General features: G+C 29.3%; 4 protein-coding genes and 1 non-coding gene across 7 annotated transcripts; 4 read left to right on the forward strand and 1 right to left on the reverse strand.

Annotated features, from left to right (window-relative positions):
- Positions 1-7,313: 7,313 nt before the first annotated feature.
- LOC113853779 (metal tolerance protein 10-like) lies at positions 7,314-11,029 on the forward strand. 2 transcript variants are annotated; one of them, XM_027484383.1, is made up of 6 exons: positions 7,314-7,601; positions 8,894-9,006; positions 9,292-9,537; positions 9,714-9,794; positions 9,955-10,185; positions 10,464-11,029. In XM_027484383.1, the coding sequence occupies exons 1-6, from the start codon at positions 7,427-7,429 to the stop codon at positions 10,806-10,808; spliced, it is 1,191 nt and encodes a 396-aa protein (XP_027340184.1). In that variant the 5' UTR covers positions 7,314-7,426; the 3' UTR covers positions 10,809-11,029. The 2 variants fall into 2 exon arrangements, with proteins under 2 accessions (XP_027340184.1, XP_027340185.1); XM_027484384.1 differs by having other exon boundaries at positions 7,385-7,601; positions 9,295-9,537; positions 10,464-10,954.
- A 5,616-nt stretch (positions 11,030-16,645) lies between these two features.
- Positions 16,646-16,728, forward strand: LOC113856739. Its single transcript, XR_003502973.1, has one exon. It is a non-coding gene; the product is annotated as a small nucleolar RNA snoR116 (small nucleolar RNA).
- A 7,665-nt stretch (positions 16,729-24,393) lies between these two features.
- On the forward strand, positions 24,394-28,987 carry LOC113856658 (cysteine synthase-like). Of its 2 annotated transcripts, XM_027488601.1 has the most exons (11): positions 24,394-24,494; positions 24,756-24,818; positions 24,913-25,022; positions 25,301-25,358; positions 25,558-25,821; positions 25,891-26,028; positions 26,127-26,178; positions 26,750-26,829; positions 27,995-28,054; positions 28,214-28,294; positions 28,737-28,986. In XM_027488601.1, the coding sequence occupies exons 2-11, from the start codon at positions 24,780-24,782 to the stop codon at positions 28,824-28,826; spliced, it is 972 nt and encodes a 323-aa protein (XP_027344402.1). In that variant the 5' UTR covers positions 24,394-24,494; positions 24,756-24,779; the 3' UTR covers positions 28,827-28,986. The 2 variants fall into 2 exon arrangements, with proteins under 2 accessions (XP_027344402.1, XP_027344403.1); XM_027488602.1 differs by lacking the exon at positions 26,750-26,829 and having other exon boundaries at positions 28,737-28,987.
- Positions 28,988-38,866: 9,879 nt separating this feature from the next.
- LOC113855579 lies at positions 38,867-40,413 on the forward strand. The gene is made up of 4 exons (XM_027487213.1): positions 38,867-39,073; positions 39,145-39,439; positions 39,533-39,838; positions 40,166-40,413. The coding sequence occupies exons 1-4, from the start codon at positions 38,867-38,869 to the stop codon at positions 40,411-40,413; spliced, it is 1,056 nt and encodes a 351-aa protein (XP_027343014.1).
- Positions 40,414-58,848: 18,435 nt separating this feature from the next.
- LOC113855257 lies at positions 58,849-60,743 on the reverse strand. The gene is made up of 2 exons (XM_027486816.1): positions 60,305-60,743; positions 58,849-59,722 (listed from the first exon to the last, which is right to left on the reverse strand). Exons 1-2 carry the CDS (start codon positions 60,595-60,597, stop codon positions 59,233-59,235), a joined length of 783 nt encoding a protein of 260 aa, XP_027342617.1. The 5' UTR covers positions 60,598-60,743; the 3' UTR covers positions 58,849-59,232.
- Between the last annotated feature and the right edge of the window lie 11,346 nt (positions 60,744-72,089).

Raw genomic sequence — 72,089 nt, forward strand, 5'->3', positions numbered from 1 at the left:
ACAATTGGAGAAAAGATTACATAGGAGCTTAGACAAGAGATTAGACATGAGTTGGCACCATTGAGTCTTTTAATATGAAACATAGATCTTCAACCATCTAATTCTTATGTACAAGTGAACACAAAAGATAGTTATGTTCATAAAGATATACCAAAAGGCAAAAATGTATTAGACTTAGGATCTTCTTGACATCTTAGAGGAGTGTAATCTCTATATTAAAGAAAATTTTTGTTTGGTAATCATTGGCAAAGCATACTAATTAGGACCAGCCATACACTACAAGTTAATAAAAAATATAAGGTAAAGGTAATTGTTGAATATAAGTGTAACATCCTCAATTTCATATAAAAGTAACTAAATAAATTTTTATAATAAAAGAAAAAATAAAATAATTTTGTTCTATTTCACATATTTAAAAATTGAATAAAAATAAAACCGGCATTCCTTCTATGAAAATTGTATAAAATTTCACAGTATTTAAAACTTTCAAAGGAATAAGTTCAAGACTTTAAAGTAATAAATAAAACTTAATTTAAATTTAGCAAATTATTTGGTTCATGTTGTATACATATAAGTTTAGAATATCATTAAGAATATCTCCAAATTATTTATTTCAACAAAATTCACCAAAGCATTATAATTCCTAAAATTTGACATTAAAGAAATATTTACATAACTTGGTCAACATGAAATGCAAATAGAAAAAAAGATTATAATTTCTCAAACTGTTCTAATTCCTACAAAACAATCTTCCATCCAAAACCATTGGATTATAATCCTAAAACGAACTAATCATCTTTATCTCTTTACTTTTATTACCTGAAAATATTAGTAAGGGTAATTATTTTCTGCCCCACTAAATCTCTTATTTGACAGAAGAAAAGTGTATATATATACAAATGTAATATTGAAAATATTATCTCATACACACATACATACACACACACACACACACACACATATATATATATATATATATATGATTAATAATAATACTCAGAGCATATAAATAAATATGTATGACATGCATTTTCACACTAATTTGTATGTCATGATACATGTATTACACCACATTAATTAATATGTCACAATACATGTGTCGTAATTACACTAGTTAATGTATTACAACACATATATCATAACAACATCAACTGATATGTTACAATGTATATAATATAATCATGCAACTTTTATACTACTTCATATTCATCACAATTTCTATGCTACTTCATAGCATAGATAGTTGCTGATTAGCCGTAGGAACACGGATACACATGTGCCGACCTAGCCCTTTTTAGTAAAGGTATAGTCAAAATTCTTGTCAAAAAATAATTGTGTAGCCTGTGAATGCTTTCACTTTTAGTAAATCATTGTACACCCATTTACACTTAGCATTCATCACCCTCATTTTTCAAGATTTTTCAAATCTTCTCTGGACTTTATACCTCCAGTTTATCTCTGTAACTATCTATACTTACTCTTAGCATTTCTCAACTATTCTCATTCTTTTTCATATCTTTCTTATAGATCAACGTGTCATAATACGTGAGTCTTGATCATATAACTTAATGTATTGTAATACATATATTATGAGTACACCTTTTGATATACCACAATACCTGTATCATAATCACATTCATCAATCTATTCTGGCTAACGCATTATAATCACATATTTCACAATTTCATCATCATGTCATATCATTTTATTTCATACATAAAACTCTTTCTTCATTTAAAAACAATCAAACACTTTTCATCAATAATATGGTTTCACCCATTTTGACATACTTTAGCTACCAAATAACATCTATATTCAATATATCATTTAACACAGAAATATCATCAAATAACTTCATACCACACAAGCCAATATAATGTGTCAAAGGTCAGACACATTTGGATTCAACCCAATCGTACAATCCAATATACACACTTTCTTAGTAATAACAAGTTTGCCTATCCTAAAGTCTGGCATCGCATAATATTCACTGTAAGTTTATCATTCTAAAAAATGTAAAATAATAATCTTACTATCTCTAAACCACGTTTCTTAGTAAAATCCTAATATTCTCAAAACAGTTCTTTTTAGAGCTTTTGCTACAATTTATATTTAGATAGTTCTGAAAATAATCATAGGGTTTTCAAATCAAAATACCAAAGAGAAGTTAGGGTTTAGGATCACTCCCCTTACCTAAAAATGAGTCTTTCAAATTGAGTTTTCCTAGAGATCTAAGGGAGAGGCACAACGTCCTGATAAAGAATATCATCTTAAGGGTTAAAGCTTCCTTGACTATAACAAAGTACAAACCTTTAGATCGGATAAAATGGAGAAATAAGAATGAAGTTAGAGAATTAAGCTCAAGGAAACTTACTTGGATCTAAATGATTGAGCTCTTAAACTTGTATTCAAAGGAAGATTGAGATTTAGAGAAAAATTTCTGAGAAAAGAGGGTGAAAGGTCGGAGAGAATAGGGGAGAGATCAGGATTTTGGATTGTAATCCAAGTTTCCTAAGTTGAATGCCCTTAAATACCCCTTAACTCGCGATATTCTCGCTATAGCGAGCTCTTCTCCTACTGCAATGAAAAAACTTGACAAAATTTCTCTTTATTGTTTGTCATTCTAACTAAGCAAGAGCTCCTCGCTATAGAAAGAGAGCATCAGAATATCTGATTTTGGACATATATTTCTCACTACAATGAGAAATATCTCGCTACAGCAAGATATCTTACACCAAAAACTCATTTTTTTATATAAGGGCCACAAAATTAAGGATGTTACAAAAAGCAAGGAGGACACCTTCCCAAGGTAAGGGCAGAGATGCCTTCCTTCTCTCTATTCCCACACTCTTAACTTATCCTCCATCCCGAATTCTCACCATGGGGTATTTTTGTTCCTCGCCTATAATCTATACCATAAAATGTTTTTGTTATGTGTTTATATTTTCCATCTTTTAGTAGTTCTCCACATAGATCCCTAAACATGTCACAAGAAATTGATAAATTTTGAAAAAATATAAATGAAATAGAAAAAAAAAGAAACATACAATATATTTAAAATCATAAGTAATAAGTCTGTTACATCAAATTCATGTAAATACATAAAAATGGTTCAATTAACTTAAACTGAAATATGATAACATAAATTAAATACATCAAACTAAATTAGGAGTGTTTTTTTTTTTGTACGAGGGTGTGTGATCCTCAATCCTATTCCCAAATTACGGCATGGAGACTTTTATCCCCCCTCTTCCACGGAAGATTTTATTTTTTCAAGAAAAAAGTCTCAATAAGATAATATCTGTCACCATCTGATTTTAAAGTAAAATTTGTTATCTCAATAAATATATATTAATCTATAAAGAGATTATTTAAATAAAAATTAATAAATTTTATTAAAATTAAGTAGTACATTCTTTTATTGTATAAATTCAGTTTATACAAATTAAAATAATTGTATTTTATTATATGTTTCATTTATTTATATTTTAAAATAATATTATATTAAAAATCATATTTTAAGTTTTGGTTGTTATAAAAATTCAAATATGTTTCAATACAATTGTTAATTTAATTGACTTGTAATACGAAAACTTTATTCTCAAATTTTAGTTCTTTTATTAAGCGTTTTTATTATCCTATTTGATAAAATATTAAATTAAATAAATTTTGTTACATATTAATTTCATCAACACTAGTAAGCATATATTTATATCTAAATATTAAATACTAAAAACGATTTTTATTTATTTATTTGTTTTCTACTTAATATATATATAATTAAACAATAAATTTTCATTTTATTGAAAATAATAAAATTATTTAAAAATAAACATAATAAAAAATTGAATTGAATGGTGAAAATATAAAATGTTAAAAAATATACAATTGAATGAATGAAAAGCTAATAAAAGTCAATAAATATATAAAATAAAAACAATACAATAAAATTGAAAATTTTTAGAACAACTATACAATGATTTTAGTAGAATAAATACAATAACCTAATAAAAAAAACTGTAAATTGTGCTACCTTTTTATAAGGTATTTTTGGATTAATTAATCTGCTGTTGTGGGTTTAGACCAGTGGACTCTAGATAGCGAGATGTTTATTTTTCTCTTGAATGCGGGAACCACAATGGCTCTGTGTGATTGGCAAAGTTTGATTTTGCTAAAGTAAAAATAGTTTTAAAATATGAAAATGAAGAACAAAGTTGTGAATGCTACCTCAACCATAAATTGAATTAATAAAAAATAAAGACTAGCCAATTTACTTGCAATGATACACTTGGACTATTATGCTCCCCCATATATAAAATATATGATGATGAGTGGCGATAGATCAACGCGTAGATTATAGTTTTTCTCAGATTTATATAGCTATTTATAAAATTGAACCACTACCAAACATAATATCCATAAATTTATTAAATTCAACGTAGAAAACCTTCTTTGAATATTTCATTTGTTTAAATTTCAACATATCTTATACTTAATTTAGTCATAGACATTAATTTTATTCCTTTTGAAAAGGATATTCCGAGAGTAACGGGTCTATCATCAGTAAAATAACTAGAGCCCATCAAGTATATGATATAATGATTTTGATTGAGTATCATTGATTAGTTGTTGGTTGTGTTTTCTTTTACCGTTGATAATAACAACGAAAAATTATATTTATAGAATCTTTCGTAAAGAGAAAAATAAATCATATTTATAGAATAAATTTTTATTTTAGTTTTTAAAATTATAAGTGTTAATTGCTTTAATATCTATAGATATATTTTTATATTAATTATTATACAAATTAATAATTCTTATATATATTACAATCCTTAATTGGATGACAATAGATTTTTTACATGATTACTATATTTAAATTAAATTTTAGTACTAATATTTTTAAAAATTAAAATTTTAATGAATATTAATATTTAAGGCTTTTTGAATACGCAGATAAACTGATAAGAGTTATCAAGTTTAATTTCCAGTCTCGAATTAGAGTTCTAACAATGCAAATAGATTAAATGCTGAAAAGGAGAATTTTATCACCCATTAGTGATCCTATTTGATTTGAATATGATTATCTTTATTAAAAAAAATATACATGTGGTCCAGAAAAAAAAAAAAAACACACACACACACACACACAATTGGCACTTGAATAAATATTAAAGATTTTTAATTACTATTAAATAAAAAAGTTTTCTGAATAAAATAATTGAGAAAATATTTTTTTTGCTTTTATTAAAAGTATATTTTATTATATAACAAATTTTAAAATAATATTATGTTTATAAATATTTGATTATACTAAAAATTAAATAAAAAGATAATTTTTTCTTTAAAATATATATTATAAGAAATTTAAATTCATATTAACTTAACAATAAATGCTTAATATAAACAAATTTCTTTAATATAACTAACTCTTTAAAATATTTTCATTTAAAAAAACTCTAATAATCCTCTATTTTAAAAATTTATATTCATAAATTATATATGAAATTTATTAAATATTCTATTATATAAAATAAATAAAATAAAAATATAAAATTAATATTAAATTAAAAAGTGAATTTAGAGAAAACTACTTGATACGTTGAAACAGAAAATAATTTATAAAAATATGTTTGTTTAATTATTTTCTTCAATTCAAATATCAAATATAAATTCCCTTGAGTTAGCATATAAAGTGAGAAATTATTTATTATTAATTTAAAGTTAAATATTTTATAAATATAACTAATTTAAATCACTAGTAATTCAACTTTTATTTACTTTCTTATTTTACATTATCCCCTTCATTCCTGTAGTGGGGTTAAATATAAAAAATTGATATTTACGTATTATAAAAAAATAAATGTCGATAATGATAAAAGAACAAAGATTTGAGACAGTGACATCCAACATTAAAAAGATGGGAAAGATTTGCACTTTCCATTCGCAACGAATTCTTAAGAAATACGACACGCAAATGGGCATGGAAACCATCATATCCTTTCGATTTTTCTTTCGGCAAACTGCATATCCAGTTTTCAAAATCTTACTCAAAGTTTAAGATTTAATTGTTTATCGCAACAAAGTAATCGATTAGGTTTCATTTTAACTTTATCCAATCACCAATAATTTTTTAAAATCTAAAATTAAAGATCTCAATAGCTTTGAAAAGATAGTTTTGTTAACATCATTTTTAAAGATAATTTTTGTTACAAAAACTCAAATTTTCTTATGTTTATTAAGTTTGAAATGATAAATAATATTTTTTTTCATATGTTTGATAAAAATATTTTATTTTTATTAGTTAAAATAAACCTTATACATATGTATTAAAATTGATTACACTACTGAAAATGACTATTATGAATTTATGTATAAGCAAAATTGCTTAAATAAAAAAGAGTTCACTCTACAGAGTTACAAACTTGAATTGTGCAGGACTAGAGTAGATTTTAAGATGGATGTTAACAAAATCCTAAACTTAAATACATCTAGTGATAATCATAAGAGAGCATGGATTAAACATTAATTAAGATGCATTTTACTCACAAAATTTAGCATAATTAATGAATAGTTAACTTCCTTAAACACGTGAATGACGTTCTATTTATAAATTGTGAGTATAAAATATACTTTAATAAAAGAAATAAATATATTTTAATAATCTCTACACTTCCAAAGAGATTAATTTGATGCGCACACAAACATAAGCAAGCATAACTGTATAAGTAATCAATAATAATGCTGCTAATAATACACACATTTTATATTTTTATTAATTTAATTAAAATGTATTGGCAGTGTAACAAATTTTTAAAATATTTATAATTATAAATTGTTATTTTTTATCATAAAAAATTATATTATTTTAAAAAATGAAATTAAAAGTATGAATTTCATTAGTGGCATTCAATGACATGTCTACATGTTATTTAATTGACGCATAATAATTATACAAACTATTAAGTCCATTAAATAGTGTGATATTAAAACTCACCAAAATTCAATTAAAGTAAAATTAATCCCAAATTAAAATTAACCCTTTTTTTTTTTTTTTGCTAAATTACAATTCTCGTGATATGGCCAAACAAGTATCAAGCATAGCAAGGTTAGCATCGTAAAATCCAAAATTCTCGGGTTTTGGCACAATCCACAATTCACAATTCTGTTTCACATAGTGATTTCTGGTCACATAGATTCAATCAAGAATAATAATAAAACGAAAACAGGGTCTACACGTTGCCACGTGTGAACCTCAATTTCACCATCCTAAGGTTGTGTACATAGTGAAGTTTCCCCTTCCGTGTGTCCCTATAACTCGGAAGGTCGTTAACACTTGCTTGCATTGTATCAAATCAAATCAACACAAAGCCAAAGCCAAAACCAAAATCAAACCAAAACCTTTTACTATTTCAGAGAACCAGATATGTCGGAGAGTGGCGGCGGAAACCGCCGTAGGGAACCGCTTCTGTCGTCGCCGGAGGAGGAGGCTGCAAACTCTTCTTGGAGACTCAATGTGAAGGAGTTTCGTTTACCAACCCAAACTAATGATCATCAACATAACTCTTCCTTCACTTTCCGTGGCCTTCTTCGCAAGCCCAGTGAGACATTCTCTCTCTCTCTCTCTCTCTATAATTTTTTTTTATTGGGTGATGTGTTGAATTTTGCAGACCCAGTAACCCATTTGTCATCCTTTTTCGTTTTTTCTGGACTTTTGAACGTTTAAAATTTCTGTTTTGTGTAACGGATATGGTTTGTTTTTGGCGGTGATGTGTTGAATGGTGTAGAAGTAGAACCATTGATAAGCCATTGTTTTTTATGCTTTTGATGGGTCTGTTTAACGAAGTTGCGTTGGTTTGTGTGCTTTTGTTCACTTTTTGCCACTTTTTATTCTGTTGATGTCTTAAGCCTCTATTTTGTGTTGTAGGTTTGTGTTGTTCTTTTTGGTCATGCATGTATTGATTGACTTCTCCTGATTTAATCTTTCCTTGATTGTTGAAACTTTAATTTAATGTCTCTGTTTTCTGCGATGGGCCTATTTTGTTCTTTTGTGGTGATGGTTTGTGTAAGCCGCAGTAGTCAGAGCAGTGGTGTTATTATTATCCTTAAAAAATATTGCTAATATTATCTTCTTTTAAAGATATTTTTTTAATGTACTTTTTATTATTGATTAATTTTAGAAAAAAGTTAAATCACTTCTTATCAGGTAATTTAATCACTTTTTACTTCACCAAAAAAATTAATCACTTTTTAAAAATTATTTTGAGTTTTTAAATAATAAATGTATTGAAAAACGTTTCAGAAGAGAATGCATTATTCGCATCACTTTGGTGTTCGGTGCTAGTATGTTAGTTAAATTTGGTATAATTCGATTTGTTTGATGAAAAGTGAATGAGAACCGATATTGATTATAAAGGTTGTGGCCTTTTTCTACTGTTTCTGAAGATACTCCATTTCTCATTTCATGAATAATTCCTTTCTTGTTAGAATCTCTTGTACATGTTCTGATAACGTTTAAATTTTAAAATTTTTAATTTTTAAAAGTTGGTGATTTGAAAATTTTGTCATTGGTGTTTATTCATAAACTTGAGGAATTCATAAAGAAAAACATAATTTAAGCATTCAGGATTAAAACTCGTCTTCAACATTTATCAGATTGATTGCACACATGGGATAGTGCTCGAGTCTAGCTTATGAACTAGTTGCCATTTCCATTGTATGCTATGTAAGACTGCCATTCAACTTCAACATGTTTATCACTTACATCCATCATGCGTGGCTTCATTATACTAGTTTCTGAAGGGGTTTGGTTTTGTTAGGAAATTTTTTGTATGTTTCTGAAATGTGGCTTTGCCTGCTTACACTATAATCCCATTGTTAACTTGTGTTTTAGGGAAGCAACGCAAGGTGGCGGAATATTACAAGAAACAGGAGAGGCTGCTGGAAGGATTTAGTGAGATGGAGACTGTGACTGAAACGGGTGGTTTCCCTGGAAGTCTCACTGAGGTTTATTGTTCTTTTACCATGGTTTACTTATTTTGTCATAAATGGAGTAGCACTAACAAGTTTTGACCACAATCTCAGTGAAAATTTATGATTTCCCTTTAAAATTGATCATCTCAATCTTGAACACATGCAGATGAATGATTTGTTTAAATTTGTTAAGAGAATTCTACTAGTGAGATACAACGTTGTGTGATTCATATAGTCAATTTCAATTAGTAGGATAGAATTTTGCTGTTGTTGTTTAAAAGACAGTTCTACTAAATAAATGTGCTCAATGTTTCTCAGGAGGAAATGAAGCAACTAGCTAAGAGTGAGAGGATGGCAGTTCGTGTGTCAAATATATGTAACTTGGTGCTGTTTGTAGCAAAGGTTTACGCCTCAGTTGCAAGCAGATCGTTAGCAGTTATTGCCTCAACTATGGATTCTCTCTTGGATCTCTTGTCAGGGTTCATATTGTGGTTTACTGCTCATGCAATGAAAAACCCAAATCAATATCACTATCCAATTGGAAAGAAACGCATGCAACCATTGGTAAGACTTAATTTAAACCGTGCAAGGGGATTGAGTCCTATAAAGTTTTAGTAAATGCATTATATCAATATAGTTTCATAATGTCCTAAGAATGAAACTGACAAAATTAGTTATTTAATAAACTTTCAAAATAACCATTTTTTAGTATTTAAATACCGATCATAATTCCTATGCAGGGTATCATTGTTTTTGCATCTGTGATGGCAACCTTGGGGTTGCAGATTTTGATTGAGTCTGCCAGGGAACTAATTTCCAAGGTAAATTGAGATCAACTTCTGTTTTTGTTTGTTCACTAAATCCTTGAATTTGGATTTAGTCATTTGTTTGAGGTGGATCAGTGTTAACACTTTCAGATTTTCCTTTAACTGTTACAATGACACATTTGTTTAATTTCTCATATGATTCTTTATCTTACAGACTAAGCCTGAAGTGGATTCAACAAAACTGCATTGGATGATTGCGATTATGGTATTTGTGACTGTAGTGAAGTTCATTCTGATGGTCTACTGTCGACGATTTAAAAATGAAATCGTCGGAGCATATGCACAAGATCACTTTTTTGATGTCATTACTAATTCAGTTGGATTAGCTGCTGCTGTGCTAGCTGTCAAGTTCTACTGGTGGATTGATCCAGTAGGAGCTATTGTTGTGAGTTCATATCCACCATTTATTTTCTTCTCATTTCTCATTGTGCTTCCTCTATAATTTTCTTGTTAGTTTAATATATTAAGCAAGGATTAAATACTCATTTTAGTTCTTCAAATTGTGAGCGTCATCACTTTAATTCCTGGTTTTATAAAAACCTCACCTGTATGCCACTTCAAAATCTAGAAGGGTGTTTATTTGTTGCATGATTGTTTGCTTGTTCACTCCTTGATTGGTATACGAAAGTGTTAATGATGATATATCCTGAATGTGTAATGCAGATAGCATTGTACACAATCAACACATGGGCTAAGACAGTGATTGAGAATGTTTGGTCACTCATTGGAAGGACAGCACCACCTGATTTTCTGGCTAAGTTAACTTACCTTATATGGAATCACCATGAGCAGATTAAGCACATAGATACGGTTAGAGCATACACATTTGGTGCACATTACTTTGTGGAAGTTGACATTGTGTTGCCAGAAGACATGCTTCTTCACCAAGCTCATAATATTGGAGAGACTCTCCAAGAGAAGCTGGAGCAACTTCCAGAAGTTGAGAGGGCTTTTGTTCACATAGATTTTGAGTTCACTCACAGGCCAGAGCACAAGACCATGGTATGAAATTGGTGGCGTGGCCTAGCTTTGCTAATTCTCTTTGGTTATTTTATTTGAGCCAAATAACACAATTTTGCTTTCTTATGTTAAATAGTTGCTAATACCTCGTCATACTTTCTATCTTAGTGGATTTGAAATAATTTTAAAATGTTATTTTTAACTTTACATTTTTTATGGCCTATCCCTTGCTCCTACTTTTATGGTTAATATTAATTTGAATTAATGTGCTTCTAAATCTTAATTTTAAAAGTTATATATATAAAAGCTTTTGGTTGGCGCATAAAAATGGTTGAAGATTTCATTCAAAACCAAATTTCATGGAAGTGTACCCTTTAGTCACGTCAACACTTTTTTTTCTGGGTGAGGATCACGTCAACTTCTATGCAATCAGGGGCATATTGGATGTTTCGTATACCGTATCAAGGTTTCATCGATTGATACCAATAGCTTTAGGTAAGGGAAAAATATTCTTTTAGGCTATTTGAATTTTTTACCGGTATTTAATAACATATAATAAAATTTTCTATATAATAATTTTGTTAAAAGATATAAAATATTATAAATTTAATATAATGATAATATTAAATATTATAAATTTTAATAAAAAATCATATATTATATACTCATATATAATAATAATAATAATAATAATAACTTTTAACTATTACAATGAGATGAAATCTTTTTTTTTATAAGAGTGATGTAATTTGGATTACTTATATAAAACATTTAAAACAAAATAAAAAATAAAGCAATGATATATAATATCATTTATTAAAATGATTAAAATAATAAAAATGTGTAGGTAATCCGCGTGGAATATGAGGTATGATGACTATATGTATATATATAAGTCAATGACCTTCATAAAAGACACACGACAAATGCAAAGAGAGAATATGTATCATGACTACTACAGCTTAGATGATGATCGTGTCACCCGAATCAAACTTTTTGTTCTTTCGGTTTGAGTCTCATTCACTCTTTAATTTTATCTAAATTTAAGAATATTTGTTTTTTATGATTAAAATTTATTTATGTGGAATATTTGATTAGTTTATTTATTTTTTAATTATCTAAATCTATAATAGTTTAGTTATGAGTATTTTATTGGTAATAGCAGGAGTAGGGTAAGGAATTATGTTTTGAGAAAGATGTTGAAATTTGAATAAATTACGTGAAAGGTGTATAACATATATTTTTCTTAAAAGATGAATATAGTTTATTTTGAATTTTCCAGTGTAAACAATTTTTCAATAGTTGTGAATCATGTTTTCTCAATTTTTAGTGTCACAATAAATCAATTTTGAATGCCTTATTATTGGTCTTTTGTATTTTAGAAGGTGAAATAAAAATTTAAATACCTTTATTATCAGCTTAAAAAATTTATCTAAAATTTTAATTTTATTTTTATGATCATAAAATTAATAAAAAAGTTTAAAAACCAGACATTAATCATATATTGAAAATTATTGCATGAAAAAAATTAAAATAAATGTTTGTTTTAAAATGAACTCAAATGCAAGAGAAAGTCATATTAAGATTTTTGGAGAAAAAAATTGTATATTTTAAAATAATAGCATAAGGAAGTGTGATTGAAATATTGTTTAATAAAAGTATAAAAATTTAGTAAAAAATTATAAAGTTAAAGTGAAGTTTCGATTTGATGTTTTAGTTTTTTTTTTATTATTAAATTTAGTACTTTAAGTTTTATTTCAACTCTTTATTTGTTATTTATTTAATTTGATCTTCTAATATTTTTTTTATCGTAGAGTAATCCTTTAACTTTGTTCTTTCTTTTAACTTAACCAAAGTTTTAAAATAATGTTTTAGACAAGAGTTTTATCTTATTTTACAAAATTTTAATGCATTTTACTATTAAATTGCAATTACAAATCTCTTTAATTTTTTCGTTATAATAAACTTTCCATTTATATATACATATTTTTCCATTAGAAATATTTAACAATCGGCATTAATCCATTATTATTCATCAAATCTCATACATTTATGATTTTCATTGTCAATCATCTAGATTTTAAACTCATATTTACATCAAATATCAAAACATCCTTCAAATCGTTAAATATTTAAAGACGGAGAAAAACGCAAAAAGATAATTTAGAGAACTAAATTGAACTAAAATAATGTCAAAAGAATGAAGTAAAAATTAAACCACATTTAAAGAATGAAATAAAAACTTTTTTAAATTTAGAGTACAAAAAGTAAAATTTAAGCATCTTTTGTAACACCCTACTGAATTTAGTTTATGATTAAATCATAATTACTAAATACAGTAGTTGCATTACAGTAATAAAAATTTTGTTTATTTCGCTCATTCATTTCGTATTGATTTAATAATAATTATCAGATGTATAAAAAAGCGAGACGTTATAATAACAAAAATAAAAGAAAATTGAATATGGAATAACCTAGATAAACATAATAATTAATTTAACTCATACATTTTACAGAAAGATAACTATACATATTTATATATATAGGACACTATGTTATTTACATATAATCAAGAATACATATAAGGACCACTACATACAAAAAGATTCAGTGGCTCAATGTCATCAAAGTACAGTCCTAACAAGTTCTCACCGGATAATTTAGAACCAAGATTAGTGTCCTACAACTACTATCGTGGCCCACTGCACATCCGAGAACTCAATGTAGATCATTGTTGTTGCGTTCATCATGCAGATCTGAGAATGAAACGAAAACTAAGTAGGATGAGAATTTTAAAAATTCTCAATAGGGCTGTGTATTTCTATGTAACATCGCTTTCATTCTCAGTTGCTTCGATTTTTATTTAAATAAAAGGTTGTTAAACCAATAAGAAAATTTTTCAATTATGATTATTGAAAACATGACCCGAAGTAAAGTAAATTTTATGTCTAACAGTTGTAATATACAAGATCATAATGATTATGATACACATATACAAGAAATTAAATAAATAATTAAAGGACTCAACATGAATCATACATGTGACATAACAATACTTAAAGTTGTAATTGAAAGCAACATTGAAATATATTAATATTAATTAAAATACTTTCAATTACATAATAAGGTACTTAATTCTCATATATGTTCCTATCCTTGGTCCCCTAAGAGTTCTTGGCCATAAAACTCATAGGTAATAGTCTGCTTATTAGGATCGAGCTCGTTCCTATATAGGATTTGTCAGGTTTACTTTCCCCAACACTCTCACAGACTTATTCCCCTTAACTTTTTATCCAGAGCTGTCCCAAGTGATATAAGACTTTCTTATAACTTTCAATCATCTTAAACTTTCATAACTTTCATAATGTATCTCACATATCTCTTTAAAATTATACAATTTATCCATAATTCTTACAAAATATGTGTAGCATAACAGATCATATTTGCTTTTCCATAAATAGTGCCAACTCACAATTTGACATTCACAAATATCATAGCAAATAAATAAATAAATAAGTAAATAATTAAATGAAACCTTAAAATTCATGATCCTTTCCTTAAAAGGATAAATTTTTCATTATTTTATTTTTACTACGTTAATTGCTATATAACTTCAATAGACTTGAATTTTTTATATATTGAAGCCATGTTTGTCTATTTCTAACCTAATTGGTCCCATTCAGTTTTGACAACTACAGCTCAAGATTTTTGCTTTCTACTATGACCTGTCCTGTGATTAGCCAAAATAGCACTCAAAAATGTTAAAATCTACCAAAATTCGAATTCTAAGTGTATGACTGTGAAATTCATGTAATTTTAAAGTTAAGAAATCAAAATTTAATATCCAGAAAGTTTTATTTCATTTGGTCAAATAGAATTCAAGTTATAAGGTTCTAAAGTTGGTTATTATAGGTTGCTCTGTTTTTTACTCAATAGCACTAGGGGTAACTTCAGAAAAATTCTGGGAACTTGTCAAAATGAATTGGACCGTGAAATTTTTATGGTATAAACTAATATATCTTAGCTTTTTAAAAAATTTTGTTTCACTTTAATCCAAGTTATGTGGAACGAGTTATGTCTTACGCAAGCTTAACTGCCCAAAATCAAAATCTGAAACTTAACCCAAACTTCAAAAATTCATAACTAATTCTATACTAATCCAATTGCTTAATAATTTATATGTATAGAAAGCTCTGAATGTCTAGTTTAAGTTAAAAATATTTTAATAATATTTAAACTGTAAATAATTGGTTAACATAGTGTATTTGTACGGGAACCCTAGAAAATTCTATTTTCAGACTTGCTGTTTTCTTTCTCTTCTTTGTTTTTTTACTTGATCTACCTTCAAACTAATCCAAACCACCATAAATCCAACTATACATCATAAAAAAAATACCACATATATCATGTATTAAAAGATTTAAAACATAAAATAGATGGGCACACACATCCATATAAACATATCAATATAGATAGAACCATACCTCCTTTGAGCACCAATTTGATTCCAAAGATATTTCTAAGTTGCAAGTGTAGGTGAGCTTGATAGAAAAGCTTATGGAGGTAAGAAAAGGAGAAAGATGGAGAAGAGAACAAGGGAGAGAAGTGATGAATTTATAAAGAGATAAGGGAAAGTAAAATATCTAAGTAGTCATGATGAATGAAGTTACTTGATAAATTTTGATTGGTTCATAAATTTTGTGGTTTCACATGAGCTATAAGGTGGATTATGAACCATTGGATCAAGGTGTAATAGATGATTTTTCTACCGTTAGATCTAGGACAAATAATATTATTTTATTTTAATAATTTAAATTACTGAAACTATACCGGTCTTTCTATTAAGAAGAAATTCTACTATAAATTTTTAATTCTAGTCTATCTAATTAATATAGATTTGAATTCTAATAAATATTTAATTAATCTCTTATTAACTTTATTCATGTAAATTAATTGAGAAAATTAATTAATAACATAAAACAGACATTTAAAATTTTAAACGTTACATCTTTCATAATATAAACTGTATTTTAGAAGTGTAGAATCCTTATTTTCAAATATTTTTAACAATAAAGTTTACTAACATACTAGCACATAATTAAATCCTTAAATGACACTTATACATAAAGATTGGATTTATCTTTTTTTTTTCAATAAATATTAAGAATAAATAGATTAAAAAATAAATTCCATATTTAACGAGCACATAAATTAAATAATAAAAAATATTCCAACTTAATAAGTTATTTTAAATTTGAAAATATAACTATCTTTCTTTAATAAAATATAATTATATTAAAACTTAACAGAAAGTGCTTTATCGTTTATAATAATTCTACCAGAACCTGAATGGAAGAAAAAGAAAATTATATTGTCTCCAGCGTTTTATTTTTTGTCAACTACTGTATGCAATTACAAGTATGTTTAAAATATAATTTTATTAAGTGTTTATTTAATATTATAAAATTTATAAATTTTAAAAATTCTTATAAATTATAATAAAAATAGTAAAATAAATTAAAAATATTATAAAATTTCTAATTACTATATTAAATATTTTAGTTTTATTTTATTTGTTTTGAACAAATAGAGATTTTACTGGGATAAGATCAAAAGGAAGAAGACCCAGCATTGTTCATGTTAAGTGGGCTAAAAGGCCCAAAACAAGTAAGGGCACAACCGTAATTTCTCTTACAACAGAGAAATTAGGGTTTTTCCCGAGTCTTTTGCCCCACCCTCTTCTCCTCTACCTATTTAACCCCTCAATTTTCTGCTTGCCTCAGTCACCGCTCCAATTTATCTCCAGTGACTACTTCAGAACACTCTCAATATCAAAATTTCTCTCCTTTTCTACTTTGAATTCTTCTTTTAACTTTTCAATTGTGAGGCAGTGATGACGAATTTAATATACCATCAAACTTTGAAAGCTAAATTGAGCTTGTTGATGCCATCGATTCTTTCTGAGCCTTTTCTTTTCAATTTTTAATTTGGGTATTTTCGAATTTGTTGGCAAAAGGCAACAAATTAGAGTCTCTGATTCGCCTATTCCATGGCGCTTTCAGTGCTGTACGTTGCCGATAACGATTTGGATCTGAGATTCTGGCATTGGCCATTGTTTTTCTCCAGGCTTATGCATTCAGATGTTCCTACATTTTTTCTTCAATATTTATGTATATTTTTTATTTGAAGGGTTGATGGTGAAATAATAATTTCTTGTTCTCTCTTTCGAGTGAAAATTGATTTTTTTGTTCTGATATTCGTTTTCCATTGGCAGATTAATCGTTGGATGGTTGAATCAATATTTTTGAGAAAAAGCAATAAATTTTGTTCAACCATAACGAAATTGAAGCTTGCGGCGGTGTTTTTTATTCCACTCATGAATTACCGCTCACCAATTAATTTAAGTGTTTTTAATAAAAATATACGTTTTAATTTTTGTTTATGATTTATATTAAGTTTGAAATATATTTTGATCAGCTTTTATATAAGCAAACTATTCTATACAATTGTTTATTATGTGCAAACATAACAAAACAAAACAAAATTAAATTAAGATTTTAAAACATTTTATTCTCCTAACAAAAGAGTGAACAATTAGAAAGAGATAATTATTTTTCTTTTTTCAGACTAAGCTTCATGAAAATAATCCGCTCCTTGTTTTAAAAAAAAGTGAAAAAGACTAAATAGAATAAAAAATGAACTATAGAAAATATATTATAAAGAAACTTTAAAGTAATATAAATATAAAAATGTGACTTAAGGATTTTATTATTTTTTGCTTAATGCATGTTTATTTTATTTTTGGAAATATTCATTTTATGTCTTAAAATGCAATGTCATGGATTTCACATCCAGTTAAATTGAACTGAATATAGTTAAGTTGTTGAAAAAAAAAAAAGGATGATTGTTTATAAAGTTTAGTCTTTGAAAAAAATAAAAAAGGATAGATTGTCTATAAAGTTAAGTCTTTAAAAAAAGTAAGGATGATTGTTGTGAATGTTAAAACTTATAAAACATGTTTACCAAGTAAATGTTTCTATGTTAAAATCTCTTGTTATAAAACATGTTTACCAACTAATTGACAAAGAATGGTGTAAAAGCTTTGGGTCATATTTTGATGAAACCTTTGTTCTCAATATCTTATGTATAACATTTCATTCTAAAAAGGGTGCTGGTGTTATTAGGAAAGAGAGAAAAATGTTCTGGCTAGAGTAAATAAGCCAATGAGCCACTAATGATTAAAGATCTTGGAAAGAGGCTAAGAACAAATCTTGGAAAAATAAAGAAGTAACTACTCAAATGTTGAACTGAAATATTTTTTGGATCAAGAAAGACAAAAATGAGAAGAAATTACCATAAAACAAATGGGTTATTCAGATTTGACTATGAGTTATCATAGAATTTTATATTAATCCTTAACACATTATGACTATTTGAACGAAATTAATAAAAAATTCTTTCATAATCTTAACGTCAAGTTTGGTCAATTTCTTAGGGGTGATTTCTACCGGAAGGTTGTATTAGATTTAAAATTACCTTTAAAGTCAATTCTTGATGGTCTGATTTCGGTTGAGCAGTGTCATTGGCTTATTTACTCCAACTATAGCCTTTTTTTCCCAATTTATTCCGACTATAGTCTTTTTTCCCATTTCTAAAAACATCAACATCCCTTTTTAGAATGAAATGCTTAGCAACTAGGGTGCTAGTTCACACCATACTATGTGCATAAGATCAACAATTGAGACTCAATCCTTTAAGCAAGGATAAGACTATATGTCACATTTTAATCATCAACCAATGTGAACATCTCAAGAATTGTACAGAAATATCACTGCAAAGCACAAAATCACAATTGGAGTATTTTATTAAGTACTTAGTAGGCATGTTTTACAACAAAGATAGGTTTAACATAAACCCATTCACAAAAATTACTTTTTTTTTTCAACCTAAACATTATATTTCTATTTGTACAAAACATTCAATTCATCGTATAGCGGAACCCATAACACAGCATTTTAGGGCACATGAAATGAGCCTTTCCAAAAACAAAGTAAACATGTATTAAGCCAAAGAATGAGTGAAAGGTGAGAAGGTGATTGCTAGTGGATTATTGAAAATAAATGAAGATGGAGGGGGTTGTGTGAAAGACCCAAAGAAGTGTAGGAGATGGAGATAGGTGCTTTACCAGTTTTTGAAAGAGTGAGTTTTTTCTTTTAAAAAAAAATAAAAGAATTATTTCTTCTTTTTAAAAAAAAATTGGTCTCATAATTTCTTATTCAAGCAAAAGAATTTTCACTTCTAGAGACTCAAGCGAAAGTATTTTTATTTGAGCATAAATAAGATATAACAATAAAAATGTTAAAATTTAAGAATTACAAATTTGGATTAAACTTCATAATCTATATTCTCTTTCTTATTCTAATAATTTAATATAGAGAAATCTCTCCTATAAAAACAAATGCATATATATATATATATATATATATATTCTTATAGTAATTCTTCGCATATAAATTTCTAAGAGTATTCTTTGAATATAAATATACAATCAACCTAGTTGTTCATGTCCGCAACAAACATACTGAATTGAATTATTATTTCGTTTGTGAATGAGTTTTACTCGGGCATCTTGTCACACACCACTTCTCTCCACATGACCAAGTTGTTGACCTCTTCACTAAACTTATGTCAAAGCCTACTCTTGTGTATTTTCAAGCATCAGCCTAGTTCAAGGAAAGGTATTAATAGTATCCAATTCTCCTTGGACAAAAATTGTAAAACCTATTAGACAAATAAGGAAACTCAAGATTAATGGAAAGTCATTGAACTTCAATTACAGCAAATCGAATAAACCATATTAATAGTATCACAAAATAAGAAAACTTGATAACAAATCACCTATGTTAAGGGTCTATCAATCATAAGTTACACAATACATCTCTCTTCCCTTAAAATTGTTGTATAACATCTCCCATAAATTTCTCTTACCACTCTTGTGTTATGTATGTTTATGTTTCTAGTTAATAAAATAATCCCTTTCTCTTTTTTTGCTTTTCCTATAAACCCAAATAACATATACTATACAATGATTTTAATTTTTTTTTTCAACCACACTAGGTCAACAAAATCATCTTTATCCTTAAAGTGATACATTAGACCTTATCAAAGAATTTGTTTATCATGAATTACAAATAGATTAAGTATTCATATCAAACATTCTCAAATTTAATTATTCTTAAAGTAATATATTGAAAGTTAACTTAAGTCTATAAATACCAATCAACATCTTCATATTAGATTATTGCAATTTACTAACACATTATTCTTCTTTTCCCAAATCCACTTGTTTAGCATGTCATTGTCCCAATATTTAACCAATTAACATTTTTTGTTTGATAAAGTAATGTTAAGTGGATGACTACAGAAATATAAAGTATGTACCAACATCAAATTTAAAATTTAAAGCATAATAGAAAGGAAAATTTATCCAATGAATTAAGTATTTATAAAATAATTACACAACTAGCTATTGCTAAATTATAGCCAATAAGCTATCGTACCTTGAATAAGAAGATGTAACCTCCTATCTTGACATCTTACTCTTATATTGTCTAATCTATTGTGATTTTAAGTGTCTTACCAGCTACTTGAAAAAAAAAATAGGCTCTAATTTTACTTTTTTACATTGTGTATATGAATGATAAATCCCAAGAGTTTTACACAAGGTGCCATATTTAAGGTTAGGCACAAGAAACACAACAACAAATACAAGATAAATGTATTTCTAAACTAGTCATCGACTTTGGCTTGGCCAATAATCTAGCTTAGGTAGATATCTATTATTCCATTGAATTCCCTCAACATTACCATTTGATTTGTTATGGTACATTTTGAGATGTCCAATCTTATTTTGTCCAAAATATTAGAATTTTTATTTGTAAATAAAAAAATGATTAGCAACTAATACTTAAGAATATTCATAAAAGTCATGAAATAAAGTGGAATCATGACATGAAATAGAAACATTCCTTTAAACTTGACAAATATACTAATGGGTCTCATGCTAATTAACTTGTGCAAGGTAGTCGAAGGGTGAGCAATATGGATAACCATCTTATAGTAGGCCAAAAACTTTGCCTACATCGTGATAGCTGAGTCAAATCTCCTCTCCCTTAACATATATGTAGAGTTAACATAAATCTAAACACTTGACTAGTTTTAAGTACATCCTCCTATCAAGTTTATACATTTCACATGGAGAAATACTCCAAATCCCATTTGTATGACTGCGTTTCATTGCTCTTATGTCAATATCTTTCAAATGTTTATAAATGATTCAATAAAACATTGACTATGGAATACAACTTCTACATATGCATTCCAAATTTTTAATTAAACCATCAACCATATAACCTCACTATAAATGATAAAGGAAAAAAGTTTGACGAATACACCCATCAATAAAACATTGACTATGGAATACAACTTCTACATATGCATTCCAAATTTTTAATTAAACCATCAACCATATAACCTCACTATAAATGATAAAGGAAAAAAGTTTGATGAATACACCCATTGTAACACCTTATTTTCAATATTCATTAAATAATAATTTCACAATTTCGGGATAATAAAAGTTTCATTTCAAATAAAGTTCTTAACGTTTCATCAAATAATTCAAAATAAGAAAAAAGGGTTACAATTTTCATCAAGCACTACTACAGGACCTTTTTTAAATACATTATTTTCAAATTTATATCCTAGTTTTATAGCAGTTCCATCCACTCCTTTTACTGAATCTGGTGCTAATCGTCTTGGTTACTTGAAAAATGAATGTAAGGGTGAGTACTCTACGCTACCAAAACACAATCAAATATAGAGTCTCACCTCCAGCACATTTCCAATACCTTAAACAAACACAATCACAGGCAACATTTCACATCCATAAGTACAAAACACAAATCCATGCATACGCACACCAGCTACACTTACTATAGCACTGTGATGACAGATTTATAGCATGAATGGTCGCCGGTTACCCCCGCCTCACGGATACCACGTGGGTAGTCACGGGTCGCTCAGCAAAGGTAATGGTCAGAGGTCTAGTCAGGAAGAGAGTGTGTGGCCCGTGGTGCACCCGTTCCACAGTCGATGTCACCACCACTGCCTCTTCCCCAAGGTATTTCTACTGTCCTCATCTTCCACACCCCCAGTATATCGCTGAACCATTCACAGCATATTACAACAGCGCTAACATGCCCATTCACACATATATTTCATTCACGCATGCAATAATTATGCTTACAAACGGCACACAGCCTACATTGTATTCAAATACACGACACTAGGCCCACATTCATTTATGTTACACGGTTGTCCAGTCCACATTTGTACACAATATTCATTCTATCATGCAACATCTAGCATATAATTCACAATTCTCAATCAATTTTCATTCTCTACGTATTTTCTACCTTCTAACTCAACCACAACTCCATATTCAATCAATTACACATAAAAAGAGTATGGTAGAGTCCCTCCTTACCTTGGATTGAAGACTCACACGCTAAATCCACCAAGAAGTGTTTCTCCTCACGAATTTCGTCCTAAACACATGGAGAAACTCCATGAGAACCCAAAGAAACTATGAAAACAGAGAAAGGGGATGAAAAATCGAAACCTTAACCATTAAAACTCACCTCCAAGTGTCCTCCACACGAATTTAACCTTAAATCAAGCTCCCAAACGGCTTGGAGGCAATTAATCGGTGGAATAGGGCTTTGGGGAATGAGAGAATTGAAGGGAGAGGGAGAAATAACTCTCCCCGAACCCTAACCCCCTTTAAATCCTTTTATGGTCACGACACTCTCGCTACAACGAGACTTCATTGTAGCAATACGTCCTCTCGTTACAGCGAAAAAACTAGAGAAAATTGCACTCTGGTTTTTGCAGACTCTCGCTACAACGAGACTGCACCTAGAAATGCACCCCAAACTGTTACTTTCTCGCTATAGCGAGACGTCTCTCACTATAGCGAAAAAGTGACAGTTTCAGTCCTTCCTCACAGGACCCTCTCGTTACAGCGAGAATCCTCTCGCTACAGCGAGATCCTCGCTGTAGCGAGAACAACCCAGTATCTTGCCTTATACTTAGGCGCTTAGCCTATTTCAGTCCAACCAGTCATGCATACACCCATCTACATATATATATATATATATATATATATAATAATAATAATAATAATAATAATAATAATTAATATTACCAAAATTCAGGACATTACACCTATTGCTAGATTTCTTCTTGTTTTGTTCAATACAAACATTCCTAGATTTCTTTTTGCTATTTTCAATGCAAACCTTCTCAAATTTCTTCTTGTGGTGCTTCTTTGATTGTTGATAGATCTCAACACTTTTAGAGATTTTTAAATTACCACAACTTTCATCACTATAGCTATGCTAATTTATATTAAATATGTTAGTATTTAATCAATGACTGAGAGCTTCAATGACTCAACGACAAATAGTGGGAGCTCAACTTTCACTATCGAAGCATTATCACTAGCTTGGGAGAGGGAGTCTAAGAGTACGTGACTTTTAGAGAATGGGTTAAGTGAAAAGAAATAATTTTCAACTACCTTGAGGGAGTGCAAGTTTGACAAGCTTGAGAGTGTATTAGATTTAAGAGGAAGAAGCAAATATGTCTCAAAGATTGGAAGAAAAACACACAATGTAGATGAAAAAAATAAAGTTTTAGGATATACTGTAATGCGTTTGTGCCTATTTCTCCACATATACACCAACTACAATATAATTTAGTGTTTGTATATAAACAACTAATTTATGTGTTAAAATAATATAGTTGATTCAATCAGAAAGAGGTGGTAAAACAATGTTATTTTGTGAATTAAGTTTTATTCAATGAAATTAGAAAAGTTTTTTTAAACTTTTTAATTCAAACTTTAAAATTAGATTCGAACATATGAATCTGATAAAAAAATTAACTTGAATTTGTTAAGAAAATTTTAGATAAACAAAGACAAAAATGTTTTAAATTAATTAAAATTTCAAATTTTAAATTCAAATATAAGAGATTTAAATAGGTTATTATTAACACTCATTTAATTTTTACCTCATATAAAAAGTTATTTTATTACTAAATAATTACAAATAATTAAATAATTTTTTAAATAATTTTTATAAAAAATTAAAAGACTAAATTACTAGAATAAAAAAATAATTAAAATAATTATATTTTTTATAAATGTAAATTTTATTCTAAAATTACATTTGACATTAAATGATGTAGTTGGAAGTTTTTAATTTAATGACACTAATAAACAAAAAATAGAAAAAAATTATTAATTAATACATTTTAAATTTATTTTTATATTTTATATTTAAGGCTAAAAAATACTTATTTTATTCCTTATAAAAAGTATCGAAGAGAGTAATAATTATTCTAAATTAATGACTATAAATTACATTTACAAATTATAGTTCCTATGACCCGAATTTTTTATCCGGTTAAATAAAGTTTAGTTTCAAATAAGCACCTAAAGTAAATTAACACTATTTAATATAAAAATGAATAAAAATAAAAATAATAAAAAACAAGTTGGTAAAGACAAGTGTGCATTAACTTTGGGATATCTGAGCTGAGTACTATTAAGTACAGTCAACGAGGTTCTATATCTAGCAAAGAAGGAACGAAGCTCCTGCACTGGATCTTGTAAGTAGCAGCATATACATTTAATGTTCAATACACCAACTTATTCATATTGATTCTGCTGAACTGACACAAAACTTGTTTTTCTCTTTCATTTCTTTTTTTGGTTTCAGACTCGGATTCATTCTCACAATCCTTTGTGTGCCATCACTATTGTTATTGTATTACTTGAATTGTTAACTTTTGTTTCATTACAATACCCTTATAAAATGGTAACAATGTTTTTCCCTTTAATTTTTACACGAGCTTTATTTGTGCTACAAGGTGTTCAGGTGCTACCAAGGTAACATGGAAATGCAGTGTGCAATAAAAAAAGATGTCACTGAAGTAATTTTCCTTTTTTCGTTTCTTGTCCCCTCTTTTGGTTATGGTTATTTGGCAGTTAGAAATAAATGATACACCTTTTTCTTGCTTTGTGTAGCTAATTGGAAACACTCCAATGATGTATCTAAACAAAGTTGTGGAAGGTTGTGTGGCCCGCATTGCTGCCAAGTTGGAATCAATGGAACCCTGCTCAAGTGTCAAAGACAGGTGTAGTGTAAAAGAGTTTACTGTTTTAATTTGTCATAAACATTGAGACATTGTTTCTTTTCTGATATTTGACGTGTCTGAAATTTTCCTGTAACATCATTGTAAAATAGGAATAGATGTTACTGAAGTGAATTTTCTTTTCATGGGTGCAGTGATTTTTATTCGTGTTTTATGTGAAATGCTAACGAGGTGGATACACTGTTCTTTTGGTTTACCTTACTAACATTAGGACTATATATGTAAGAAAGAAGAAATTCTAACTGTTATTTGGAATACAGGATAGCATGGAGTATGATCAAGGATGCTGAGGACAAGGGTCTCATTACACCAGGGAAGGTTGGTAATAGAACTCTTGTCTTGAGGCACCAGTGATTTTGTATATGAATGATACAATTTGTTAATTTACCCTTTTTCCCCCATTAAAGAAATCATGTTTATTCAAATGGACCCTGTGTTTTCAAGTTCTGATTGTTTGGGTGTTTATTAAATGTGACATTATGTTTTTCATCTTTCTACGGTTTTGAACATGGTTAAGACTGTCCTTGTTGAGACTACTAGTGGAAACACTGGAATTGGGTTGGCATTCATTGCAGCACTTAAAGGTTACAGGCTAATCCTAGCAATGCCAGCTTCAATGAGTCTTGAGAGGAGAATTGTGCTCTCCGCGTTGGGAGCTGAGTTGCATCTCACTGATCCTGTTAAGGGCTTCAAAGGTAGTTTTCAAAAGGCTGAGGAACTACTGAGGGAGACCCCTGATGCTTTCATGCCTCATCAATTTGAAAATCCTGCAAACCCAAAGGTAAGTTATCTTGAGCATTGTGATGTAGTAAGGTGATGTTTTGATGACAATTTTGTTGCATTTTTGTAGATTCACTATGAAACCACTGGCCCTGAGATATGGAGAGATTCTGGAGGGAAAGTTGATGCACTTGTAGCAGGTATAGGAACTGGGGGTACAATAACAGGTGCAGGGAAATTCCTCAAGGAGAGAAACCCGGAAATAAAGGTTCCTTTTTGTGTGCCACATGCCTGTGGAGGGGAGAGACTAGAGAGTATAAATGCTTGTAATTAACTTAGATGCTAATGTTAAGTGTTTTTGTCAAGGTCCATGGAGTGGAACCATCTGAAAGTGCAGTCTTGAGTGGAGGAGAGCCAGGTAAGCAATCATTCTTCAGCAGAACTTTGAACTCTGTCTCTTGAAATTATCAAAATTTTCCTGCTTGTCACTTAGATTTTACTCTCATCCTGACTTTTTATGTCTGCTTTTCAATTGCTCTTTCAAATAGCAAGACAGTATCTTAGTTACTATTGCTAGAACACACAACCAAACAGTGCAATTGACTAATTCTCCCCCTCCCCTCTTTTTGATAAATGCAAAGCTTCCTTTATCAAGTTCACAATGGATGTGAAAAATGAGGTTAACGCACTAATGCCTACTGCCACTGACTTTCTATTTCCTAAAATTCTTTTGGTAACAACCATAGAGAGGGATGTGATATCGGGTTCATTGCATCTATCAAAACTAAAAATTATTATTTTTCAATTATGGTTAATTTTTAAGCCATTTATTGTTTTGTTTTCCCCTATTAACTTGAACTGCTTATATGAATTTCATTTGGCATTTTTTTCCTACTTTTTTTAGCATAAAGTCACTCAGTATTTTACTTTCAGACTGACATCTGAATGGCAATATACTAAACTGGAAATGTTGCATGTATATGTAAAAGGCAAGCACCTGATTCAGGGAATTGGTGCTGGAATTGTTCCTGCTGTGCTGGATGTTAATCTGCTTGATGAAATTATTCAGGTTACTTTCAAAATAGATATATCAAGATTTTTTAGCACTACTATACTGTTGAAAGTTGTGTAATATAGTGTAGGTGTCTAGGTGATATTTGTTTTATGAATGCTGTGATTCTTTTCGTTTTGATGTTTGTAAATTTGCAAATCATCACTGGGAAACCTTTCGTCCTTGCTCAGTAAAATGTGTCTAACCCTTTTTTCTTATTCAGATGTTTGGGGTCCTACAGAAATTCTTAACCCTTGGCATTGAAGTTGATTATTCTAAACAAGGCATCTTTATGTCATAAGGGAAAGATATTTTTTATTTACATAAAGAAACGGAAATTTAGAATGCAGTGCAGCTGGAGCACACATTGAATTTTACAATATCTCGAAGCTATACCTGAAAGAGGAATGCTTTTCAAAAAGGGTAGATATTTTATCCATGGAAGTATACATCAATGCTGATTATGCTGGGTCACTGTCAGTTATACTGTTATAGATAGGACTAAATGAATTCAACCTCTGGTAGCTGTAGTTTCATGGTGTTGGAACTTAGTAACTTGAAGGAGTAAGAAACAATACATTTGGATCACAGGCTGAGTTTCAAGGAATTTGTATTTCATAAAACAGAAGTTAGATAGCAGTTTGATTACTACTACATTGGTACCCTGATAACTTCTATTAGAGGATGTATTAACAGAAGGGATTAGAAGTTTCAGAACCTCACTTGCAAGATAGGAAATGTTCGATATCCATTCACTAGCCTGAGGGTGACTGCTGTGCGAGGTTTGATATTGATTATGGAGGTTCTGAAGTCTGAACTGTTTGTGCTGATTGTGTTATAGTACGTGTTGCATTAATGAAGAAATGGAAATTAGTGATCATAAGGAAATAGTTTAATTCCTCTTTACTGTTCTTGTATTTATTTTATATATATATATATATATATATATATATAAATGGGCTGTGAGTGCAAATCAATCAAACCTTCGCATTCTTTTTTTATCCCTTTCTCAAGTGTAGATGAGATTTAAATACATAATTTGCATATTTGATTCCATCATTTACATGTTCAAATGATGGTTACAGATCCTTATGATACATTTATCATAAACTCGCAAATACTTTTCTGGCACATTATGATTTTGGCTCTTGAATTTCTATCTTCTGTTGATTTTTTTTTTCAGGTATCAAGCGAGGAAGCTATAGAAACAGCCAAGCAGTTAGCCCTGAAAGAAGGTCTACTGGTATGATCACGGTTAATTATTATCCCTTTCTTTTGAAATTTAAGTCTCCATGTTATCTTTTTCTTTTGGTCATTATGTGCATAACTGTGCAACTTCAATGTTACTCAACTTGATCTATTTGTTTATGCTGACTGGGTAATTTGTTTTCCCTTGTTACAGGTAGGTATTTCATCTGGAGCCGCAGCTGCAGCAGCAATAAAATTAGGAAAGAGGCCAGAAAATACTGGGAAACTCATTGTTGTAGGCCTACCTACCTATCTACATATCCATAAGAGTTCTGCATTGATGTATTCATAATTATGATATTCTGTTTAGCATTCAATAAAAATACACCTACAACTTCATGTCATCAATAAAAATTCTTGTTTAGCAAAACACAAAACACAAAACACACTGTATGTTTATAATGCCACAGAAAATAGTTGAAGTCTCATGTGCATTGATGTGGTGATAAATAGTCATGTCACTGGTAGACAGATACATTGAAATAGTGTGTGATTGGTTTAATTTATTTTGAAGAAATAATCACTTATTTTTGCCGGCTTTCTTAGAGAGCTTTTAAAAAAATGAGCAATTATTTCTAATTTTCTGTAAGTTTAAGCATTTCCAAACATGCATGTAGAGTCATACATGTATGAGAAATCATCATTAATCAATCTCCTTATCATCATGGTTGCTGCAGGTGGTGTTCCCTAGTGCCGGAGAGCGTTACCTGTCTTCTCCTTTGTTTGATTCCATTAGACATGAGGCAGAGCAGATGACTTTTGATTAGGGACCTGTCACTAGACCTGCTGCTGGTTAAGAGCCTTTAGATTAACACATAAATTTTTATTTGCATAAGTCAGAAGTAAAGAGTTGTTCTTGTAATTCATCATTATAAGAACAAATTGAATTATAGTGGTAAAAGTTACATTAGACATCAGCACTAATAAGAAAAGTTTGTGCTAAAATTCCATTAGACATCAATACTTTTATCAACATTAATCAAAATTTTTTATTGCAATTTGAAATAGAAGTACTGCCACTGATATAAGGAGAAATTCTAGCACGTTACATCCCAACACATGATAACATCTCTAGTACTACTTTTGATTTTGAACTATCAGATAGAGATTATGTCCATTCATGTTTTGTCATATAGGCCATTTCAAAATCATGGATGCAGGAAGTGATCTCATATTAATAAAAATAGTAATGACAATAAATGGTCTCATTTTTTTAATAGTATTACTGCAATAGTACTATAGTATTTCGCATAAGACAATCTCTCTCTCTCTTGGAAAAAGAAAAAACAAATCCCACAATTTTCTACTGCATTGAATTGAGTCCTCACCTGGTTTTCTGCTTGCTTATCTCCATCCATGTTAATGGTCATGGTAGAATTGCTGTTGCATAAACAAATTATGTTGTACACCAATACAAGAGCCAATTTCATTACTAAAAATTACAAATGTTGATACCTAATTCCAAACTAGTATTTGAAAACCCATTACGTTATTTCAAATTCTGAATGCAGTGTTTTGACAAAAAAATAAATGTACTGAATTCAGGTTGGATGTGCATGATGCATTGCTAATATGTTGCTGGTGTGCCTGAAAATTTCAGCAAATTGATACAAATGGATGGAGGTTGAATCCATCTTGTTATATAATGTTACTTTTGAATTAGGCTTAATTTAGGATTACACTTAGCCACAAGTACTTAGGTTCAAGTCTTGCTACAAACACTTTATATATATATATATATTAATCATGGACTAAAAAGAAAGAAAAATAAATAAAATTTCAAATTGAGTCATTGAGCTTATGTCCTTTAAAATTAACAAGAACAAGACAAGTAATGGGCTTCAACACCATGGATGTATCTTCTTTGATATCATGAGCTTCAAATTGATGTTAGACTTTCAACACAAGATGTATTTTATGTACTAATGCTTCTTGGGCTTTCTTAACTCTTGACTTTGTCATTGGCCCACTTAAGTCTTCAAGTGGATCTTGGGCTTTTCTTGGTGCATGAGTTCTTCTATGGACCTAGGCCTAGACTTGAGCTTCGACTTGGGCTTGGATGTCCTTATCATTCCCTCTTTCTTGGCAAGCATTTATCCTCAAATATGTGAATTCTTCATTACCTGCATCAAACAAAAACAAGTCAGCCACATTAAAGGTAGCACTCACACTATACTCATCTGGTAGATCAACTTTATAAGCATTATCATTGATTTTGGCCAGCACTTGAAAGGATTATAGGTATCAATTTTGACTTTCTTTGTGATGGAAATCTTTCCTTCCTAAAGTGAACCTATACCCAGTCGCGGGCTCAAATGTCACTTTTTTTCTTCCTTTATTTGCATGTCTAGTGTAACTCTCAATCTTCTTTTCAATTTGAGTTTTTACCTTTTCATGCACCTATTTCACATATTTAGCCTTTGCATGTGCATCCTTATGCTTAAATTCATAAATGTTAGGTACAGGTAACAAATCAAGAGGTTTTAAAGGATTAAAACCACGTACTACCTTAAAAGGAGAACAATTAATAGTACTATGAACAGCTCTATTATATGCAAATTCTATGAGTCAAACATTCCGCTCAAGATTTAATATTTTTCTTTATAATAGTTCTAAGTAAAGTAGAAAGAGTCCTATTTACTACTTCAGTTTGTCCATCAGTTTGTAGATGGCAAGTAGTGAAAAATAATAGTTTAGTGCCCAATTTACCCCATAATGTTTTTCAAAAGTGACTTCCCTGTCACTCACTATGTTTCTAGGCAACCCATGAAGTCTCACCACTTCTTTGAAAAATAGGTCAGCAACATGACATGCATCATCCACCTTCTTGCAAGCTATGAAATGTGCCATTTTAGAGAACTTTTCCATAACCACAAAAATAGAGTCTTTCCCTCCCTTGGATCGAGGCAAACCTAGCACAAAATCCCTAGAAATGTCAATCCAATAGGTAAAGTAGTATACAAACCATGCGGCATGACTTTAGACTTAGCTTTCTTACACACAATGCACCTCTCACACAGTTTATGCACATCACGTTTCATATGAGGCCAATGAAAATGTTCATGCAATATGTCTAAGGTTTTTTGAACCCCAAAATGCCCCATTAGTCCCCCTTCATGTGTCTCTTGAACTAATACATTTCTTATTGAAAATTGAGGTACACAAAGTCTCTTATTTTTAAACAAATAACCATAATGTTTAAAATAACTATCATGGGTAGCATGTGAACATATCTTAAAAATATGAGAAAAATTAACATCATGTTCATACAATTTCTTAATGTGTTCAAATCCTAAAAATTTAGTCTCAAGGGTAAAAAGAAGTACATACCTACATGACAAAGCATTAGCCACAATATTATACTTACCCTTCTTAGATCACATAAGGAAATTGCTCTAGAAATTCCATCTATTTGACATGTCTTTTGTTCAACTTACCTTGCCTTTTTAGGTACTTCAAAGATTCATGATCACCATATATCATAAATTCTTTAGGCAAAAGGTAATGTTGCCAAGTAGGGTAATTCAAAATAGCTCCATTCAGTTTTTCACTAAAATAAGCTATTGGATGTCCTCCTTGCATTAACACAGCTCCTATCCCTACTCTAGATACATCACACTTTATTTCAAAAGATTTAGAAAAATCAGGCAATGCAAGAATATGTGCATGAGTTAATTTTTCCTTAAAAACAATGAAAGCCTTTTCTTGCTTCTCACCCCAACTAAACCCTACATGCTTTTTAATTATCTCATTCAAAGGTGTAGTTAAGGTACTAAAGTCTTTCACAAATCTTCTATAAAAACTTGCCAAACCATAAAAACTTCTTATCTCATTAATATTCTGAGGAGTTGGCCACTGTTAAATGACGTTCACCTTCTCTTGGTCAATCTGTACACCTTGAGAACTAATAACAAAACTAAGAAAAACAACATGATATGTACAAAAAACACATTTTTTCATATTTGTATATAGTTTTTCTCTTCTAAGTGTTTCTAAAACACTCCTCAAATGTACAAGATGATCAGAATAAGTTTTACTATAAATCAAAATATCATCAAAATACACAACTACACACTTTCCTAGAAACTTTCTCAACACATGGTTCATTAATCTCATGAAAGTACTATGAGCATTTGTCAAGCCAAATGGCATGACCAACCATTCATAGAACCCATACTTGATTTTGAATGCAGTTTTCCATTTATCCCCCTCCCGGATTCTTATTTGATGGTACCCACTCTTAAAATCAATTTTAGAAAATATACAAACACTATGCAATTCATCCAACAAATCATCTAGTCTAGGGATGAGATGTCTATATTTTACCGTAATGTTATTAATGGTTCTGCAATCGGTGCACATCCTCCACGTTCTATTTATCTTTGGCACAAGCAAGACTGGCGTTGCACATGGGCTTAAGTATCTTGAGGATTACTTCGGTATGGTGGTCTATTGGGTAAAGAAGCTCTTGAAATAAGGTCAATCTGATGCGCTATCCCTTTCAAAGGTGGTAAATCATGAGGCACCTCTTTAGCGAATACATCTGTAAATTCCTGCACTAAAGAAGAAACTTCCCTAGGAAGTGGGTTAGTAGCATCTGTTATGAAAAAGGTGTTTTCTTTACTTAAAAGTAGAAGCATTAACTTTTTCATTAATATAGCCTTTTTCACTTCTTTTTATCTCACAAACAGATTTTGCACTTTCTCCTCTCTTTTTCCACTCTTTTTCTCCTTTGTTTTTGAACTTTTTCTCTCTTTTTCTTTTTCTTTTCATTTCGAGTTCTTTTCTTTCTCATAATGATTTGATCTTTACTTACCTTTCTAGGTGATAAAGAAGTCAAAGTCACCTTTCTTTTCTTGAACTCAAATGAGTATTTATTAGTTTTTCTATCATTATGTGTTTCTCAGTCATATTGCCAAGGCCTATCAAGAAGCACATGACTTACTTCCATGGGTACAACATCACACAACACCTTGTCTGTATACTTCGTAATTGTGAATTCTATCTCAACTTGCTTATCTACTTTCAACTCTCCCTCTTACTCAACCATTGCAACTTAAAAGGTTTAGAGTGGGGTGTGATTTTCAAATTCATCTTGGTGACTAGCCTAGTACTAACCACATTAGTGCAACTTCCCCTATCTATGATCAAGGAACATATGTTTCCTTGAATTTTACATCTAGTGTGAAAAATATTTTCTCTTTGACTCTCCTCATTTTCCTTTGCAACTCCCCCAAACATTCTTCTAATTATGAAAAGGTCTTCCTCAGGTACTTCCTCATCATCTTTTTCACTCACTTCCTCACTAGAGTATTTCAATTAGGATGATTCACTAACTATTTCACCACTTTCTTTTAGGACCATGACTTTTTTTGTAAGGCAATTAGAAGCTATATATTCTCTTCCTAAACACTTGATGTCCCTTGTCCTAACTTTATTCACAACTTCTTTTCCTTTGTTATGGCTATGTTGGAGTATAGGCATGTTTGGTCTAGATGAAGTTCCCTCCTTCTTATACCCCTCTTCCCACCTAGGCTTTTCATAATTAAAGAAAGTCCTCTTCACACTCTTTCTTTTCAACTATTGTTCAACCTTTATAGCATGGTGAACCAAGTCTTTCGTCTCCACATAATTTTGAAGTTCAACTACATCCATAATATCTCCATTTAGGCCATTAAGGGACCTATCCATGGCAACCTCCATATCCTCCTTTACATTGGCTCGAATCATGGAAATCTCTAGGTCCTTATAAAATTCATCCACACTTCTACTCCCTTGGGTTATTCTTTGTAATTTAGCATGGAGTTCCCTATGGTAGTATTGAGGCACATATCTCTTTTTAAGGACTCTTTTTAACTCTTCCCAACTCTCCAACATTGGCTTTCTATACCTCATTTTCTTTTTTAGGAATTGATCCCACCAAACTGAAGCATAGTAAGTGAACTCTAATGTAGCCTACTTTACTTTTCTCTCATTACTAATGTTATGGCATGAAAATATTTGTTCCACCTTAAGCTCCCACTCTATATTAGCTTCTAGGTCACTTCTCCCCTTAAAGGATGGGATAAGTACTCTCACATTTTTCTCACGCTCTTTCCTATTTTCTCTTTCTCTCCTCCCTTCATTTCTCTCATTTCTATCTCTTCTCCTCTCATTCCCTTCATTCCTCTCATTTTCTCTTCTTTCCCTATTATGTTCTTCTCTCTCCCTTCTTTCATGATTTTAATTTTCTATATTCTCTAATCTCTCATATATCTCCTCAATTTGTTCTCTCATCAATCTAGTGAGCCTTTGGGTCAAGGCATCAAATAACAATCTTTGATCCTTAGGAGGTGATGGTGTTCTCTCTCTTTCTCTATTTTTAGCCATAGGTTAAATTCTGAATTTTTTTTCTAAGTATCCTCACAAGTGTATCACAATTAGTATTTTCACTCAATTTTAGGCTCTTTCTCTAATGTGACTCTCTTGCCTTTTACCACTTAATCTCTAGCTTAGAGTTCTTACAAGCTTCTCTAATTAATTACCAAGAAGTAAGAGAAAAGTGACTATCAAGAAAGGCTCTAAATTTAGATTGTGACACCATACAAAGAAGTAGTAAAGAACAATTCTACTACCTAACAAACACAAAAAGACAAGAAAAAAAAGGAATTATTTGGATAAAATTGAGACAAGAAAGAACAACACAAGCAAGGGGAAGAAATTAAGAATAAGGACACAAGGTAACTAAGAACAATAAACCAAAACTAAACAATTAAACAAGGAGGTTAAAGACATTTGTTTTCAAACAAAAGACAAGAAAATTTTTTTTGAGCAAGTAGGAATGAATGTGAATTTAAGTGACTTAGTTCTTTTTAGGTCCTTCAATTCAAAAGGTTAAGAACAAGCTTCAAATCTTCTATAATTTAGCAAACACAATTCAAAGTCAAATAGAAATTTCAACCACACTACAAGTCACCCAAACAACCAACACAATCACTCTTTTTTTTTTTATCAATACAATTTTTGTTTTTTTTAATACAATTTTCATTTTTTTTAATTTTCTATTACCAAAATAGCCACAAACTGCAATTTCCACCCTTCTGCAAGTATCCAAATCTAACACACAATTCCAACAACTTCAGTGTACAAACAGAATTTTTAATTGCACTCACAAAGTTCCCAAATACAATCACAACTTATGGTAAAGAACACCTACTTGGTCATCAAGTAAAGCATTAAAGCAAACACCTCATGAGTGCAATTTGGTACTACAAATTCAACCTCTTCCACAAGTGCAATTTTCTTTCTCCTTGTTTCAATTGCTCCACAAAATCAAACAAACCACACACACACAACCAGCCACTAGTATTTCTAAATTCAATTCAAAACTAGCCCTAGTTAACTAGTTTTGATACCAAACGATGAGGTCAAACCCCTTTGAGAAAAGGACCTAACTAGGACTAGGGACACTCAAATTAAAAGAGAAAATTAGAGTTTCTAATGTATACCTTGAACCCTAGAAATTGGGAGGACAGAATTAACTTGAGTAAAGAAAACAAACAAAAACAAGAAAAGAATTATGCATCTGCAGACGTGATAAAATTGGACTGTATCTCACGCTATAAGATTTGGATTACGGTGTTTCCAAAATAAGGTGAAAGTATCAATTTAAAGTTTTATTTATTTTTTATTTTTAGTCCATATATATATATATATATATATATATATATATATATAAAGTGTTTGTTGTAACGTCCAAAATTTTAAATGTCTGTTTTATGCTATTAATTGATTTTCTTAATTAATTTACATGAATAAGGTTAATAAGATACTAATTGAATATTTATTAGAATTCAAATCTATGTTAATTAGGTAGACTAGAATTAAAAATTTATAGTAAAATTTCCTCTTAGGAGAAAGACTAGTATAGTTTCAGTAATTTAAATTACCATAATAAAATAATATTATTTGTCCTAGATCCAACGGTGGGGAAGCCATCTCCCACACCTTAATCTAATGGTTCATAATCCACTTTATGGCTTATTTGAGACCACAAAATTTATGAACCAATCAAAATTTGCCAAATAACTCCATTCATCATGGCCACTTGGATATTTTGCTTTCCCTCATCTCTTTATAAAATTGATAACTTCTCTCCCTCATTCTCTTCTCCATCTTTCTCCTTTTCTTACCTCCACAAGCTTTTCTATTAAGCTCACCTATACTTGCAACTTAGAAACATTTTTGGAATCAAATTGGTGCTCAAAGGAGGTAAGGTTCTATCTATGTTAATATGCTTATATGGATGTGTGTGCATCTTTTAATACATAATATATGTGGTATTTTTTTTTATGATGTATAATTGGATTAATGGTGGTTTGGGTTAGTTTGAAGGTAGATCAAATAGAAAAAAATAAAGAAAAGAAAGAAAACAGCAAGTCTGAAAACAGAATTTTCTAGAGTTTCCGTACAAATATACTATTTTGACCAATTATTTACGGTTTAAATATTATTAACATATTTTTAACATAAACTAGACATCCAGATCTTTCTATACATATAAATTATTAAGCAATTGGATTAGTATAGAATTAGTTATGAATTTTTGAAGTTTGGGTTAAGTTTTAGATTTTAATTTTGGGCAGGTAAGCTTGCGTAAGGCATAACTCGTTCCACATAACTTGGATTGAGGTGAAATTTTTTTTCGAAAAGCTAAGATATAATAGTTTATACCATAAAAATTTCACAGTCCAATTCGTTTTGAGAAGTTCCCAGAATTTTTCTGAAGTTACCCTTAGTGCCATTGAGTCAGAAACAGAGCAACCTATAATAACCAACTTTAGAACTTTAATAACCAACTTTAGAACTTTATAACTTGAATTCTATTTAACCAAATGAAATGAAACTTTTTGGATATTAAAATTTGATTTCTTAACTTTAAAATGACATGAATTTCACAGTCATACACTTAGAATTCGAATTTTGGTAGATTTTAACATTTTTTAGTGTTGTTCTGGCTAATTACAGGACAGGTCATAGTAGAAAACAAAAATCTTGAGCTGTATTTTTCAAAACTAAATAGGACCAATAGGCCTTCAATATATAAAAAATTCAGGTCTATTGAAGTCATATAGCAATAAACGTAGTAAAAATAAAATAAGGCAAAATTTATTGCTTTAAGGAAAGAATTATGAATTTAAAGGTTTTGTTTATTTATTTGCTATGATATGTGAATGATTATTTGTTAGTTGGCAGTATTCATTGGAAAGCAAATATGATCTGTTATGCTACACATATTTTGTAAGAATTATGGATAAATTGTAAAATTTTAAAGAGATATGTGTGATACAATATAAAAGTTATGAAAGTTTAAGATGATTGAAAGTTATAAGAAAGTCCTATATCACTTGGGCCAGCGCGGATAAATAGTTAAGGGGAATAAGTCGGTGGGAGCATTGGGAAAAGTAAACCTGACAAATCCTGTATAGGAACAAGCTCGATCCTAATAAGCAGACTATTATCCAAGAGTCTTATGGCCAAGAACTTCCAGGGGACCAAGGATATGAACATATATAAGAATTAAGTACCTTATTATGTGATTGAAAGTATTTTAATTAATATTAATGCATTTCAATGTTGCTTTCAATTACAACTTTAAGTACTGTTATGTCACATGTATGATTCATGTTGAATCCTTTAATTATTTATTTAATTTCTTGTATATGTGTATCATAATCATTATGATCTTGTGTATTACAACTGTTAGACATAAAATTTACTTTGCTTTGGGCTATGTTTTCAATAATCATAATTGAAAAATTTTCTTATTGGTTTAACAACCTTTTATTTAAATAAAAATCGAAGCAACTGAGAATGAAAGCGATGTCACATAGAAATACACAACCCTACTAAGAATTTTCAAAATTCTCATCCTACTTAGTTTCCGTTTCATTCTCAGATCTGCATGATGAATGCAACAACAATGATCTATATTGAGTTCCCGGATGTGCAGTGGGCCACGATAGTAGTTGTAGGACACTAACGTTGGTTCTAAATTGTCCGGTGAGAACTTGTTAGGACAGCACTTTGATGACATTAAGCCACTGATCTTTTTGTATATAGTGGTCCTTATATGTATTCCTGATTATATGTAAATAACATGGTGTCCTATATATATAAATATGTATAGTTATCTTTCTGTAAAATGTATGAGTTAAATTAATTACTATGTTTATCTAGGTTATTTCATATTTAATTTTCTTTTATTTTTGTTATTATAACGTCTCGCTCTTTTATATATCCGATAATTACTACTAAATCAACATGAAATGAATGAGTGGAATAAAAAAAAATTATTACTATAATGCAACTACTGTATTTAGTAATTATGACTTAAGCATAAACTAAATTTGGTAGGGTGTTACAAAAATTTGGTATCAGAGCAGTTTATCGTAGCAAGGGCCTGAGGATTGGACTGACTATGCTCCATATATATTCTTTAACTTTTAGATATAATGCACTGGATAATGGTTAAATTCTAGAGGTGCATTTGTAAGAGGTGTCTGTCCATGTGAGCTATTATTTACAAGCACACTAAACTTAGTGTTAAGCCTGATCAACTCAATGACTTTTGTTTTGTGTGTTCAGAACTTAACAACGAGGTAGACCACGAATTGTACCTGATCAAGAGGACTAGATTGATTTTATGAATACGATGCAAGATATTGCGCATGCCATGCGAGAACAAGCGGCTGTAGCAACTCAAATGATGGTCCAATTGGGAAGATAGCTTGAGGCTGGTCACGGAGGGAATCCAAATGGTCCTATAATGGATCTAGAGTATCTTAAATTTGCAGAATTTAGAAAAGCTAACCCGCCTAACTTTAGAGGAGCCTTTGATCCTGATAAGGCAGATGAGTGGATTAAAGCCATGGAAAAAGTATTTTATGTTTTAGATTATACAGATCGTCAGAAGGTGGCAAAGGGGCCTTTGCCACCTACATGTTGGAAACAGACGCGAAATTTTGGTGGAATGGTGTACGACGATTATTAGAAGAATCCCAAACTGAAATCACTTGGGATGTATTTAGAGATTCGTTCTATCAGAAGTATTTTCGTGCTTCTGTCCGTAATGCCAAGGAACTAGAATTTATGCAACTCCATCAGGAAAACAGTAGTATATCGGAGTATATCGCTAAATTTGAGGAGTTGTGTAAGTTTTCCACAATCTATCAAAAGAACCCCAATGAGGTTTGGAAGTGCGTGAAGTTTGAAGGTAGACTGCAAGAGGATATTCTTACCACCATAGGGCCAATGGAGATAAGAGATTTTCCTACCTTAGTTAATAAGTGTCGATTAGTGGAAGACTATAATAAGAAGTTGGTTGCTGTTAGGTCAACCAGTAGTAATTTTAAGAAGGGATTGTCTACGCAAACCCCAAGGTTCAAGCCTAACTTTCAACAACAGAGGAAGTTCTAGCCTACTGGTAATAAAGGCAAACAACCTCAGAAGCCTTTTGGGAACCAGATTTGTAATCAGTGCGGCAAGAATCATGGCAACCGCCCATGCCTAGTAGGTCAAAATGTTTTCTTTGGATGTGGCAAACCTGGCCACAAGATCTACAAATGTCCAACCAGGAATCCGCAACAAAACTCTAGACCTCAATGTCAAGGGCGAGTTTTCACCATGAATGCACATGAAGTTGAAAACTTTGAGGGATTAATTCGAGATACATGTGAAGTGAATGGTGAGATTCTAATTGTACTTTATGATTCAGGTGCTTCACACTCATTTATTTCAGGTAATTGTGTGTCTATTTTGCAAATTCCAATTTCTGAGTTATCATACGATTTGTTGGTCTCTACTCCAACCAACAAACCTGTTAAAACTAGTCAGATCTGTATGAATGTTCTTCTTCAAATTAAGGATAGAACCTTTTTAGCCAATTTGATTTGTCTTCCTCTGTCTTGATTTCATATAATCTTGGGCATGGATTGGCTTTTTGCTAATCGTGTCATGCTCAATTGTTCTGATAAGACTGTAATATTTTCCTCTGTTTCACTTCCTAAATCTCAAAACTTAGTAAACCACTATTTGAACTCCATAACTATAAATCATTGCGGACTAGAAAGCCAAGGTTTCCTTCTTCTGTCAACCAGTGTGACAGAAGTTAATCAGAAAATGGAAGATATTCCAGTTGTCAAGGAATACCTGTATTCCTTGAGGATATTCCCAAATTTCCTCATGGATCAGTTCACCATTGAATTGGTGTTAGGGACAGGGCCAATATCTATAGCTTCATATAGGATGTTACCTTTAGAATTAGCAGAACTTAAGAAGCAGATTGAAGAACTCTTGGAAAAAGGATTTATATGATCGAGTGCATCACCATGGGGAGCTCCAGTTCTGTTAGTCAAAAAGAAGGATGGAGGTATGTGGCTATGTGTAGATTATACAGTTGAACAAGATGACAATTAAGAATAAATATCCATTACCAAGAATTGATGACCTCATGGATCAGTTGCAAGGGGTGATGGTATTTTCCAAGATTGACCTACGTTCTGGATATCATCAAATCTGAGTCTGGGAGCAAGATATTCCCAAGACAACATTTCAAACCTGTTATGGACATTATGAATACATTGTGATGTCCTTTGGGTTGACAAATGCACTAGCAATATTCATGGATTATATGAATAGAATATTTTGACCATATCTTGATAAATTTCTGGTGGTGTTTATTGATGACATGATTGTTTATTCGAAGACAAAACAGGAGCATAAAGAGCATTTGAGAATGATTCTACAGACTCTAAGAGAAAAGAAAGTTTATGCTAAGCTATCTAAGTGTGAGTTTTGGATAGCTGAAGTGAAGTTCTTGGACACGTAGTATCCCAAGGAGGAGTTTCTGTGGACCCCAGCAAAATAGAAGCCGTACTAAGTTAGGAAAGGCCAACCACAGTCACTAAAGTCAAAAGTTTTCTAGGTTTAGCTGGATATTATCGACGGTTTGTAAAAAGATTTCTCTCAAGTGGCTCTGCCTTTGACAAAGTTAACCAGGAAAAATCTCTATTTGAGTGGAAACCAGAGTGTGAGGAGAGCTTTCAAGCATTGAAGAGAAAGTTAACAATGACTCTAGTGTTAACTTTTTCGTTGTTAACTTTGCCAGATCCTCAAGGACCGTTTGAAGTCTACTGTGATGCCTCCAAACAAGGACTAGGATGCGTACTGATGCAAAATAAGAATGTGGTCGCATATGCTTCCAGGCAATTAAAACCACACGAAAGGAATTACCCAACACACGACCTGGAGTTGGCAGCAATCTTGTTTGCTTTAAAGATATGGAGACACCACTTGTATGGTGTCAGATTTGAAGTCTTTTCTGATCATAAGAGTTTGAAATACCTCTTTGATCAGAAAGAATTAAATATGAGACAACGGAGATGGATGAAACTTCTCAAAGATTATGATTTTGAATTGAAATACCATTCGGGAAAAGCAAACATTGTAGCAGATGCCTTAAGTAGAAAATTTCTAAGCACAGCTTGAATGACAATCAAGGAAACAAAACTTATAGAGGGTTTTCGAGATCTTAAGTTAGGAATTTCTGTGACTCCTTCTATTATCCAATTATGCCAAATGCAGATAACCAGTGACTTTAAAGATCAAATTCAACAAGCTCAACAAAAGGATGCCAATTTCCAACACACGCTCAATCTTGTACAATCAGGGAAGTTGACTAACTTTACTCAGGATAAAGAAGGTATATGGCGATACCAAGATAGGGTGTGTGTACTAGAGGGAGATGACCTCCGAAAGAAAATCTTAGAAGAGGCTCACTGAAGTGAGTTCACCATACACCTCAGTATTAATAAGATGTATCAAGACCTTAAAAGAATGTTTTGGTGGCCGGGTATGAAGTTAGATGTGGTGCATCTTGTGAATAAATGTTTAATCTGCCAGAGAATAAAAGCAGAGCACCAAAAACCTTCTGGAACATTACAACCTCTAGAAATCCCTGAGTGGAAATGGGAGAGCATTTCTATGGATTTTATAATGGGTTTACCTAGGACACCTACAAGGTATGATGCTATATGGGTTGTAGTGGATAGACTAACTAAATCTGCTCATGCTCATTTCTTACCTATTCAAGCAAATTACTCTTTGGAAAAACTAGCTCAATTATACATTCAAGAGATTATAAGGCTACATGGGGTTCCTTCAACCATTGTCTCTGATCGAGACCCAAGGTTTACTTCAAGGTTTTGGGGGGCATTACAGAAAGCATTTGGGAGTAATTTTTGTAACACCCTACTGAATTTAATTTATGCTTAAGTCATAATTACTAAATACAGTAGTTGCATTACAGTAATAAAAATTTTGTTTATTCTGCTCATTCATTTCGTGTTAATTTAGTAGTAATTATCGGATGTATAAAAGAGCGAGACGTTATAATAACAAAAATAAAAGAAAATTAAATATGGAATAACCTAGATAAACATAGTAATTAATTTAACTCATACATTTTACAGAAAGATAACTATACATATTTATATATATAGGACACCATGTTATTTACATATAATTAGGAATACATATAAGGACCACTACATACAAAAAGATCAGTGACTCAATGTCATCAAAGTGCAATCCTAACAAGTTCTCACTAGACAATTTAGAACCAAGATTTTTTTTTTCTTGTATGTATTTAAATTAAACAAGATACATAGTTGATAATTAGGCACTACTTGCTCAGCCTAAGTGTACCAGTGCCCTCATAAAACAGAGGGTAACGAAGAATATCTCATATTAAACTAGAGTTTCGACCTTTCAGACTGCTTGATACTGGTAGAGATAAAATTAACAAACATATAACAAAATGAAAAGGTATAAAACATTAGATGGTTAATTTCTTTGTTTATCTCATATTAAACTAAGTTTATTTTTTTTATAACTTTGTAAGAGCCTTAATGACAACGTATTGTTTGGCAAAATATGCATACAACATCTAGTTAATTTCAACACTGAGATTGAAACCTTTCATAACTTTCATGCACTTCTGGAATCTGAAAAGCATGTTTATTTCCCCACCAAAGCTACACCATCCTGCCACTCATTTGAAATACAAATATAACTATCGCCTATGATCATGGATAAACTAATTAAGATTAGTTTTGCAGTAGCAACCCACTGGTTCATAGATTCAACTCTACAAGTCCATTCCTCTAAACTACTCTTGAGTTTTATGCAATAAACTGCAATTTAAGCTTTCCAGGAAAATATGGCATATAATACATGTAAATGCAAGGATATGAACTCAGGAAAAATGCTATAATTCAAGGGAAGATATCAACAGAATATTAAAAAAAAAAAAAAAAAAGCCATTCACACAACTCTTCGTGTGCAGGCTTGACAATGTACAAAAGGAGTGAGAAAGAATCAATTTAATTGCATAAAATCCTATCCTATATATTGTGGGGAGAAGTAAAAAGAATATATATACCAATTATGTTAGAAAAGCAGAACAAAAGAATGACTACAGACAGTTTCTTGTGGGTTATCCAAACTACTCATGCTATTGCACAAGAACTCCATTATTTCATAGCAAACTAAACAAATCCATGAATTCAGACTGTAAGGGGTTTAACGTAAAGGTAAATATTTATAAATAACTAAGTAAAGAATCAACTATTAATAATAGAAAAGAAGGTAGACAATGTCACACTCTGAACGAAACAATTTTTTTTCAAGGATATAATAAGTTAAATGACAAATGTCTACAAAAGTGTAGTAAATATGCAAGAACTTGTTTGATTTGAACATGAACAAATTTGGGGTAAGGGTGCATCTCCTTCCCTAAAACATTTGTATTAATCAGTACATATAGATATATTAAAAGAATAACTTATTATATGTTTATAATCATTTGATTGAAAACTTCATCTTATAATAGACATTTTTCACTTTCATATACAGAGTTTTAAGAAAAAGATAAAAGGTTACTCACCAGAAAGAATCTCTAAGACTGTCTAATAAGTTTACTCCCAATTTCCTTTCCTTTCGCTCCAAAAGGAAATTTCATAATATTGTCAAATTCTGAATTAACTAAGCACCGATGCCAAACAAAACGCACAATTGAAATGAATGCCAAGGCCATGGAGACGTTCTAGGCACTGTAGCAGCATATATAATTCGAAACCTGAATCAAATCATCTGACTTAAGGAGCACTAAATCTATAAAAGCAAGAATCAATAAATTGATTAGCACCACCCCAAAACTTACTGCCACATATGCAATGGGGTTTGTTAATCCTCTCAATAGCCTCCATGCCTTCTCTTGAAAGACAAAGTTTTGTGTGACCAGAATCAGGTTGAACAATGGTAAAGCTGTATACACAAACATTGGAGAAGAATAAGGGTAGCTCGAAAAAAGTTGAAATTACAGGGTAATATGTACCTCATAACAAACAACAGGTGATCGAAACAACTTTCAGCACAGCAGAAACATCACAAACTTGGATCACTACTATCACAAATCAGGGTAATAACTCGGTAATTGGTTCAAACAACTTGTCAATCCAGTGTTTTAGGAAAAATTGGTTATAAATCCAGTTTGAAATCTGATTTATGAGGCAAAACAAATATTAAACCCAATCTTAAATTTTCCTTTTTAAGGCAATACAAGTTTTCAAAAAATTGTTGGTGAAATTAATAAATAGTCACAATTCAAATAACATAAAGAGTTGTACGTCTCAACAACTCAAACTCTGCACTCAACAATTGCAGCAAGAGTAGCACTATCAACCAAAAACAAAATGCAGAAACACTGTGAGTACATATACAGGCATTATCACATAATGACTATTAAAGTGACAACAAAGCAAATTATAAAAGGAACGTAGATATTAACAAAACAATCAGTCTGATGTCATATTTCCTAAATGTTATCCCTAATACTTGGATAGATTTTGAGACACAATCAAAAGCAGACATTCAAACAGGTGCTCGAACAACAGCGTAGAGAGTCCAACGGTGTATGAAGCTTACCGGTTGAGAGATTATGGGAAATGCAATTAGTTGTGAAAACACACTATTGCACATCATCAAATCGCACCTCTTTGAAAATCAGGTTGTGAATAAGATAATTTATAATGGGAATCAAATAATGCTATAAGCGGGAATTCTAACCCAAACAGTTTATGCATTTAAAGTTTAATAACACAAGGCTGCTTCTTTTTCCTGCAATGAAATGAGAAAGCATCAACAAATGATGGAACAATAATCATTGTCATACGATGGTGCAATCAAGCAATGTGAAACTGATAACTTCCTTTCATTTGATTCAACAAGTTCAACAAAATTTATTCTGTTGACGGAGGTTAAACATATTGTTAAATATTTATGAATAACTAAGTATAGAATCAAATATTATTTTAGAAAAAGAAAATAGAGAATGTCACAGTATGAGCTGAACAATGTTATTTAAAGTATATAATAATAAATTAATGACAAATGTCTACCCAGGTGCAGTAAATATGTTGGAACTTATTTGATTTGTACAAGAAAAATTTGGATAACAGTGCATATCCTTCCCTGAAAAATTAGTATGAAACGAGTACATATGGAAATATTAAGAAAAAAATCTGACAAACGCCTGTACTAATAAGAAAAATGAAATGTAGTATGTTTTATATCAGCACCAGCTAAATGAGTCTACAGAGTGGTCCAGAAATTGAATGTGAACACACACTATTGCACATCATCAAATTGCACCTCTTCGAAAATCAGGTTGTGAATAAGATAATTTATAATGAAAACAAGAATGTGAACACACACTGTTGCACATCTAAGATTGTTATTCCATTTCAAGAATGGTTTCAACTAAAAAATGAAAACAAGAATGTCTAGTGATTCCAAGAACCATTGGATAAAAAAAGGGAAGGTTTGCAGGTTGCAGACTTAGAATTAGCTGTCAAGCAACTAAGTTTAATTTCAAAAGCCTTAATGACAAGGTATCTTTTGGAAATATGCATGCAAACAGGTTAATTTCAAGACTGCAAAAGAAACTAGCAGAAGGGTTCTGCAATGGTTACCTTCTTTGGAAGTTAGGAGCGTGCACTTGTGGAGTCTGAAATGCATATATATTAATATATATTATGCTACTTCACGGTTCTTGAGTTGAGGCTTCTGCTGCGTTGTGCACGGGCTCTGGACTTGGAGCGGGGACTGAATTACTATAAGAGAGGGAAACATGTTCCAACGGTCAAATACTCCTTGTTGTTTTATTCTATTACTTTAGACACCAACAAAAAAAAATTATATTTCAAAATTTTTTATAGTTTCTTATATATAAATATATATGTATATATATATATATATATATATATATATATATATATGTATATGTATATGTATGTATGTAAAGAATTTTGTATAGTATTTTCTTTTTATATATTTTGTAAAAATTTATGTTTAATATTTTTGATAGAGAAAGAAATTAAATGTAAAAACAAACAAAAAAGTATTTTAAAAATAAATATATGTTTTAGCATTTTTATAATTAATATATTTATAAAATTTTAATATTTTTAATATATAAGATTTTTAAAAAAAAATTGATATTTATTAAATACTTAAGTTAAAATGATATGTTAAAAATTTATTTTTAATTAAACATTCAAATAGTAATTAGTTAATATTTCTTACTTCAATATAAATTTTGTTCTTTTATGTCTCAATAAAAAGTTATAAATTTTAATTTTATATTTTTAATAATAAAATGATGAACTTTTCTTTTTAATTAAGTTTATTTTTTTTATTTTTTTCAAACATGTCTCTTAATATTTACTAGTTCTTTTTTATATATATTTTTAAGAACTTTTTATTATTTTACTAGTTTTCTTATATTTTGTGTAAAAATTTATAGTTAATATTTTTTATGATAAAGGAACTTGTTGCAAAGGCAAAATAAAAGATATTTTAAAAATAATATATATTTTTTAATTAAAATATATTTATAATATATTAATATTTTAAATAACTTTTAGTATTTAAGATTCTATAATGAAAAGATCATCATATTTCTTAAATAATTAAGTTAAAAAATATTACAAAAATTTATTTTTAAACATACATTCAAATAAAAAGTTCATCATATGTCTCAATAAAATGTTATTAATTTAAATTTTATGTTTTTTAATAATAAATTGATAAAATTATTAATTTATTTCTTCTTTTTTATTTTTTTAAACTTGTCTCCTAAAATTTATTCTTTATTTCATATGATCTACCTAATAATAACTTATTATTTTTTAAAAAAATTTATAATTAGTTCTATATTTTTAATAATTTTTTATTATTTTATATTTTGTGTAAATTTTCTTGGTTCCTATTTTAGGATGAAAGAGGAATTGAGTGCAAAGAATAACACAAAAATATTTTTAAAATATTATTACATTATGTACAATTAAAATATATTTATAATAACTAAAAATATATAAATTTATTTTTATATGTGTCGATATAAATATATTATTTTTATTTAATATTTTTCATTAATAAAATGATAAAGTTTCCTTTTTTGTTTAGTTTTTTTTTTCAAACATCTCTCTTAAAATTTATTTTTCATTTCATATGGCACCTCTATTAATGATATATTATTTTTAAACATTTTTTTAATTATATATATAATAATATTTTATATAGTTTTACAATTTTTCTATATTTGTGGTAAAAATTTAAAGGTTAAGATTTTAAGTTGAGAAAGGAATTGGGTGCAAAGATAAATAAAAAATATTGTAAAAATAAATATATATTTTCACATTTGTACAATTAAAATATACTTATAGTAGCTTATTATTTAAAATATTTTTTAATATTTAAGATTTTATAATAAATAAATTATTATTATTCTTAAATACTTAAGTTAAAAAGATATATTAAAAATTTTGTTTCAAATTATTTTTCATTATTGTTCCTAAATTATTCATTAAAGATTGGAAAACTCTAAAAAATGTTACTTTTGCACTCAATCTTAAATGGTCAAAGTGTAAAGAGATTGAATAGTAAATACAAAGCTTAATAAATAAGAATGTAAGACAAATTCAAATCAAAGATAAACATGTGAAAGAACACAATTAGAATTTCTACAAACACTTCCAAAACCAAACTGAGAAAAATCCTTCATTCATATGCCAAAACAATAATGAAAAATACTGTGCTGTAATCACCTGCACAATACACAGAAATCAGATCTGCTAAAATATAAGCATCTTGACTTAAAGGATCATTACCAAAAGGAGCTCCAATACAGATAAGATTATGCTTGAAATATGCAATCTACTTTACTGAATCTATATATAAGAACTTTAATTAAATGTAATGGAAATATGCCATACTACAGGAAATTTAAGCATTTGTTTTATTAAATACTTGACAAACCTTATTGAATGCCACAAATGCCAGAGTCTGCACAAATAGATAAAATGGCAAATCCTGTGCAAAAGCAGAAGACAAGAACCAACTGAACCAAAAATTGTGGCAAAAAGGAGATAAGCTTTTCCACCACTGAAGTATCATGCCCATAACGAAGATATATGTGATAGAAATAGATAGACAAGTTGTGCCTTGCTCTGTACGAGTAAGATGGTACAACAGTGCAAATATCTAATGTTTTATACCTTTTAAGGAAGAGGCCTTTTTTGGTGTACCAACAGCAAGCCCATCAATCAAATGTAAGACTCAATAAATTTTTCAAACTGATACTAAAATGAAAAAAAGAAAAAAAATTGAAAACCAGATAAACTAACCCCCCATATACTAAAAGGTTTCTCCAGTACCATTCCTTTTTTGCGAGGCTACACCTCATAAAAATTAAGGTCATGAGTCCCACTAACACAAAATGATAAATATGCCCAAGTTCTTTTTCTTTTCTTGTATGTATTTAAATTAAATAAGATACATAGCTGATAATTAGCCACTACTTGCTCAGCCTAAGTGTACCAGTGCCCTCATAAAACAGAGGGTAACAAAGAATATCTCATATTAAACTAGAGTTTTGACCTTTCAGAATGCTTGGTACTGGTAGGAGATAAAATTAACAAACAGATATCAAAATGAAAAGGTTTTTCTTTACAGTGGTTGTTGCTTGGTAAAAATATGGAAAAAAGTAAGGATGGAAAATTAATTTTGATGAATTCTCCACAGTACAGTGCAATACAGAATGTAAATTGTAAAATATATTCCTAAAAAATGATTTTCACTTTATCTTGCAAGGAAGAAGACCACCAACTGATTATGTACAACTACTAGTACACTTTTTACAACTTCAGAGAAGATTACAGATTTAAAAAAAAAAAAAAAAAAAAAAGATAAACTGAACATTACTATTACAAGTTTACAACACCATCAGTTTAAGCCAATACAGAAGCAGAGCCATACCTTTCATAAGACAGATAATGATCCACAATATCATGGCACAAACAAGGGGTTCACAATTCCCACGTGTCCCAATGGTGAAGGTAAATGGATTAAAGAGCCACGTCATGACAGAATAGTTGCAGAGATTTTCAGGAACCTTCCGTAGCTTTAGAATATAATAGATAAAATATCCCACAAGTAAATCTGCAATTTAGATATGTATCATATCATAACAACTGCCTATCCTTGGAAAACCATTCAGCATATTCATTATCTAAAAAGTAAAAACACATTAAGTTGAATTTATTACAGAAAAAAAAAAAAACAGAAATTTCTTAATATCCGAAGTCTAAAAATTTGAATACTTCTGCCTTTTGTACCATCACCAAAACAACTGCCTAGTGTAATCCTTGGAAAACCATTCAGCATATTCATTATCTAAAAAGTAAAAACACATTAATTTGAACTTATTGCAGAGAAAATGGTCACTTAAAATCCACAAAAAAAAAAAAAAAAAACAGAAATTTCTTTAATATCACAAGTCTAAAAATTTGAATACTTATGCCCTTTGTACCATCACCTGAAGGATAGAGTAAATATTATCACATAACGACTATTAAAGTGGCAACAAAGTAAATTATAAAAGAAACTTAGATATTAACAAAACAATCATGTCATATTTCCTAAAAGTTATCCCTAATACTTGGATAGATTTTGAGACAACCAAAAGCAGACATTCAAACAGGTGCTTGAACAACAGCGTCCAACGGTGTATGAAGCTTATCGGTTGAGAGATTATGGGAAATGCAATTAGTTGTGAAAACACACTATTGCACATCATCAAATCGCACCTCTTTGAAAATCAGGTTGTGAATAAGATAATTTATAATGGGAATCAAATAATGCTATGGGAATTCTAACCCAAACAGTTTATGCATTTAACTTTGAATAACACAAGGCTGCTTCATTTTTCTGCAAGGAAATGAGAAAGCATCAACAAATGATGGAACAATAATCATCGTCATAATATGGTGCAATCAAGCAATGTCAAACTGATAACTTCCTTTCATTTGATTCAACAAGTTCAACAATATTCTGTAGACGGAGGTTCAACATAATATTAAATATTTATGAATAACTAAGTATAGAATCAAATATTATTTTAGAAAAAGAAAATAGAGAATGTCACAGTATGAGCTGAATAATGTTATTTAAAGTATATAATAAATTAATGACAAATATCTACCCAGGTGCAGTAAATATGTAGGAACTTATTTGATTTGTACAAGAAAAATTTGGATAACAGTGCATATCCTTCCCTGAAAAAATTAGCATGAAACCAGTAAATATGGAAATATTAAGAAAAAAATCTGACAAAAGCCTGTAATAATAAGAAAAATGAAATGTAATATGTTTTATATCAGCACCAGCTAAATGAGTCTACAGAGTGGTCCAGAAATTGAATGTGAAAACAGACTATTGCACATCATCAAATTGCACCTCTTTGAAAATCAGGTTGTGAATAAGATAATTTATAATGGGAATCAAATAATTGTATCCCAAACAGTTTATGCATTTAACGTTGAATAACACAAGGCTGCTTCTTTTTCCTCCAAGGAAATGAGAAAGTATCAACAAATGCTGACATAATATAATAAACCAGAACATGTCAAATCTGCATGACTTTCTTTTCTTAAGACCGTCAGGGGTCTTTATTGATTTTATTCTTTTATCAATTTTCAGTTTACTGTGTTATGCTAACAAAGCTAACATTACTCATTTATCAATTTTCAGTTTACTGTGTTATGCTAACAGCAACTAAACTAAATCACTCCATAAGCATTTATTGTGCAATCAAAAATTCATATTTCATTTTAGTTTGATTACTCACTTGTTCTTTTCCTTCTATAACAGGTTCTTTAATTTGTAATACATATTTTATACGCACTACATTAGCCTTTCCAAATCAACAAGATTATATCATAAAATAACATAGGAGCTACATTTGCAATGAAATTCCATGTTTCCAACTTTCTTATACAGAAGACCAGCTAGTATTAGATCCACAAATTCAAGCAAGTGTCACACAAATCACACATTGACAACACCTTACACAGTGATTTCTTGAATCCAACTTGAATCGCTTACAAAAATGAAATGTGCAGTAGCTTCAAATGGAAAAAAATAAACCCAAATCACATTCCTTTCCAGAGTTAGTGTTTCACTCTCACTCTCGAGTGTTTAAGGACAATGTTTGCTCTCATTTGCCATCTCATATTAAGATCCACTACCATAGGCTTGATAATATTCTAAGATCTCCACCGCCTATGCACATGAAAACACATGAGGACTTTTGTTAAGGTTGTAATGTAATGGGATTAGGGTCAAGGTGGATAATATGGATGAATTTAGCTAATCAAAGAAGATTAGAGGATATAAGATGATGAGCTAAGTTCATAAAGATCATACTAAGTTACATTCAACCTTTCACTCTATTTGCATCAACTTTGTATCTTCTATTTTTTTTTTCATTGTATTGCACACTTTTGTAGACTTTCTTTTCTCATATATGCATAAATCACACAAAAAACATCAGTATTCTTACAACCAAAATGTCACTTCCCTAGTAACCGCAAAACATTAATTCACATGAAAAAATTTATAAAAAAAACTCAAGGGTTTTATGTCTCAACAACTCAAACTGTGCGCTCAAAAATTCCAGCATGAGTAGCAACGAAAAGCAAAATGTAGAAACAATGAGTAAATATATAGGCATTATAACATGTTGACTACTGAAAATGGAAGCAAAGTAGATTACAAAAAAAAAATACTTAGATAATAACATAAAGTTCATTAACTCAAAACCAGAATGTTGCATATGACAGATAATAATGCAACTAAATCAAATTACCTGGGTACATAATTTCAAAAACCTCTTTTCCCTGCTGCAAATGCTCCCTCCATATAAAAGCAATCATTCTTGCAATGGCACAATTGCACATCTAAGATTGTTATTCCATTTCAAGAATGGTTTCAACTAAAATGAAAACAAGGATGTCTAGTGATTCCAAGATATGACTTCTCCTGCCACCTGCAATCACAATGAAACCTTGAAGCAAAGAACCATTGGATAAAAAAAGGGAAGGCTTGCAGGTTGCAGACTTAGAATTAGCTGTCAAGCAACTAAGTTTAATTTCAAAAGCCTTAATGACAAGGTATCTTTTGGAAATATGCATGCAAACAGGTTAATTTCAAGACTGCAAAAGAAACTAGCAGAAGGGTTCTGCAATGGTTACCTTCTTTGGAAGTTAGGAGCGTGCACTTGTGGAGTCTGAAAGGCATATATATTATGCTACTTCACGGTTCTTGAGTTTGAGGCTTCTACTGCGTTGTGCACGGGCTCTGGACTTGGAGCGGGACTGAATTACTATACGAGAGGGAAACATGTTCCAACGGTCAAATACTCCTTGTTGTTTTATTCTATTACTGTAGACACCAACAAAAAAAAATTATATTTCAAAATTTTTTATAGTCTCTTTTATATATATATATATATATATATGTAAAGAATTTTGTATAGTATTTTCTTTTTATATATTGTGTAAAAATTTATGTTTAATACTTTTGATAGAGAAAGAAATTAAATGTAAAAACAAACAAAAAAATATTTTAAAAATAAATATATGTTTTAGCATTTTTATAATTAATATATTTATAAAATTTTAATATTTTTAATATATAAGATTTTATAAAAAAAAGTCTAATATTTATTAAATACTTAAGTTAAAAAGATATGTTAAAAATTTATTTTTAATTAAACATTCAAATAGTAATTAGTTAATATTTCTTACTTCAATATAAATTTTGTTCTTTTGTCTCAATAAAAAATTATAAATTTTAATTTTATATTTTTTAATAATAAAATGATAAACTTTTCTTTTTAATTAACTTTTTTATTTATTTTTTTTAAACATGTCTCTTAAAATTTACCAGTTCTTTTAATATATATTTTTAAGAACTTTTATTATTTTACTAGTTTTCTTATATTTTGTGTAAGAATTTATAGTTAATATTTTTTATCGATAAAGGAACTTGTTGGTTGTTGCAAAGGCAAAATAAAAGATATTTTAAAAATAATATATATTTTTACATTTTTATAATTAAAATATATTTATAATATATTAATATTTTAAATAACTTTTAGTATTTAAGATTCTATAAATAAAAGATCATCATATTTCTTAAATAATTAAGTTAAAAAATATTACAAAAATTTATTTTTAAACATACATTCAAATGAAAAGATCATCATAAGTCTCAATAAAATGTTATTAATTTAAATTTTATGTTTTTTAATAATAAATTGATAAAATTATTAATTTACTTCTTCTTTTTTATTTTTTTAAACATGTCTCCTAAAATTTATTCTTTATTTCATATGATCTACCTAATAATAATTTATTATTTTTTAAAATTTTTTATAATTAGTTATATATTTTTTAATAATTTTTTTTTATTTTATATTTTGTGTAAATTTTCTTGGTTCTTATTTTAGGATGAAAGAGGAATTGAGTGCAAAGAATAACACACAAATATTTTTAAAATATTATTACATTATGTACAATTAAAATATATTTATAATAACTAAAAATATATAAATTTATTTTTATATGTGTCGATATAAATATATTATTTTTATTTAATATTTTTCATTAATAAAATGCTAAATTTTCCCTTTTTTATTTAGTTTTTTTTTTCAAACATGTCTCTCAAAATTTATTTTTCATTTCATATGGCACCTCTATTAATGATATATTAATTTTAAACATTTTTTTAATTATATATATATATATATATATATATATATATAATATAGCTTTACAATTTTTTCTATATTTGTGGTAAAAATTCAGAGGTTAAGATTTTAAGTTAGAATTGGGTGCAAAGATAAATAAAAGATATTGTAAAAATAAATATATTTTTTCACATTTGTACAACTAAAATATACTTATAGTAGCTTATTATTTAAAATATTTTTTAATATTTAAGATTTTATAATAAATAAGTTATTATTATTCTTAAATACTTAAGTTAAAAAGATATATTAAAATTTCTTTTTAAACATACATTCAGATATTATTAGTTAAATTTTTTTACTTAAATATAAATTTATTCTTATATGTCACAATAAAAGGTTGTTAATTTTAATGTTATATAATCCATAAATAAAATGAAAAAAATTAGTTTTAACTTAGTTCTTCATTTTTAATTTTTTTTTCAAACATTTTTCATTTTTAATTTTTTTCAAACATGAATCATAAAATTTATTTTTGATTTTATATGACTTCTCTGTTAATAATATATTAAATTTAAATATATATTTTTTATAATTTTTACATATTTTTTAAATAATTTTGGACATTTTTATTTTTTAATATTTTAAATAACAATTGATGGTTAATATTTTTGGTTGAGAAATGAATTAGGTGAAAATATAAAAAAATTATTTTAAGAATAAATGTATATTTTACATTTTGTAAAATTTAAATATATTTATAATATCTTATTATTTTAAATATATTTTAATATTTAAGATTCTTTAATAAAAATTATTATATTTCTTAAACACTCAATTTAAAAAGATATGTTAAAATTTTAATTTTATATTTTTTAATAATAAAATGATATAATTTTGCTTTTAATTTAGTTCTTCATTTTTATTTCTTTAAATATTTTCTAAAATTAGTTTTTTATTTCATATAGCCTCTCTTTTTATAATGTATTAAATTTTAATAATTTCTATAAATATTTTAAGATTTTTTTATTATTATACTAGTTCTTTTTATATTTTGTGTAAAAATTTATAGTTAATATCTTTTTATAGAGAAAGGAACTTGTTGCAAAGGCAAATAAAACATATTTTAAAAATAAATGTATGTTTATACATTTTGTATAATTAAATTATATTTATACTATAAGATGAATGCTACGTTGAGAAAGTAAAGAAAGTGGCTGATAAATAAAGTATTTCAATCTCTTAAATATTTAAAATAGATTTTTTTAACATATTTTTTTAAGGTTAAGAAAGAACATAATTGTTTATTTACGTGAAACTGTATCATATTCTCTCAAACTCACTCTCATCTTTATTTTTAAAGACGTTTAATATTTTGTTTTGTGTTTCCTGTGTAAAGTTCAACCATAAAATTGAGTGGCTGTGATTGAAATTTACTTAATTGAAGTTTAAAAAGAGAAATTCAAGGCAAGAGATCTAATGAAGTCACATAATCCACTTTTCGAATATTGTTGTAGAAACTTTATTCAATCTCTCTTTCTTCTATTTCAACTCCTTATTATTTCTCCTCCTTAATAATATGCAAACCCATTTCTCACATCTACCATAAATCTTAAACCTACATAACTATTTTTTCTTTGCACTGTTATACTTTCAAATGTAAAGGTTTCCTATTTGAAAACATCATATATTCATCCCAATTATTTTAAAAATTATTATTTTAATTTGATCAGAATAGGAATAATGACTAAGGATATTTTGTTAACCTAGAAAAATGTATAGAATTTATTACGCTACAATTTTTGCTAAGTCAGAGTTATCTGCTTAAGCTAAATTTAGACAAGGAAGTATTTAAATTTTTTGCTTAATTCGCTTAAGCTAAATAAATTTAACATATATTCGCTTAAGCTATTATTATGTTGTATTTCGTGACTTATGCGAATTATGTTTCGCTTAAGCGAGTGAGTTATTTTTTTCGATCACTTTCGCTTAAGCGAAAAAACTCAGTTTAAGCAAATGTTGCAGAATTTGTGCAATGCAAAAATGACCATTATACAAAAAGAACATGAGAATGATCTAAAAGGGCATTGAATAATGTATTAATACAAAAACTTATTTTTATGATGAATTGAGACTCTAAGAATGGATGTAAAAGTTTTAATTCTAAAAATTATTAACTTCATAAATAGGATTTGTGAAGAAATCTAAAGATCTAACATAACATTCAACATTCTATTGATTTAAAAGTAATTTTTTATTATGTATTTAAATTGCATTTAAATGCACATCTTAATGCATACTTTCTTAAAATAATAAGGTTAGAAGATCCAAGATACATATAAGAGAAGAGAGAAAAATACAGAGTTTTGAAGACAAAAGATAGTAATAGGTTTTGAAACTACAAAAAAAAATATTTTGAAGGTTCAAAAAAAATTTTTATGAAGGACTAAATGATAAATATGTAAACTTATATTGTTAAATTATAGGTAAAAGATTTGAATCGTTTATAAAATTTAAAATACATCTAATAGTTTAAAAATAGTCACTCACTCATAAGTCACTTACCTTGTTAACTCATGCTAACCTCCATCAATAAAATTGACTTTAAAATAATAAAATTTATTTTTTAAAAATATTAATGTCAGCCTTTTTCTACTAATTTTGCTTTAAATGGTAAGTTTCTATTAAAAAATTATTTATTATAATTTTTAATGCAATAGTATTTTTAATTAAAAAATTATTTTAAGTACTTAAAATCAATCTTAAAACAGATGCTAATGCTATTAATTGATATTTTTGTTAAATAAATTGAATTTTCACTCCATAGTGTTATTTGTTTCTGGAGAAATAAAATATTCAAAAGATTCGTGCAAGAGGGTGATCATATTTTATGATATTTAATTCCTAGTTTTTCAGTAAAATGATTCAAGGAAATCTTACTAGCGTTTGTCATATACAGGTTTAAAAATCTTCGAACCATGGAAACTGAACTCTATATAAATTAGGGATATATTTAATTGTTCATAATTAGTTAATAAGGCCTATTAGCTCAATTGGTTAGAGTGTGCTGCTAATAACACCAAGGCCTGAATGGGCCACAATGTGTTATTTTTATATATAATCTACCTCAGTCTCTTCCTAAGAATGTTCTTGCATTGGTTTCATTTCATATGATGGAAAAAGAGGATAACTTCAACTGTTGAGGAGAGCAGCCATAAAACAAAATATACATCAGCCAAAGTAGCATTGTTTTGCAGTTTCTCACCCAAATTGATGAAGCTCTGTTGAGGGTAACCACTAACCAACCATGCAAAGTTACTGTAATGTTATGGGTATATAACATGTTCCAAGTATATTGATGACACATCAATATTATTGGGTTTATTAATATAAAATTGAGACGTACAATTGGAGGTACTTTAGACATTACTTGAATTTTTACTTGGTTGAATTAAATGGCGAATAATTTTGAATATGATAAGAAATATACAGAACAAGGTTTTACATTTAATGACTTTTTTCCCTTTTAAACTGTGAGGTCCAAGGCAGAAAATTGGATTATTGCCTTAGAAGTTACAAGGTAGGCAACTTTTCAGTAATTGCAGGAAAACAAATTCTGGGAAAAGAAGCAAGAAGAATATTGGAACTTGTAAGCATAAAATTTCTGAGTTTTGAGGACTATGCATCTCTTCTTAGACATGTCTTACCAATTTGGCATTTTCTTAGTGATAGCGAACTCATGCCATCTATTCCAAATGCAAGGTTTATATCAATTGCTATGGAGCATTTTTATAGATAGTCTTCAACAAATTTCAACACATGATGAATAAACCTGGTAAAATGTTCTAATACCAATTAACTTTGTGAGACCTAGTGAAATGCTCTAATACCAACATAATATTTTCTTTTTTTGGTAGTTTTCAATAAATTTCAGCAATAAAAAATTTGTTAGAGAATGAGTTGTTGTTATGTTTGGATTCCCAATTGAACGTGTTAATTTTGTCACAAGTAAATAACCATTTATGGCCTTGAACTTTCTCAAAAGATTCAAATTAGTCCTTTTTTTAAAAAAATAAAATAGGGTCCTCTCAGGTATTCAACAATATGATTGACTGTTTGATAGTTTGAGGACCTGAGTGGAGACTTTACATATAGGGACGGACTTATTTAAAGTTGATGGAAAAGTTCAAGAATCAAAATGACTATCATGGGTTGCAAAGTAGGTAGTTTAGACCTTCTAGGATGAAAAATAACAAACAGTTCTTTGTTCTAACACTATATTGTCCAGTGAGATAAAAACATACAAATCATTGATATTCTGTATAACTGAATTGAAAAAATGTGGATACTGCTTTAGGTTATATCAATGCCAAATAAATTAAACTTACTGTCAGATTGTAAAAATTGGTATAAGAGTTCAAACACGTGAAAGGACTGTTTATGTGTTTTATATATCAAGTGGAATCTGAAATCAGGTGCTGTAACTGACCAACAATAGTCCAAAGGAAATTGGAAATATTTAAGTCATGAGTTGAGCTTCAAACATTTGAATTAAAAATTGGCTATATAGTAAACCAATATGAGATGAATAAAATTACAGGGTAAAACTATAGTACAATTCTTAAACATATTATAGAATCTTTAAAGTTTAAAAAGTGAGATCCATATAGTTCAACAATTATGAGAAAAAATGACAAAAAACAACTCTGTAACAGAATTGAAGAAAATATAAATTAAAATTAATTATAGAAGCCTGAATATAGATATATGTAATCTGTATAAAGCTCACCAAACATAGAAATCTCCATTTCCTCCAACAACAGAGTGAGCAAGTAGAACTCTTCTTCATCCTTGCCTATCTATATACACTCTTGTCCTTGAAGAATAACCATTTTATGCAATGTAGCAACTCATTATACCTAACCTATTAAACTATATTGTACACATAATAGTAACATATGAAACAGATGACTAATACATAGCTATGAACATGTAGCTAGACCATCTTGTGGTAGCAAAGCCTCTTCTTGAACCACTGTGTCCTTAACTGCCTTGTAAAAAGCTATCCATGAAGAAGAGTAGGAATCAACATGACCCCACAAAAATGTGGGATTTGGACTTGCAGGGCATGCAGATGCAGTAACCAAATCTAAAACTGAAACTGCTTTGATATTCTGTGGAAAATTGAATGCCAAGTTATCAACTTTGTGTTCATAAATTTTGCCATTTCTATCCAATTTGTACCTCGAAGTGCCCTGAAATTCCCCTTTAGTCTCCCAAGGGACACGTGGCACACCCCTAAGGTTCCACCTAATCAATATGACATTCTCCGAAGGTTGCCACACCCTGTACACATCAAGTGCTATCTCACGAAACAAAATTTTTCCATGAAACCTAAGTGCCCAGAAGATCAATTTGTACTTTTCAATCCCAGTAAATTTGTTCAAGGGATCCATGAACGTTATGTCATCCCTGAAATGATCAAATTCCAATGAAAACTTTCTTAAAACTTTAAACATTTAAAAAAAATAAAAAGCGAAGGATAAAACTTGGATATAATTACTGATGCTACAAATTTTCAATTAAAATGGCATTTTATTCCACGTATCACAGCCAATTTTAGTTAAAGTAAAGAGAAAGTTTTGTTAGCTTACCCTTTAAGCATAATTTTTTATTTAAAAGAACACATATATCATGTTTAATTATAAAATAGTGATAAATGTTTCTTTTATATAATATTTTTACTTAAACTCAACATTTTCATACAATATAATAGTTATCAAGATAAAATGAGAATTTTAACCTAATATTTTGTTTGGATATAAAACAAAAAAAAAAAAGAAAAAAAATGCAGATAACAATTTATTTTCTTTTATTTAGTTGAAGAAAAAATAAAATAATTTTAAATTTTAAATTAAGGAAAATCTCTTTCTACTCTCTCTTCAATTCAATTTTTTTTTCTATTATACCCAACAGAGGATAGTAGCAGCATAGATATTGTATCAATTTTTTTGCACGGAAGTAAAAGCAACAGTACAAAGAAGAGAAAGATACCTATAAATGTCATAATCGAGGTCTTTGATGAAGATCAAAGGAAGGTCCTCACGAAGGGTCCTCACAGCAAGGCCAAGGTTGAGATAGAATTCATCTTTTGGCTGCTTTTCTTGTGGTGTGTTAACGTGTGCAACTTGTGCAGTGGAACTTTGGAGACAACAAGAAGAAGTGGAAGAAGATATTGGAAACTGAGAAGTGGGTTTTGGCGGTGAAAGAGCTTGATGAATGGGTTTCTCTTTGGGTTTGGATTGAGTTAAGAGAGAATGTTGGAGGTTGGGTAGAACAAAAGCCATGCCCTTTATTGCTTAATGGTTTACATCTAAATTAGCTTTTCATTACTCTCTATCGTGTGTGTGTGTGTGTGTTAGAGAGAGAGAGAGAGAGAGAGAGAGAGAGAGGATATTTGTGTCTGCTGCTTGTTCTGTTTTGTGTCCGTGACTCTCTGGTGCTGAAGCAAATTGAGGTTGTTGTTTAACTTTGTTTTGTTTTGTGTGTGAGTGGCTTCGAACGTTACCATGAAATTTTTTGTATGAAAGGACACAAACATTGCCATTTTTGCATTTTGCACCTTGCATTTTATAATATTTTCCTTCAAATTGGGAATAAATCTTTTCATGAAAAGCACAAAATTGAAGGGGGCAAATATTATACAAGAAATCCCCGTAAATTGAGAGTTAAAATTTTAAGAATGAATTTTCATATAAAAAGAACCAGATTGACTTCAGAATAATTAATATATTTTATATTTCTCCGATTTGACAGCATCTCGTTCTGTAAATTTCTGTTCATCACTTGTATCACTGAATTTTTGTTAGTTACCATCTGGCCTCCATATATTGATAACCCTTCATGGATGTCCTTGATTGGTGCTACATAATTATTGTCCAAAAATTACTTTAAATTTAACATAATAAAATTGGAATGTTATTATATATATATATATATATAGAAAATCATCTGCATGTAGGTATCAAACTAATCAAGGATAGTCAAGGAAAAAATCATACATATTAGTATGCATTGATGTATACATATTGGTGAAACTTTTTCGGAGTTATCTTACAAAGTTGTGATTATTTTTTTCCATTCTAGTAGATATCTTTCATACAAAATAATTTTATTCAAAATACAATTAAATACTAAATATTAATATGTTTTTCAGGGGAGAGTTGAGTCATGATTCATTACTTTGTGAAAGAATAATTTTTTTAGATAAATCCAATCTTCATTGATTACAAATTTATTATTGTAAATAAATATTAACTATTTTTGTAAAATAAATAAAACTATTAAGTTGTATACTTATCAGTCTAATAATTTATTATTAGTACGCATGCTTTACATACTAGTTTTTTTGTTATCTTTTAAGCCTTATTATATTTCTCAATACTAAACAATGAAATGAATAAAAATCAAATTTTATGATAAATAATCCAATGAATGTAAATGAATGTAGTTGAATTAAGACTTGCCTAATATCTCTATAACCCTAGACATTCAAAGTTTTGTATTTGTTTATTTAAAGGCTTAAATGTACTTAGTTTCCTACTTTCCTTACTTTAGTTTACGGGAAATTTTAATTATTTACATTTAATTCTTATAAACTTTCAACTATTTAAATTAAGTTTTTCATTTCATGATTTTATTCAATAAGTAATAGAAAATATAATAGATGTATGCCATTGATTTGTACAAATTTGAAAAAAATACTTGTATAAAAATAAAAAATATTTGACTTTGATTATACTTTACATATTTTATTTTATTTAAATATTTAACATTAATTTATTTAAATGAATAATAAGTTATGTTTTAGTGTACTTTTTAATTATTAAAAAAAATTTTGGACAAAAGACTTAAAATTAATCAATTAAAAAATCATAAAAACCATTACATATGAACAACTAAATTAAAAATTAAAGTATGAAATCTAAGCATATAATTAAACCTTTTTTAAATGTAAGCACATGCATCATATGTAGTTTAACATATAATAATAACACGTCGTACAAATTAATATGGTAGCAAGAAAAGTTAGGCAGCCAAATGAGCTAAACCTAACAAGACATCTCAAAATCTGCAAACGTGATTCACAAAGTTTGTGATTAATTTGACAAATACACGTTTAACAAACTACTTTCATATAGTGGACAATTATTTTATTAATACATTTTAAAAGAGGTTGATTAATACTACACGTGGTAAACGTATATGTGTTATTATTTATTAAACGTAAGTTTAGATAAAGAGAAGAAATAATAGATTTCTATGTCCGAATCATTTCCCCTAAAACTTAAATTATAGAAGATTTGTTTTTAATAAAGAATAAAAATGCAAAACAAAAAATCAAAAGAGAAAGACACAAACAGGTTGTTTCGAACTTCAACTATTAAACTATTAAGAGCATGTGTGTTTATATTTTTAAAAAGAATTTTTTCTTTTTAAAAATTAAAGATATACGTATTTTTAGTTTTTAAAAAGAGAAAACTCTTTTTAAAAATACAAACATACCTTAAAGACTCAGATTTTTATTGTCTCTCTAATAAACTGAAATAATTTTTTAAAAAATAATAAAATCATAACTCATTTCTATAATATCTCTTTAAATTCTTTCAAATATTCATATAACATTTTCAAACAGAATATTTATATTTTTACTTCAGTAACCAGTGCTCATAGAACACTCATTAGCATGATTCATAAAAATTATTCATGAAGAGACTGTCCATAATATTTTCACATGTGCAACTCATGTAGGTGTTGTGCACTCTCTCCTATTCAGAGGTGGAAATTTTCTTCCTATTGACCATACTTTTGTGCTTGGAAATGAAAATTAAAATATTTCATTTTTGTTTTTCACTGCTATCATGATCGAAAAATCACCAAGAAGTGATTCTAATCGAAGAACGAAATTGCTATGCTGTTCACAAGGGGAAACGAAGATCTAGAACATGGGTAAGCATGGTGTGTCTTGGATTGAAGGGTATTGGATAAGGGCATAAGGCTCATATATAGTATTGAAAATGAAATGACAAAAATACAAAGAGATTCCTTCCAAATGGAATTCTGAAATGGATATTCTTTCTAAGTGAGGGAGCACATTCCTTTTCTTGATACCCTATGCTTTAGCATCTCTTGTTTCTCTTGTAGGTTAAAGTGGGTGTAATAAATTAATACTAAATATGATATTATATATTTTTTATTTTTGTCTTTTCATATACACATATTCTTAAAATATATTTCTAAAATTAAAAAAAAAAATACCTAAGAGTATTTTGTTTGTTTGTTTGTATATATATATATATATAAATGTCATCTTTCCTAACCATAAAATGATGACCAGAAATAACGAGAAAACAATATAATTAGGTTAAGTTTTTATATTTAATATATTTTTATTTTAGGCTTTATCTGAAAAGCAAATTTTGATAATTGGAACCGTCTGTCCAAAATATAATAGTGTTAGAATTTTTATATAAAAACCAAAATAAAATAATATGTTGGGTATAGAGACTGAAACGTCAATTTTTTTCCATCTTAGTACCAAAATAAAGTATACAGTTTTCATATAGAAATTAAAATGAAAAAAGTCATCACGTAAGTATAAAGAAACCAAATCTAACATCTTTATAACATCAAAATTTAAGACTTCTATGTTAAAGACTAAAACTGGTTGTACACAATTTTGGTCACTCAAGTTTTTTTTTAACCAATTAAATCTCTTTTCTAAAAAAAATTAAGCAAATTCGATTCTACCGTTAATTTTTTTTTACTTAAAATGCTCAAAATGTTTTTTTTTTTTTCTAATTTAGGAATTGTGATGAATTGGAGATATGAAATAATAAACTTTTATAAGTAAAAAAAATATTGGGAATTAATAAATTTTGAAAATAATTATAAGATGTGGGATTAGAATTTTAAGAGAGAGAAGATTTTAGATTATTTATATTTTGACTGGTGAATTTTAATTAAGAAAGTTTAAAACAATTAATTAGTACAGTTTTGTTTTTCCATTACGCAACTACAACGGAATTGAAAATTTAAAATCAATGGTAATTTATATGTGAACACAAACTTCAAAGTGCCTTGGACGGCGTTGATCTTTCTTCAATTAAGTACAAAATGAGATTTTAAAAACTTTAAGCACAAGAAAATTGACAGGAAGAAATAATATGCTAAATTTTAAAAATAAAATAATCTAATTAATTAAAATAAAATGAAAAACTAAATTTGTATAAAATTTAAACTAAAAATATAATGATGAGGATATCTAGGCCCAAGGCAAAGTTTAAGCTTAGGCCCATAGAAGAACTCACGTATCCAGAAAAGGTCCAAGATCTACTTGTAGACATAAGTAGGTCAATGACAAGGTCAAAAGCTAAGAGAGACCAAAAAGCATTAGCACATGAAATATATCTTATGTTGGACCTTTTCTTATTTGAAGCTCATCACTTATCTTATTCTTACTGATTTTGAAAGATATAAGTCCAATGACTCAATTTAAAGTTTTATTTATTTTTTATTTTTAGTCTCGATATATATATATATATATATATAAAGTGTTTGTTGTAACATCCAAAATTTTAAATGTCTGTTTTATGCTATTAATTGATTTTCTTGATTAATTTACATGAATAAGGTTAATAAGACACTAATTGAATATTTATTAGAATTTAAATCTATGTTAATTAGGTAGACTAGAATTAAAAATTTATAGTAGAATTTCCTTTTAGGAGAGAGACAGGTATAGTTTCAGTAATTTAAATTACAGAATAAAATAATATTATTTGTCCTAGATCTAACAGTGGAGAAGCCATTCACGACACCTTAATCCAATGGTTTATAATCCACCTTATGGCTCATTTGAGACCACAAAATTTATGAACCAATCAAAATTTGCTAAGTAACTCCATTCATCATGGCCACTTGGATATTTTTCTTTCTCTCATCTCTTTATAAAATTGATCACTTCTCTCCCTCATTCTCTTCTCCATCTTTCTCCTTTTCTTACCTCCATAAGCTTTTCTATCAAGCTCACCTACACTTGCAACTTAGAAACATCTTTGGAATCAAATTTGTGCTCAAAGGAGGTAGGGTCCTATCTATGTTGATATGCTTATATGGATTTGTGTACCTATCTATTTCATGTTTTAAATATTTTAATACATGATATATGTGGTGTTTTTTTTGTGATGTGTAATTGGATTAATGGTGGTTTGGGTTAATTTGAAGGTAGATCAAGTAAAAAAACAAAGAAGAGAAAGAAAACAGCAAGTCTGAAAACAGAATTTTCTAAGATTTCGGTACAAATATACTATGTCGACCAATTATTTAAGATTTAAATATTATTAAAATATTTTAAACTTAAACTAGACATCCAGAGCTTTCTATACATATAAATTATTAAGCAATTGGATTAGTATAGAATTAGTTATGAATTTTTGAAGTTAAGTTTCAGATTTTGATTTTGGGCAAGTTAGCTTGCGTAAGACATAACTCGTTCCACATAACTTGGATTGAGGTGAAATAAAATTTGTTAAAAAGCTAAGATATAATAGTTTATACCATAAAAATTTCACAGTCCAATTCATTTTGACCGGTTCCCAAAATTTTTCCAAAGTTACCCCTAGTGCTATTGAGTCAGAAACAGAGCAACCTATAATAACCAATTTTAGAACCTTATAGCTTGAATTCTATTTAACCAAATGAAATGAAACTTTTTGGATATTAAATTTTGATTTCTTAATTTTAAAATGACATAAATTTCACAGTCATATACTTAGAATTCAAATTTTGGTGGATTTTAACATTTTTTAGTGTTGTTCTGGCTAATTACAGGACAGGTCATAATAGAAAATAAAAATCTTGAGTTGTATTTGTCAAAAATGAATGGGACCAATTAGGTTAGAAAATACACAAATAGGGCTTCAATATATAAAAAATTCAGGTCTATTGAAGTCATATAGTAATAAACATAATAAAAATAAAACAAGGCAAAATTTATCGCTTTAAGGAAAGAATTATGAATTTAAAGTTTTTGTTTATTTATTTGCTATGATATGTGAATGATTGTTTGATAGCTGGCAGTATTCATTGGAAAGCAAATATGATCTGTTATGCTACACATATTTTGTAAGAATTATGGATAAATTGTAAAATTTCAAAGAGATATGTGAGACACAATATGAAAGTTATGAAAGTTTAAGATGATTGAAAGTTATAAGAAAGTCCTATATCACTTAGGCTAGCCCCGGATAAATAGTTAAGGGGAATAAGTCAGTAGGAGCGTTGGGGAAAGTAAACCTGACAAATCCTGTATAAGAACGAGCTCGATCTTGATAAGTAGACTATTACCCAAGAGTCTTATGGCCAAGAACCTCCAGAGGACCAAGGATAGGAACATATATGAGAATTAAGTACTTTATTATGTGATTGAAAGTATTTTAATTAATATTAATGCATTTTAATGTTGCTTTCAATTATAACTTTAAGTACTGTTATGTCACACATGTATGATTCATGTTGAATCCTTTAATTATTTATTTAATTTCTTGTATATGTATATCATAATCATTATGATCTTGTGTATTACAACTGTTAGACATAAAATTTACTTTGCTTTGGGCCATGTTTTCAATAATTATAATTGAAAATTTTCCTTATTGGTTTAACAACCTTTTATTTAAATAAAAACCGAAACAACTGAGAATGAAAGCGATGTCACATAGAAATACACAGCCCTACTAAGAATCTTTAAAATTCTCATCCTACTTAGTTTCTGTTTCATTCTCAGATCTGCACCTATTTATCATTTTGTGTTAGTGGGACTCATGACCTTAATTTTTTTGAGGTGTAGCCTCGCAAAAAAGGAATGGTACTGGGAAACCTTTTAGTATATTGGGGGGTTAGTTCACCTGGTTTTCAATTTTTTTTCTTGTTTTCATATTTTAGTATCAGTTTGAAAATTTTATTTTGAGTCTTACATTTGATTGATGGGCTTGCTGTTGGTACACCAAAGAAAGCCTCTTCCTTAAAAGGTATAAAACATTAGATATTTGCACTGTTGTACCATCTTACTCGTACAGATCCAAGGCACAACTTCTCAATCTATTTCTATCACATATATCTTCGTTATGGGCATGATACTTCAGTGGTGGAAAAGCTTATCTCCTTTTTGCCACAATTTTTGGTTCAGTAGGTTCTTGTCTTCTGCTTTTGCACAGGATTTTCCATTTTGTCTATTTGTGCAGACTCTGGCATTTGTGGCATTCAATAAGGTTTGTCAAGTACTTAATAAAACAAATGCTTGAATTTCCTGTAGTATGGCATATTTCCATCACATTTAATTACAACTCTTGTTGAGACATACAACTTGTGTTGAGTGCATGGTCTAGGGAGCAGCACCTTACGTATGTTTCTGAACTTCCTGCGGAAATATAATGCATATTTCTCTCCTTTAAAACAAGGATACAAAAGAGGTATAATTAGAATACAAGGGGATAAAAGTGTGCACTAATCTAAATCTAGGCTTGAAATTTAGGGAAATAATTCTCCCTATAGTGTACCTAAATAAGGAAATGACTAGGAATATTCCATATACATTAATTTCTAAGGAGCTGTACAAATTAGAATCCGATGAATCTGATTGATATGTTCATGATTTTGTGCTCATCTTCAAACTCCCCCTCAATTTGGGTGGTAGATGTTTATCAGACTCAGATTGATGCTGTTTGCCTGCATGACGGAACATGATCAACTCTTAAAATATCATGGTCAATTTTCGCTTTAGTAAAGTGTAAGTTAGTCTTCACATGTTTTGTGCTATCATGGTGGACTGAGTTTTTTGCAATGCTTATAGCAGATTTGTTGTGACATAATATCCTCATAGTGTATGATAAGAACCTGATTTCATCCAACATTCACTAAAGCTAGATTCCTTCATAAATACCACACTATAGTTCGGAATTCGGCTTCTGCACTACTTGCCACCGTAGACTGTTTTTTGCTTATCCAAGTCATGTTTCTCCACACAAAAGAGCAGTATCCTGTAGTTGATTTTTGGCCAGAGCTGCCCAATCTGAGTTTGTTTAAGCTTCAATACATCTGTTTGAGTTCTTCTTTAAGTAGAGCTCTTGGCCCAGTGTACCTTTGAGGTAGTGGAGGATTTTGTTCAGAGTTTTCGTGTGGGTCTCAATTGGATTTTACATGTAGAAACTAGCCAAGCTCACACAGCAAACCCAGGTCGGGCCTAGTGTGAGTTAGGTAGATTAGCTTTCTCACTAGGCTTTGATATCTATCTTTATCAGCTGGTGTGCTTTCCTTTGCACTTATCTTTACCATGAACTATAGCTCAAAATTCAGCTTTTGCAATGTGAATATGTGGTTATGGAAATGCTTAAGGAAGATACCTCAGCCACTGTGATATTATATACTATAACTACAGCCACTAATTATGGTTTTAAACAATACAATCCGAAGGAAAGAATATATACATATCAATTGGTATCAAATCAATTTTTTTTTTCAGTCAAGGGTTGCTCAATATCCGATTGCTTTGATAACATGTTGAATTTGGGCTTTAAACCTAACTCAAGGTAAGGATTGCTTTAGCCTTTATAAACTCTTATTTAGTAGTCAATGTGGGACTTTAATTACTTGTTTCAACTGTTATGATTTGTATTATTTTTTCAAAACATGTCATTCTGAGCTTAACAGCATACATATCATCTGCATTATGAATTTTCATATCCAACAACCAAAAAGGATTCAGGGGAACTAAATTAGTAATCATCATGGAGTCAATGGAAATACCAAGGAAGAAAATCTGATTGTGAGTGGAAGTTTCAACATTACTACTTAAACTTGCAGCTAGATAAATATTTCACGAGATTTGTATTATTTCTAACTCCCCCAAATCTCATTCTAATTTTGGTGTTTAAAGTTTGTTTTACATTTCTGGTAGCTACTTAATTCATATGAAGATAAATGCTCCATTTTGCTATTTGGGGGATTATCAGTTAATTTAGATATTGTGGGTGTGTTTCATAGAACTATGATTAAATAGTTTGCAAAGGAGGCTATGCAGAATTATTCAGTATGGCTTAACAATCTCCTTTCTCCCTTGCTGAATAACTAATTGCAGTAGGGACAACTTCTTGGTGCAAGCTTTATACGTGGCTGTAAGAACTTGCATATTTTACTTTCTTTTATATTCATATTTAGTTTAAATTGCTTATGTCATATTTTTACCATTTTATCTTTTTGCTTGATTCCTTTTCATTTGTTGTGGTTGAAAAACATGTTAACTTTAATTTTTTATATTTCTCATTTTTTCTGTTTGAAGGATTATAGGAAAAATGACAAAATCAACTAGATATTGTGCTACGTATGTTCCTGCTTGTTTTATTCCTCTTTTTTCATACAAGGGCTTCTTTTACTTGTCCAATTTCATGACTTTTTGTCATTGATGATGGTTTGTGTTGAGAAGAAAGAGAAACCAGAGAACATAGAATGAATACACTACCCAGCGGAACGTGTATTTATAATAGAAATCATTAATACTTAAATTAAATAAAAAAAATATACCACAGTCAATGTTTAATAACATCCTCATTTTTGTGGCCATCTAGGAAAGGGCGTTAATAGCGATAATGGCTATATTCCTATAAACTAATTGACATGGTTTTTGAAAGTACAAATATAAGTTTGATTTTTAAAAAGAATGAAATAATAAATATTATTTTACTTAAATATAAACTTTTCCCTACACTTTAGTTATAACTATGTTAAATAAATTAATATTTTCTTAGAAAAGGTTGATAAATCTTGTTTTGTCAAGCATGATATTTATGTAGGAAACAAATTTTTATAAGAAGAACAAATGCCTATCCTCAATATTTAAGAGAATGAGTATCTATAAAATTAGGATTAATTATTTAAGTATTTTAATTTTTCTGCCAATATTTATTTGATCAATAATTGTGAAAACATTGGAAATAATTCTTTTAACCATAATTTCTAAGTATAATTGATTTTAGTATAGCAAACTAATTATGCTCACCAAACTATTTATTTGCTATTCATGAATATAAAATATTTTTGGAGATTTAACTATATAAATGATTGTGTTGTCCTACTTTAATTAATTTAGATATATAAGTAAAATTATGCCACGAAATCTTGGTATTGGAATAAGGAAAGATAATCATTCATTAGGTTTATTTCATCCAATATTAGTTTCTCTCTAGGAATCTCGTGCTCTGCCTTTTCACTAAGCTACGTTTTCCTCTTTCACACACGGATATTATTCCCAATGTTTAGGAATCTAAACAAATCATAATGCACCTAACAAACACCCAAAGGCTGAGCCATTCACGTTACTTAAGCACCCAAATTTACACCTTGTGGTCTCCCTGGTGTAATGCAGAATGAAAACAAAAAAAAAAATTAGCCTAATACTACTCATTTCCCTTCACAAAAGATAAATGAAACATTGCCTATTACCCCAGAGATTGAGTCTTAAATCTGACGACTCTAGGGCATCTAACACTTGGATTTTTAAACCATTCACTCAACCATGAAAAACCATTTTGAACACATTTCCACAACCCTCAGAATTCCATCTTTCAAAACCTTTTTGCATAATTAGATTTGGATATCAAATTCCTCACTTTTGACCCAAAACTCAAGAACTGCTCAAGTTAAAATTTTGCATAACCGATTTCTGGAAAGTTGATCACGACAGAAACTTTCCCTCAAATTCTGGATAAATCTGTACATGGAGTGATTTTTATAACTTCACCCATGTATTCTAGGTAATCTTAGATTTCCAAGCCCATTTTGGATCCCATTTGCTAAGTTAAAAAGTTGGAATAAATTTCAGAAATCAGTACACAATATGCATAAATGTGAGTACTGGGACCAATTTTCACTTCTAGAAAATTGCATGAACACATTTTTAGAAACCTAAATGTCTTAGCTTTTAAACAAAATTTGTTGGACTTGATTTGGATCACAAATCAACGAGATATACAATTTTATTGAAGATGTCTTAGAAATACTTCTTTTCTCTGCTGACAGCGGCAAAAGTCTTTTTTTTGAACCACTTGCATATAATTTTATTGGCATGCATTCACATTCTTGTGTTCCTTATGACATAACCTTTCCATCAATCCATCTTTTGTACTATTTGGAGTCTATTTAATCCTTCAACCGCATGCATGACCTAAGTGTCTCAAATCTGTCAAGCTTTCTTTGACAGCAGAAACTCATCTCTGTAAAATTGTTATTTTGTACCTTCTGCATGTCTAAAAAATTATTTTAAGCACATCCCCATAATCCTTAAGATGTTAGCTTTCAAACCCCTTACAATGTTTTTCTAAAATTGCATGCAGCAGCAACTTTCTCTCAATTTCTGGAAAAATCTATATGTAGAAAATATTTCCTAATCATGTTTCTATATTCTAGGTAATATCATCTTGATGTCTTAGCTTTAAAAAAAAAAAATTGGTTTGATTCAATTTGAATACAAACTCACCAACTTACACTCCAATCATTGTAAGTGCTTCAATTTTGAATTTTGCTGCACCACAACAACCTTATTCTTATTTTTTGGGTAAATTTGAATCTCACAACTGCATGGTATCTAATTGAGATTATTCCTTGCAGTGTTAGCTTTTTAAAGATCTACCTTGAGCTCAATTTGGACACCATATCACTCAGTTACGCTTCTTTTGGTAAATGTACCAAAACATGAAAATCCTGGATGTTTAGAACTAGGTACCTT

The sequence above is a fragment of the Abrus precatorius genome, unplaced genomic scaffold (genome assembly GCF_003935025.1).
Source record: "Abrus precatorius isolate BTA unplaced genomic scaffold, Abrus_2018 Scaffold11, whole genome shotgun sequence".
In the NCBI taxonomy this organism is placed as follows: domain Eukaryota; kingdom Viridiplantae; phylum Streptophyta; class Magnoliopsida; order Fabales; family Fabaceae; genus Abrus; species Abrus precatorius.

Bases quoted from the DNA above. Each gene is read 5' to 3' on its own strand.
- LOC113853779 (XM_027484383.1), top strand. From the start codon at position 7,427: ATGTCGGAGAGTGGCGGCGGAAACCGCCGTAGGGAACCGCTTCTGTCG. The intron at 7,602-8,893 runs GTGAGACATTCT...CTTGTGTTTTAG, and splicing joins TGGCCTTCTTCGCAAGCCCA to GGAAGCAACGCAAGGTGGCG. The intron at 9,538-9,713 runs GTAAGACTTAAT...ATTCCTATGCAG, and splicing joins AGAAACGCATGCAACCATTG to GGTATCATTGTTTTTGCATC.
- LOC113856658 (XM_027488601.1), top strand. From the start codon at position 24,780: ATGGAAATGCAGTGTGCAATAAAAAAAGATGTCACTGAA. The intron at 25,023-25,300 runs GTGTAGTGTAAA...TTTGGAATACAG, and splicing joins TGCTCAAGTGTCAAAGACAG to GATAGCATGGAGTATGATCA. The intron at 25,822-25,890 runs GTAAGTTATCTT...GCATTTTTGTAG, and splicing joins AAAATCCTGCAAACCCAAAG to ATTCACTATGAAACCACTGG.
- LOC113855579 (XM_027487213.1), top strand. From the start codon at position 38,867: ATGGATCTAGAGTATCTTAAATTTGCAGAATTTAGAAAAGCTAACCCG. The intron at 39,074-39,144 runs GTGTACGACGAT...TCGTTCTATCAG, and splicing joins CGCGAAATTTTGGTGGAATG to AAGTATTTTCGTGCTTCTGT. The intron at 39,440-39,532 runs GTAGTAATTTTA...CTGGTAATAAAG, and splicing joins GGTTGCTGTTAGGTCAACCA to GCAAACAACCTCAGAAGCCT.
- LOC113855257 (XM_027486816.1), bottom strand. From the start codon at position 60,597: ATGGCTTTTGTTCTACCCAACCTCCAACATTCTCTCTTAACTCAATCC. The intron at 59,723-60,304 runs GTATCTTTCTCT...TGATCATTTCAG, and splicing joins CTCGATTATGACATTTATAG to GGATGACATAACGTTCATGG.